The following is a 53,107-nucleotide window of genomic DNA, read 5'->3' as shown; positions in this document are numbered from 1 at the left end:
TCGCTGCTCTCGCTTCTGAGCAGAACCTTTGGCCTGGCTGCAGGGTGCTGCCGGCGTTGGGAAATAGTTGAGTTTTTACAGGCTTAAAGGCCAGAGGACCACAAGGCTTTCATGTTACTAACTTTCCCAGTGAAATGGATAAGGACTTATTTTTATCTTCTCTGATCTCTCTGTTGTCACAGCACTCTCCTCTTTGTTCTTCTGCAGCATAAAGATAGATATCAGTGCTTCTTGTGGGGCTGGAGTAAGCTGGATGGGCACTTGAAGAAAGCAGCTTAACCTCGTGACAAGATGCTGAGCAGTCCTGCTGGAGAAAGTAAAGAAATGACCCAGGCAGCTGAGACACTCGTCCTAGGGAGTGCCTCAAAGACAGGCCCACCAAATATGAGTTTGAAAGTTACATTTATTTCAGTTTCAGGTCCCTTGTTCAGGAGGCTGGTTTCCTCTGTGTGCCTGGGCTTGTATTCCATGGTGCAAGGGAGATGTTTCCTTTGTAGTGATGAAGGGTTCTCAAACACATCCATCCAGGAGACTCTTTCCCATTCCTTTCCTTGCTGACTTTCCTCCTGCAGCCTTCTTGTCTGCCTCAGGAAGCTCAGACACAGTGGGCTCAGTTCTCTTCTGTATGTCATCCCTGTCACTGTGTTTAAGGCCCAGCAGCAGAAGAAAAAGAGAGCATTTGGCTGTGGGCAGCGGGATTTGCTGCTTTATGTCTCCCAACGCACTGTGCTTAGCCTTGTCCTCACTCATAAGTACAGCACTATACAGAGCCAAGAGCTGTGGTCACGTTTCATTGATTTCTCAGTGCGTTGAATGCAGGACAGTGGTGGGTCCTCAACTCCTAGAGAGCTCACCATGAATTCTGAGTAACTTGGGTTGACGTTAGCCACTCAAACTGCAGAGATCTGTGACTTTTACAGTGGTCTGGCAGGAGGCTTCGCTGTAATTGGGAAAGTGTAGGATTAGCAATGACTGTGGGACTGTACATTCCCAATTTCTGCCTGACACTTGAGCAGCAGACAGGTGAGAGGTGGCTTGGAGGAGCTTTCCATATGTGGTGTTCTGGGAACAGAGGCCAAACGTGGTTTATCTGGCACTGAGGGAGAGAGAATCAGAGATCAGCAGACAAAACAAAGCAACAGGTATGTAAAAGAAGGGTAACACATCAGACTTGGCCTCAAATGCCCTGAGCTCTCCTCTGACTGAGGTAATTAGTCCTTACTGGTATTCGTGGTGTCAGCTTTGAAAAGACAGGTGGCATTTTTGTTAACGTGGCCTGCAGCTGAGGACACACTATAGCAGCTTGTCCTTGCTCTTTCTGGAAATGGGTGTTAGTGACTGCACTGTAAACCTTTTTCCGGAATGATGATGGGAGTCTAATCAGGTGCCAGATATCTAAAGGGCAATTTAATTTAGATTGTAAACCAACAGATTTACTTGTAAATATCCTGGAGATACATCCTACCATTACAAAGAGCATCCTGTAATTCAGGGGGAAGACACTTGATTTGCAATAAAATGATTGTTTTATTTATTTGTGTTAAGCACAAAATGAAATTTGTTCTAAAAATGTTTTCATAATTGTAAACTGACAAAAGAGATGCAATGGGCACTGGGCGGCTTCATTGAACTCTCTTTCTTGCTCTGAGTAATTGGTTAGACCAAGGAATGGCAATTCTTTTTTTTCTTTTTGCTGTTAACTCCCTTGCAACTCCAGGAATGTTCATTTTGGTGATGTGCCTCAGTTTTCTCCTGGACAAAATGTCCAGCATACATCTAGATAAAAATGCAATGTGATGGGTGAGCAATCGGCTGATGGGTTGGGCTCAGGGGGGTGACATCAGGCTGGTGACCTTTGGGGTTCCCCAGGGCTTCTTTCTGGGGCTGGTTCTCTCCAATGTTTTCAAAAATGGTCTGCATGCAGGACTCAATTGCATACTAAGGAAGTTTGCAGATGATACTAAACTGGGGGGAGCTGCTGACTCCCTCGAGGCTGGAGAGTAGACCTAATCCGCTGCTGTTTCTGCAGCTTTGGTACCAGCTGTAGAGAAGTGCATGTATTTATGATCGATTGTGGTGACACATTAGTCACATTATGTCATTGCCAGTCAGCCCAGCTGTGCTGAAATTAACCCAAACCACTGTATTTCCAGCTGTTCTTCTGGGTGACTCCTACCCGTGAGGGATTGCCTGTAGTGCGGGATTTCCCTCTACGTGATTTTTTTTTGGGTCAGGCTGCTCCCCAGAAGGCAGTGACGCTTTTGTTAGAAAATATTCCATCCTGTCTAAATTAATCTTTTTGTTGCTAATTTTGGAGGTAATCAGATAGCGTGGCAGGCAGCGCTCTCATCGCATATATTGGTTGTATTAAAAATAGGATTTAAAAAATAATTTCTTGGGCCCTTTTAAGATGGTCCTGGATCTCTGTCAAGAGGGCTCCATACTGTTCCTCCCCCAGCATTCCTCCCTCTCTGGAATCCTGCTTCGTTATGCCTTTTGGGTTAGCCTTGCTTGCTGCCATAAATATTATTTCTCATATTATATTTCACCTTCTCCACGTCCCATTGCAGCCACAGAACAGGACAATCCCTTATCCCAGCCTCAGCAGGACAGGAGGGGATAATGTTGCTGACAGAAGACTATACGAGGCAATTAACAGCTTTTACCAGCCGCTGGACACCGATGGGAAGGCAGGTTATCCCATACTTGTCAGGGAGCCACGGAGTGCCTCTCCCGCTTGGAGGGGAGCACAAAAGGGCCTGGGCAAAGAGCAGCTCTGCTCTACTGCTGCTGTGGTCGCTCTCTGCTCGCTCAAGGGTTTTTCAAGAGTAGGTTCCAAGGCAGCGTTTGCTGTTAGGAGTGGCCTGTGCAAATGTGACACGCCACCACTGCCTGCTCCACATCACTGGGGTGTGCTCGGGATTGTTCTGGGCTCCTTGTCTCTGTGCAACAAATGGTCCCATGGGTGGTAGGAGTAGGCCAAAAGCCATATTTCCCTCCATGGCTCTTCTGGGATCGGTGAAAAAGCGTAATGCAGAGCAAGATTCAGCCTCTGGACTTATTAGGAGGGATGGAGGAACGTCAGACTGCATCTGGACTGATCCAGACCACCCCAGCCTTGCAGGGCCAGGCCTCGACTTTCTAGTGCTGTGGTGTTTATCTACAGCTATCTCCCTCCAAAGGCCTGCCCTGGCCTAGCAGACTTGTAGTGGGTGGCAGCGTACATCCCCCGTTTCTCTCCCAGTTGGTCCTATTTATAGGTTTCAAATGATGGCAGGTGGGGAAAGTGAGACATTTGAAGTATGAGGGACTGTCACCGAGAAGGCAGGGATATTTATTTGAGTTGATGAAACTTGTTGTCATTGCACAGCACCAGGAACTCTGCATATGTGGTGGGGGTCATCATTTCCAGAGCATCGGTGGGCCTGTCAGGAAGGACAGAGCAAACAAAACGCGGTTAGAATGGGCAGAGGGATTTCTGCCTAAATAAATTATACCCAGTTATCACCACCTGGACAGCAGTCAAAACACCAGGAAGTTTCTCCTGAGGGCTAGGATAACATCTCTCCCTCGATGTTTTGTTAGCAGTCTGATCTCCCAGAGCTGTCTCACTTGGCTTTCCTGCGCGCTGAGGGTGAGCTGAGGACAACCCGCTTGGCCACAAGTCAGATGGGCTGAAGTCTCCCTGGGGATTTAAAGCCCATGGAGGGTGTTCCCATTGTTGTCTTCACTACTTCTTTTGTCATTATCTTATCTCTACAGGCTTTCTTCCTCAACTGCAACAGGAACAGGAAAAATCCTTCTGGAAACTGATCTTGCTGTGATGGGCAGGTTTCACAGTCCCTTCCCAGCCTCAGCCGCTGTTTCAGCACTGGGAGCACTCGTTATTCCCCAGAAGTATGGGGAATGGCCAAGGTTGTAAGGGGATGGCCAGGTTGTCCACAGGAGTGGTGGCCAGGTCTGCAGGGTGACCCGGTGACAGGGATTACCACAATAAGCAGCTGGTAACGGTGCAGGGAGCTGCGACCCTGTAACACTTCTGCCATTTTTTTCTGCCTATTGTCAGAGCTCTCGCGTGCCAGAATTACCTTAATCTCTAAAACAGCTGGGGCTTGGAGTAGAGACCTCTAGAAGTGCCTTCCCTTCTGTGATTCTGTTTTATGACACAGACAGGATTCGAGGCATCGTCCAGGGACCGGTGACAGCGCCACTCTGTAGATGCCTTTTCCAGAAGGGATTCATTTCAAACCCAAGGCAGCTAATACTTCAGTGGCTCTGCAGACTCATCTCCTGTTTGCCCAAGAACAATGTCATTTCCCCTCAAGACAGGCAGATAGTTGCAAGGTAAATCAGTCTCCATGCAGGCACTCATGCCTTGAACATTAATATCCAGGCAACCTGAAGCCCAAGTAGCCCCCTGCTTCCTGGGCTACCTCCACCACAGCTGCTGACAACAGCACAGCTAATTCTGCTGGCTGAAGGTGTTCTCTTGCTCCCCAGTACCCAGACAGCTTCTACCATACTTTAGAGAATCAGGGCTGGAGCAACAAAGCAGCTGGGAAAGAAAGGGACTTCATTTCTTTGTGGTTTTTGTTTGTTTTATTTTTCTTCCTTCCTTTCACAGATATTTCAGTGGAGGTGCTGAGTAAAAGTACCATTTAATGCACACTTATCTATGTGCCATTTCTTCCTCAGCCCCTTTCTGGGGGGATTCTACATGTATGCAGTCCTGTGCTGGGGCAGAGAAGTGAATTTGTTTACCTTCCTCAAAGGACTGATGAAGTACCTTGGTGCTGGTCATGCAGCTGAGCGTGATGAGGAGCTGGAAGGAGCCAGCTGGCAGGACGTTAATGGAGCACTGGTTTGTGCTCTGAAGACAGCTCTGAAGAGGCCAGAGGAACATGGCACCAGATCAAACCAGGGATCCGTCTACTCAAGGATCCCTCCTCTCACAGTACCCAGGGTGGTGGCCATCCTTGTGCATGATCCTGGAGGTTGGTTTGACTTCCAAGCTCTTCTCTCCTCTTGGGTAAGTCCTTCAGGGCAGCAGTCCCAACCCACCCCTTATTCCCAGCCCCTTGGAGACTCCTTTCAGGCCACTGTTTTTGTGCCACCCAAACAAAGGCTGTCAAAAGCTGCAGTCACGTATGAGGATCGAGGGCAGTGGCAGACAGCACTACAGCAGGAAAATCAGTGCATGCTTTCCTGGTGCTTCTCCTCCTGAGACCTTTTTTTTGCTGAGTGTGGTAAAGCTGGAAGTTCAAATGGGCTGTCAGAGCTGCGTGGATGGTGGATGGCTGCTGCAGCTTTACAGAAGTTAAATGAGCCTATGGGATCCAAAGGGTAGGAGGGATGTTGTACACCCAGTATTCTATCCTGAATTTCTGTCTGGGGGTGGGACAAGTCACTGAGCAGAAAACCAGACCTTCTCCTTCGTTTGCTATCCTAGGTGCTGGCAGCTGAGCTTGCCGTGACAGCAGATGCAGAGACAGTGGTTAGTGCTGCAGCCAGGCTCGGCTTTCCTTGTCTAAATACGTTGCTGTAGCAGTGGTGTTGGGCCGAGGGAGGGAAAGAGCCCCGAGGAAGCAGAGGAGAGAGCAGGTATGTGCCCCTTCCCCACAGCCTCCTCCCACTGCGAAGGTGTTTATCCTATTGACAAGCACTGTGGTCCTTTCATAACTGCTGCATTAGCAGAGGATCAAGTAACACTTAATGGGAGCAGTCTCCCTCCTGAAGTGTGATTGAAAAGGTCACCAAGGTGGATGGGGGAAAACATTTGCAGCAGGCTGACATAAGCCTTGGCTTCTGATTGACAACAGGTGGACGTTTTAAGCGCTGCCCTCCCCGTCCAGCATTTCGGCTGCCCTCCCCTCCTTCCACAACACTGGCTGAACGTTTTGCAGCGGCGCCACGGAGCATCTGCCGAGCTCGGTGGGAGGCACATGGGGCAACGCAGCCCTGCCACAGAATTCAGGGAAGAGGTGATTTGAGGCCAAGTGTTGCTTTCTGAATTGGCAAAATCAAGGAAATCAGGCAAACTGTAAACAAAACTTCCTCATGAAACTGCCCCAAGCTGAATTGTTCGGTTGAACATGATGGGGCTCTTTTTTTTTATGGCACAAAATACGTAGTTGATTCTCTTTTTTTAATATAGCTTTATTACTCAAGGCTGCTGGTTTTGCTGGGTTTTGCCTCTCCCTGCTGCTGGCCCTACAGTGGGTTTGATGAAGTGAAGTTGCCAGGTCTCAGATTACCGACATTTTTAACACCCTCAGTTTGTCCAAGCCAGCAGAAATCTTACTACTGCCCTGGCAAGCCTGTCCCTGAGGTCACGGACACATACTGATTGCTTTACGTGTCTTCTCACCCTACTCTCTTGCTGCTTTTGGTGTCCCATCTGTCTTATATGGTTTCATCTGGGAGAATGCAGAGCACTGAATCCAGGCCAAGTTGCTGATGACAAGCCAATTAAAGATCTAGCAGGAGAGGAGTACCTTAATGAAGGAGAAGTGGGAGGAAGGGCAGTTTGCCAAGGCTGTGCTGTGACACTCGCACTTAGGAGAGCTAATTGTGTGTCGTAATTGATGGTTCAAGGGAGCTATTCACTGCACAGACTAGGCAGAGGAACAGAGAGCTCTTTTGATGGCATATTCTGAAAGGCTTTGATGGGATCACAACTTCCAAGGGCGAGTTCATCTTCCGTGGTGCCAGGCAAACAGTTTGAACACGGAGCTGCACAGTCTTACACCGCTCTAATAGCTGATCTGGAAAGTATGCTAAAGCCACGTCAGTGGAGACAAAAAGCCCAGAGCAGGAATCTTCATGGGACCACTAGTGGTCATGCTGAAGGTCAGGTGCTGCCCAACAGCCCTGAGCACGAGCCAGGTCGCCTCCCTGCAGCATACAGCGCGCTGGGAACAGCCAGCGTGAGCGGGAGGTGGGTTCTGGCGCTGGCTGCAGGAGGTGCTTTGCTGGATTATTTCATTAGGGACGCGTGCGCTGGAAACTTGCGGGGTAACGTGACGTTGGCCCAGCCCATCCTCGCAGGGAGCCGGTGGCAAATGGCCCAGTTACGGCAGCGTGCTGGCGGTGAGGTTGCTGACAGATCCGCATAGCAGGACGCTGGTCTCAGGGCACCATCCTGTGTCTGCTTCTCTTCTTCATCCACGTCAGTCAAAGCAAGGCACTCCTTCACCTCTGGGAGATGCTGGAGTGTAAGGAATACTTGCAGTTACTAAGAGAATTTTATTGCCCTTGGTTTGGTTTTGCTTCCTGGCTCCTGTTTCCATGATGCGTTCCCTTTCTGAAGGGTGGCACTGAGGTTCCTTTGACTGGCAACCAAATTAACTGGTAACTAATTACCTAACTCACCAAACAGGAGGGATGAATCGGAGAGTCTCTGGATGCAGTCTCTAGCTCTGAAAGGGAGTGGGGACTGGCAAATAGTTGTATCAGGTCTCATGTGTTTTATCCTCAAGTTCGGAGGAGGATTTTTCTAGTGGTTGCCCCAGGGATGAACACGTCTCACGTTAAGCAAGTCACGCAGTGGCTCTGTGTTTCCCACCTCCTCAGAAACAGTCTGGGAGGTAACTCATGGACAGCATCATGGTCCAGCAAAATGCTATTAACCAAAAAGCACCGTAATTGTTAAAAAAAGCACTGTGCTGTTATTGTAGCAGCTGTGTTTGGCACTGGCCTCTGCCAGGAAGGTCTGTTTGCAGCAGAGAGCCCCTGCCCTTGACAAATACCTGCGTTCACACTGTCCTCCCTGCCCTGCGACCTCTCCTCGCAGCTTCTAAAATTCCTCTCACCAGGGTGGTTATTTCCTTATTATTGACACCTGTTTGGACAGACAGGCGCACTGACCATTTACAGAGCCACTGGGACTGCAAGCTTTTATGCATCCCTATATAAAGAGGTGTTAAAATTGGCCATGTGTAATTTATAGTCTGCAGCAGGAGACTCAGCCCACTGGACGCAGCACGCTGGAGCATTAGCTCTGCTGTCAGCTCAATTGTCAGCCGGATGCCGAAGGAGTGGATACCCTTTGGGTCACAGCTTTCCGCATTCTTGATCACAAGTCAGCAGAGTCATGAGCCTTAAGACAACTGTTGTGATTCTTAGGCCCTGAAGCACTCAGCAGGTCCTGATAAAATGCTCTTACACAGTCATGTACACAAACACATGCGCACACACACGTGCATCCCAAATGACGGAAGAATCATCGCTACGACTGGCAGAGAAGACAGACACCAAAGTGGTATTTCTGTCTAGATCAGATACCAATCTGTGATTTCTGCCTTAAAGATATGAAAATCTTGCCAGCAGGAAAGAATTAGGACCCTCAATTAGGCTTTGATGGCAGGGGTGTTGGTAGCTCTCAAAGTTTTTGTATAAATGCTGCCTTGTTAATTCAAATGTATGCTTTGTCTTACTTAAAGGTTTCTTCATTGCTCCACTGCTGACCAGATATATAGGTGCCCTGTCATACGGAGCACAAAGTTCACTGTAGTTTGGCTACTGAAGGAGAACGCCCAAGGATAGGGACAACAAATTGCCAAAATAACTGAACAGCAAGTCACTCCCAACTGGCATTTACTGCAGCCAAGAGTTTCCAAGTCCAGTGTCTCATGGCCGTTTGTCCTCCCAGATTTGATTCCTGACCTTAGAAAAGACCTCTGAATTTGAGTGGCAGAAAGCTGTGTCACAGTCCCTATTATGAAAGTTAAAAAAAATCCGTGTTAATTTTGTCAGATGCTTCTGCTGCTTTATTCCAACTCTGAAGCTGTTTCAGACCCGGCCAGATCTAGTGGTTAAAAATTGGATTTTCCTCTTTGTGGTCAGTTATTTTTGTTTTTCCTTCTGTCACCTTGTCCTCTCTTTTGCCATTTATCTTCATCAGGTTTTTATTATTTTTTTTCCCCATCTCTCTTTTGTCAGATTGAACAAGTCAAGCTTCTTCACTGTTCCTTAAAATTACCTCGCTCTCAACTACCTTGAGCAGCCCGTGATCCCGTCTCCGTATGTCTTCCTACTTTAGCAAATAATTCTTGAATGTGCATGAACGTCCGTGTTGACCGCATTCTGGTGGAGCCTTCAGAGGGTGAGATGGCTTACGGCTTGATCCAGGAAAGCATCAGCTCACTGCTCTGTGGTTGGAGTAAAAACAGAAAACAAGAAGAAAGAAAGAAATTCATTTTTGTTAGGAATGCAGAAAACAAAACAGAAACTGTCACAGTGCTGCTATAGATGTCTCTGGTGCTGCTGGTCTAGTAGTGTGCCTGCATCTTGAGTGCAGTCTGTGCTTCTGTCTGCCATCCCTGGCTCAGACAGGATATGAAGGTGAACGGCAGTTCAGAGAGGAGTGATAAGGATAATGAAATGGGCACCCTCCCATGAAGCAGATAAATGGAGATTTCTTTTGAAAATGCAAAAAGCATGGTGGGAATTGCATCAAATAACTGTACAGACTGGAGAGGGAGGATGAACAGAAAATGACTGTTAATTGGTTTTCTTTCTCCTAGTGGAAAGAACAAAGTATGGGATCAAATAAAACAAAAGAAAACAGGTAAGCACTGTGGTATTAGCAGGGTGTGGAGCTCCCCTGTCATACAAAGATGTCCACAGACCTTTCCTCCAAGAGAGGCATGTTTGTACCACCTATGCAAGGTCAAAGAAACCTGATCGCTCAAGGTCTCTTCCTCACTGAAGGCTGATGAGAGCAGCTTGTATCCTCTCCGAGCATGCACAAATTTATTCTTAATAATAAGCTAGGGCTTCCCAGTTATTAATAATAACTGATATCAGACTGCAGCATGTCAGCAATTCTTCACAGAACTTTAATGACAGACCTCATGGTAAGCAAAACCATTAGAAGGGAACTGTTGCCAGGAATCCTAAATCCCTGACAATGGCATGCTAAGGTTTGGATGCTTCCCCCCTAGCCTGCTTTATGGGGATAGTTTATCAAGATTATTTTTGACTCTCAAAATTTCCCTCTTCTGCAGTGATTGCCCTTCTTTATGGTTGTTGTACCTTTGCAGATGTGCCTCTCGCTGACACCCCATGTTGGTGACCACCAGTGACCCAGCTGCAGCTCACTCTCAGCTGCCCACTTAGGCTTTTGGGTTCGCTAGGGGTTTGCTTGTACCCAAGTCTTGTATCAATGCTCTGACCTTGCATCTATGGAATAAAGGTTAGAACCATGTGATACAGAAAATAATAAAGCCTTTTTTATAAATACAGCAGAGAGCACTGCAGGCCTCAGCTGCTCTGTGAACTGTCACAGCTTTCCTGCCACCTTCTGAGCAGGTCAGCGTGGCTGGGTGCCTGGGAGCTGTTCATGTGGCTTTGCTGTATAGCTTAGTGCGAAAAAAAAGATTCATTCCTTAGGCGAAACATTTAGGGAACTGCTGGAACTGCTAGAGCCTGAAAGAGGTTTCAATTCTTGGAGACTTATAAAGGCAAACTGGGGCTGTCCCTCTCCATTTACCCTCTGGTTGAGCTCAGAAATCAGCTGACATAGTTAAGCTGACAGTCATTAAATTTATATGTCCTTTGCTCCTGTCATTCTGTCCTCCTGTCTGATCTGGCAGTTTGGGTCTGTTGACCTTTGTGGCATGTAGCAAAGCCAGTGTATCTTGGCTTCTGTCTCAGACGGCTGTGGCTTGTTGCTTAAGGAAGTTTATTTCTCAGGGATATAGTCATAAGTCAGCAATGTGCATGTTCTATTTTTGTAGACATACCTAGAGAGTCAGGAAGAAGGCCAAAACTCTTCCAGAGAAGACAGACAGCAGATCTCAATGTTCTTATCAATGAGATGTAAGTTCATAAGCTACAAAGAAGATACAAATTGTACAACAGGATAAATAAAGAGAGAGGGCATGGAAAACAAATGTGCCTGCACACTGACATGACACCAGAGGAAGACAATGATAAATGGTTAAATACTTTAGGAAGAAAAAGCTGTAATTCTAGGGTAGATGTAGAGGAAAAAGAACTAAAGCAAATTTTGAAAACTGGGTATATAGTCCTAATACACACAACACACAGAAAAACTGTCTTCATATTCTTGCAGAAGGTGGGCAGCAGCAGTTAATGGTTTATTTGACTGCTCCCTGCTTTTTGGAATCCTGGGCTGCTGGACATCTTGTTCTCTGTGCTAGGTTGTCCCTCCTGCACCAGCAGTCTCCCACCTCTGCTGCTGATGGTTTGGGGTGGAACCTGAGTTCTTTATTATTGTCAGGACAGGAATGGTAAGGATGGCCAGGAGGAGCATCTCGCTTGGGTATTCCTATTCCTGGTGGGGAGTGGGAAATTGTCAACGTGACCCAGTAAGCCATGAGGATCCAGGTGGAGTCCAAAATTGTAGTGACACTGAGGAATACAGGTAAACATGATTTTTTTCCTCCTTCTCTCCTTTACCATGTGCTGCATGAGGAGCTCTCCTCCTTTATAATCACTGCAAGGAATAACACCTTTGTTCTGTTTAAAGCCCCTTCAAAGTAGACACACTCATTGGGTGAAAAGAGGGGAGTAAGTGGTGAGTGCAAAATGGGATACGCCTGAAAAATAAGCTGAATTAAACTGGAAAGCAGGTGAATGGCTGCAGGATGACCTAGTTGCTGTCATGAACATAGATAGCTCCAAACCATCTGATACTCTCACATCTGTCAATCAAAGAGATTGATAAGGACATGCTGGGATATGTGTAGGCCCAAACTGCAAGCAATTTGCTTGCCATTCAGTTTGCCTCAGAGCAACAGACCAGCTCCCTCTAAATTCAGGGTTAACCAGGGCCTTTGCGTGGGTCTTGTTTCCTCCTGCTCAGCTTCTGGCACTGGTATTGTCTGCCCGGCCACCCATCCCAGAAGACAGCCCTCCCTCATCTGTCACCCGTTTTGACACAGGATCTGTCTCTGACACCCACTCCTCCTTTCCTCCCTTCTCCTAGTATTGCCATGATGTATCGGCACCCCTGACATTATCCTGCCCATTTCAATGATGCATCTCTCCATCCATCTGCCATGAAAAGTGACCTGCTCACTATGTCCCTCCACCCTTCAATCAGACAGGAGCCTGCCTGTCTGTCTGACCACAGGCAGGCAGAACGTGCTTCATGGTTGAAAATACAGAGAGCGTGAGACCTTATGTCACCAAAAGCAATCCTTAAAAAGTAGCTCATGGAGACTGTCAGAGGACCAAGTTGTAAACTGGGCTACAAGGTACAGTGTCATCACACAGTTCCTATTCAGGGGCTCTGCCTTTTCCAGGCAGTTGCAAAAATATCTGTGTTGTAGGAAATAATATTGCAACAAGACAACCGAGCTCAATGGGAGACCTTAAAGGAGGGGAAGGTGATTTTATTTTAAAAAGTTTTAATTCACTCATATACACGTGTACCCTCAAGGACCCAGGCGCTTTTATCCCAGTGGTCGTCCCAGCACACAGGCACCAAGACGCAAGCATCCAAGTGACTCCTGCGACTGCAGGGAAGGCTCCAGGTACTCAGTACCCATTAGTCAGGTCTGAACATTTCAAACTGAGGTGACTTGCAAAACGAAGTTTGGGGTCTTCAGGAGCCTTGAAGTATCGGCAGAATTTATCAGCTAGCACTATCAAGACTAGGCCATGTAGCAACCTGATCATTTTTTGGTGGCATCTTTTGTTAGGCATCTAACATGGTCTGTGGTGGTCTCAGGCTGGGTAACTGAGGACACGGATGTGCAGACTTGTTACATTGGCTTCGATGATCACCAGAGACTGTTGCCATCACTGTTCCTGCTCTGTTCACCTACAAGTGCCATTGAGTGCACCTGGTCAGTGAGGTCTCTGCCCTGCTTCTCCTGCCCTTTCTGTCATGGAGCAGCTCTGCTTCTCCTGCTCCCTGAATTCCAACTCTTACGAGCATTCCTGTGCTAAGAGGTTCCTGGCATGGCCTTGTGACTGGGAATGAGCAGTAAAGGCCTGTGGCAGAGCCTGTCACACATTAGGTCACCATCACATGGGAAAATGAGTGAGGGAACTGGCTACCACAGGGTGTTTGGGGGGGAAAAACCTCAGCTGCATTCATGATGCAGTCAAGTCCCTCACAAGGCCAGCACGAACCCCACAACTGTCAGCCAAGACAGTTATAGGGTGATATCAGACCTGCTTTGGGCCCGAACCCAAGGAAACATTTGTAGGCTGGGCACTTACCATCTTGCTTAGTGTCATCTGTCCTTTTCTGTGCTTACAGGCAGGAGGTCAGGTTACCCTGATAGCAATCGGAGCTTACAAGGGCAGGCTTCTCTCTGTTAGTGGTACTGGGCCAGGTGAGCTCCACTGATTCTCCTTAGCCACAGGCAGATACTAATTCCACTTGAAGGAGACTGAAAGAGGTGAATGGGAAACCCAGTTTCTTCTCTCCCTCACGGGTGCTCATTGAAGGCCTTAGGTCAACTAGGAGAGGAGTTTGGCTTTATTCCCTGGGCTTGGGTAATGGAGGGCTGTCCCAGCCCTTCACCTGGTAGAGTTTCTATCTTTGAACCATGTCCAATCCATGTCTGGGTGCATGAGCTGAGCTCCTAACTATTGGCTAGGTCAGTCAGCTAATTGGTTTTCCAGGGAATCTAGCTACTGGACATCAGCCTCAGCACAGGCAAAACTTCCAGAGATTCCTGGAATAATAGATCATTTCAAAATAACCTTTGGTACCTCTGAGCCGTGAGGGATGCTCTACTGCCAGGCTGCATCCTGGATTTGCACAGAGCCTGTGCTCTGGATCCAAAGCAGTGTTGTAGTTACTACAGGACATCCATCAGGACTAAATGCTGGGAGTCTGAAAACTGTCTGAGATGTGCCATCTGCATTCGCCTTAGATGGGGGAATCCCATCCCAATAGTCACACTGGATTTGTGCTGGACATCCCCACTCTACCAGCAGGATCATGGCCTCATTGCACATTCCTGTGTAATGAATGTAGATTAGTACAGAGTAGCTGCACTACAAGAAAGCAGTGACTGTAGCATTTTAAAGCATTTTAGCAACTTGCCTTAGCTGTCCAAGGTATTATACATTAGGCAACTTGTACAACTGTCTCTTAGTGTCCATGTCCACCTCGTTGAGACTCCATGTCTCTTGAGCATAAAGCTTGAGAAGAGCACAGAGTGGATTGTCTTCTTGCTCTTTCACAACAAAGGCTCTGGGTTCTCAGGATTATTGCACTGGTTGCCCATTTCTGCATTTTATCCTCATTTGATTGAGAAGTGAGATTTTTGTGCTCTCAGTACAACTGCTGACAGACAATTCAATGACTGGGTTGCAAACATAGAAGTGTAGAGGGACAGGGCTGGCTGAGCTGGCTGTGCTTTAGGATAATACTCTGTGGGAGAGTAACAAAATCTGTCTATGTCGTAAATAAACCTGAATAGCTTATTTTGGCAAAGAATTTTCATTCCTGACAGATGCAAGTTTGAGACAACCAATAACCACTTGCTAATCTAGGATGAAATACTGTTGGAATCTGACATCTTCAGGTCAGCTCATAGAATTTGGTGGGTTTCCAGTGGAGTCTTCTCTCACATGTCTGAAGGGAAATAATCTTTATGAGAGCTGTCAAAAGGAAGGGAATGCCCAGGCTTACAAATCATTGAAGCAAGTTATTGGAAAGGGATGTGCCAGAGGATTGCTAAGTAAAGCACGTTACATAAGGCTGCCCTTTGGGTTTCTGAGGTCTGGTAACTGGGACATTTTCAAGTTTATCAGACTGAGTTTAGTATCTCCTGTGTTGTTAGTACTTCCCTACTTTTTGAGGCAGACCCTTTGCATTTTGCTGGCTGTAAATGTGCATAAAGATGTGTAAATGTGATTCGTTGGGATTTGCCACCTGCACCTTAATGACTTAAATCTGTTCCTGTATTATCTCAGCAAACTGTGGGACAGTCCAAGCTATCTCACCAACACGAAGAATACTTAGCGATTGACTGGGGAGAAAACTATTTAATTTGTACTAAAGGAGTTAGGGAGTTAGCTGGTTTCTTGGAAGCACATAAAATGCAAACATCCTGTTCTCCTGCTACTTTATCTTGGTACCTCTTGCTGGGCTTTCTTTGTGATTAGTTGCTTAGCCAGTCTTGGTGCATTGGAGGTATGGTTTTACACAGCAGGGTAAGGGGCTCATTGCTTGGTGTGAGGGGGCTTACATTCATAGAATCTAGAAAATCCCAAGTTGGAAGGAACCCACCAGGATCATCAGGTCCACCTCCAGGCTCCACACAGGACCAAATATCAGAACCTGTATCTGGGAGCGTTGTCCAAACGCTTCTTGAACTCAGCTCAGTGCTATGGCCACATCCCTGGGGAGCCTGTCCCAGCGCCTGAGCACCTCTGGGTGCAGAACCTCTCCCTCACCCCCAGCCGGACCGTCCCCTGTCCCAGCTCCATGCCGTCCCCTCAGGTCCTGTCGCTGTCCCCAGAGAGCAGAGCTCAGCGCCTGCCCCCCGCTCCCTGTGAGGGAGCCGCAGGCTGCCATGAGGCCTCCCCTCGGCCTGCTCTGCTCTGGGCCCAACAAATCCAGGCACCTCAGCCACTCCTCACACGTCTTCCCCTCAGGCCCTTCACCATCTTGTAGCCCACCTTTGGGCACTCTGTAGTAGTTTTATTTCCTTTTTGTACCATGGTGCCCAAACTGAACTCAGTAGTGATGGTGAGGCTGCACCAGTGCAGAGTAACCATTTAAATGGTTAGAAACAAAACATTTAAAAATGACGTTTGCCTTAGATTCTTGCTTCTCCTGTTGGATAGCATTGCACTAGGCAGCCTGATTCCAGGCTAGGTCACATTGCTGGGGGTCTGGAGTTTGTCCACCTTTTAGCACTTGAAGTGCTTCGTGTCCAGCCTATCCTACAGACCTGTACTCTTCCCTGAAGAGGCTGTACGTTACCATCTACGTAAGCTGCTGTACGTTACCATCTGCTTTTTAGAAGTGTCGATGTGCTCCTGTCTGCCCTGCCTCACAGTATTGCATTTTTAGTATTGCTTTTGAAATTACAGAATGCAACTGAAATTATCACCCAAGGTGTTACTCTGTCCCTGTGGCTAGCAACATGGGCAATGAAACACCAGACAAGCCAGCAACTCAGACCTGGAAGAGGGGGGAGCAAGAAGAGCTTTGGGTGGTCTGTGGGTGCCCACCACCCTCAGCAGTCTGAGGAAATTGTGTTTTCAGAGAGTTCTTTAAGAAAGCAGAATTTTTTGAGAAGACCTATTCTTAAATGTGCTTGGCCACTCGCTTTAATCAAAGTTCAACTTATCTGATCAATTAGTAACCCTAATTATTCCTGAGATTGGTTTCAAGGCAATTAAGCTACAGTTTCCTTTAGAACATACAGGGCCGTTCAGTTGTATGAAAGTTTTTAATGAATCACAGCGAAGAGGAAACACAATCTGCAGAAAAAGCACCACTCCAAACTACTTGTCAAATATTGAAGAATTATGTTAATCATCTCAGATTTGTCCAGCACCCTTACTGGTATGGACTGAAATAATAACAAATAGGAGACAGGTGCATCAGGTTCCCGTAAAAAAAAAAAAAAATCATCTGCATGTCTCACAGGCTAACAGCTCTGTGACAGGCTTCCTCTACTAGAGGGAGAGGGCGAGAGAGAGAGATTAAGTGTGAGAGAAGGAGAGGCAGAAGTTGAGACAGGGAGCAGCTGAGGAGGATCCCAGAGACCCAGCACTGATCCCACAGCTGAGCACTGACTGCAGAAAGGACACGGGAGCTGCAGCTTTGACAGCACTCCGAGTAGAAGAGGACTGTTGGGAGACGTGTGTAGGTCAGTGCTTTTTACCTGTTTGAGTAGCTGTGGTTGCTGTTAGGTTGCATGTTTGAGCTCCTTGTGATCACCTTCACAAGGCAGAAAAGCTGACCGGTGGGGAATAGTGGACACCACTAGTTCTAAACCCACATAAAGGAAAACTCTGTGACCTTTTTGTGAAATTGTCGGATTCCTGGGGCAAGCAGGGGTTGAAGGGGAGAGACATCCTCTCCTTCCATCATGGTTATTTCTTTCTATTTCAATTATTTCTCTGTTGTGTGTTGGCATAATTTTCTAGTTCTGGGTAAGACTTATTTTATTCTGACAATTGAGTGCTGGATACAGTTTGACAGAGGACAGCCTACAGAAGGAATGGGACAGCATTCCCAGCAACGGGAGTCCTCTGTCACCTCTGTGGGTGCCAGGCATTAACTTGTGCAGGCAAAGGACAGGCAGGGCAGTACTAGAACAATGTTGAAAAAAATGTTCAGGCATCCTGCAAAGAAAGTGGGAAGGCAGTGTGTGCTGTGGCTTCTTGGAATTTCAGAGGGATTTTCTGTAGTATTTGTTTCAGTGACAAACTTCCTTGCATGTGAGGGTATGAAATATTAAAATAGTTTGTAATGTGAGGACTGGGCATTTCTCATCTGTTGCTACTGGCAGGTTGGGGAAACAAATCAGAAGTGGGGTATTTATTAGGTGCTCTTTTTGCATGTAAATTTAAAGTGGGGGGAATGAGAAGAAGCCTCATAACTTGAATCCCTTGCGGCATCTGAATAGCGCAGCTTGCCTTACTGTGCAGTGAGTGCGTGCTCGAGTGCTGGTGCACGTGGAATGGTTCAAACATACACATATAACTGTAACTGGTGCAGAAGATGTTTGGCAGATCCCAGTAACTATATGGGGTCACATGAAAGCAGCTAAAGCATACCTTATTCTCTACATTCATTAAAGAGGTCAATGTGTTTAAAATATAATTTTCGTTAGTGTCTCAGGGAGGGGTGAAAAGTACTGAAGGGCTGATAAGTCTGGTACTATGTTGATGTTTAATCACATACTTGCTGAGTCCATGTTAAAAACCCTATTGCCATCTATTTTGTTTTCCCAAACGCGAAACAGCAAGTAAATTCCAAATACTGGCCAGCTCAGGCTTTGGAGCATGCAGCAAAGTGGGCAGCGACCACAAGAGAAAAGTAGGAATATCAGGTTTAGAGGCAGCCAGGCTCCGTTTAAATTCTGGATTGTGCTAGCAACCCCCTTCAGTCAGTCATGGATGCAAACAGATTAAATCAGTCCTGAAGGAAATAGTAGGCATTCTGTACGCCGTGGGAAGGAGGGAGCTAATCTGCAGTGTGAAAGTGGAGTACTGGTGCTTCTTGAATTTGTTCCACTGCTTTTAATCTTTTCTGTATGTTGAGTTGCATCTCAGTGTGTGAAAATCCAGCTAACTGTGGTGGGTTTAATCATGGCGTTGTATGAATAGTGATGATGGACCTCAGCTTACTGGGAAACTGGCATCTTGGATGTGGGATGTAAAAATAACCAAGGCTTTGGGCTCTAAAATAGTCCCTTAAATTTCTTCTGCAATGTACAGCATGGGTGATCTGGTGTTGAGGGGCTGGGTTGGGCATGGACATCTGCTGAGATGGAACCGTGAGTTTTTGGGGCACCACATTTATATAAAATCAAATGTGAGTCCAGAAGACTCATCTAGGGTAGCCATGTGCATGGTGTGACTATTGCTCATCCTGATGCAGGGTGCTTTCCTGGTAAAAAAAACAAATGCTGTTCTGTGATCCATTTAATTCCTAGCGTGATCTGATGGAAGGAATGTCTCTTTACATGTACATGACCAGCGAGACCCGTACTGTCAGATTCACCTGATTGAATATAGTACACAGGGCTGCAGGTAAATGATAGCCTTTGCCAAATTTAAACTTTTATTCCATTTTCTATGCCCTTACCCATCCTTAATTGAATGCAACTTTTTTTTCATATTGTATTTTCAAATATTGTGTTTGTGAGAATCTTGCTGCTAATATGCCAAAGTGGATGTTGTACCTGACTTTTGAGCTTTGTACATCTTGACCCACTGCTTATCTCTGAATATTTCTGCCCAAAGGCCCCGCTGACATCACCCTGACCTTCAGTGCAGTGACTGACCAGATACCCGTGCTGCCGAGGATGGTGTGGCTTAGCCAAGTGGCTCTAATGGGAGATGAGCTTTTGACCTTGGTTGTCTGTTGGCAGACTGGAAAATCTATTCAGCTTTTTGGACTCTTCAGGTCTTAATTTCTTTAGTCCTTGCTCTGTCTGGGCCATGTAGTAGGCACCAATAGTCTCTAGGAAGAGTTGTGCCAGTCATCTACCAGTTCTGACTGGTGATTTCATGTATACCAAAGAGGATGGGAATTATAGAGAAAACACAATTCTTCCAATCTTCTGTTTCTAATTAAAATGTACTTTTAAATTCAGTCCTGAAATTCTGTCCTGCAGCTGTTGCCTCTTGACACTTCTTCACTGCCCTTTATTAGGGGAAAGAACTTGCTTCCAGGGAAAAAAGCACCCTCTTTGCATTGAAAGTGGTGACCACTGCTGAATGTACAGGGCTTCGTTCTGACATTTTGCGGGTTTTCAATGGTATGTGTTAGCTTATCCACTGGCATGCAGGGGTTAACAGGACTTTTGGGTGGGCGGGTGGAAAACAAGCTGTGAAATGGAAGAAGGTCAGCCTCTTGGAGGGGTTTACTCGGTCACAGATGGTTTTAGGTTATCAGTCCCTTATAGGAGAGGTCTCCATCCCTTCCCCCCCCATCACCCAGCAAAACCTATGTGAACCAGGGCTGGAAATAAGACAAAGCCTTATTAGGTCTAGGTCCAGTGCACCAGGCAGAATTGTGGCTCTCCTGGTGCTTGCTGGAACCAGCTATCTACATAGCTAGGAGTTCCTCAGCCATTCAGGCTGACTCCAAGAGCTAAATGTGATTTGAGACTAAATACCATTGGCAATGCAATTTTCAGCGAGGAGCGTATGTAGGTAGGGGAGCTGCAGTAAGCCTCACGGCTCTGGATAGCTTACGTCCTCTATTTGGGCTAACTGCTAAGTGGAAGGCTTTTGCAACAGCTGGTGAGAACTGAATTCAGGTTTCAGTAGAAACCAGTCAATGGGGTGCATCCCATGGCTTACATGAAGTGTTACCGTCTTCAGAGACTTGTGAAGCAGCTGTTCTTATTCAAGGTGCTCACTGTTAAGACATCAGTTCCCGAAGAACCGCGTGATACAGCTGCTGCCCTGCGCCCATGAGACTAACATTTAAGGAATTATTCTTGGGATGATCATTAGGCAATGAACAGGTCATGGGAAACCCACTAGGACGCTAGAAGGTGGTGTCTGCTGCTGTGTCAAAGTTTTTTCAGCAGCAGATGAAAGGCACTGTCTTAATTTCTTGGCTTGCTTCTACTTTTTTACTACTGCAAATGTAACAACAGATGTAAAACTGAATGGTCTTAGCCCTAAGATCACCTTGAGCGATCAAATTTTCCTATACTGATGTTGTTTTCTTATGGTTTAGAAAGGTGTAAATATTGTCACCAGCCATAACTGTCAGGAAGAAAGAAGAAATTTTCCCGTTTCCCTTTGAAATTGCCAATCAAAATGATGTTCCCTAGCCCTGCAAAGAAGCTCCTGACCAGGTTTGAGCAACCCGGTCTAGTGGAAGGTGTCTTGCCTATGGCAGTGGGGTTGGAATTAGATGGTCTTTAAGGTCCCTTCCACCCCAAAGCATTCTATGGGTCTAGGATTCCATCTCTGGGTTGGAACAGTTGCCAGATGGTGCTGCCACCACCAGTGTCTCTTCCACTGAAAGATCAATTCTCTGAGACTAGTGGAAATGGTGCCCTTCATGGGCCTTCTGTCCTTGACCAATATAACACGAGTCTTAGTTACAGGACCAAGTGTGTACTGTATGTTCCCTTCCCATTAATTACGGGTTTTAGAACTTGTAATTTGATGGGACACCAAAAGAAACCTTGTTCTGGTTCTGCTAGCCATGACAGCATGTGAACCGTGTGAAAGAACTATTTCCTTCAGACCTCTCAAGAGTCTCCCAGTCTGTGTTCTACTATGAAGACCAAGCCCAGGCTTGGTTTCCCAATGCACAAATGCCAGAATCCACTGGTCTTACTTCTCTGCTAAGGAATGATGAGCTCTCCTACGGACTCGTGACCTCTGAGAACCCATCTACTGGTGTGTCCTACAAAACTTGGACGTACAGCTTGTCCTTTCCTTGAACAAACCATTGATCCACACAAATGTTTGTCCCTTGTGGCACAAAGTCTTGACCCAGCTGGCACTTGGAAATGCACCATTGCCGTGACTGATGGTCGCATATGACCAAGCTGGCCAACTGCCTTGCTTGAGGCTTGCCGGGTTCAAGTGTGCCTCCCATGCTGCAGTGGGAATGTAGGGGGTGTATAACCAACTCCCCACAACCGCTCGCAGTGCAGTGTAGACATCCCGGCTAGGCAGCTACTGAGCCCAGGCTTGCCTTCCAGGAGAGCGGAGAGGTGCAAAGGGGACAAGAATGTACTGTTTCTTCTCCCATTTAATGATATTTAGGGCAGATTAATAAGGGATGTGGCTTCTTCCATACAGATCGCGGATATCTGTGACCGAGAGACCTCTTGAACAGCTTTGAAGAGCTCTGTCATCTGAATCAACGGACAAAGCGACTGCGGTCCTAGGAGGCACAGTGTTGAGTTAAAGCAGGATCAGCTCAGAAGCTCAGCCTGTAAGGTAGTGAGTTTGGTCATGCTGTCACTGAGATTTGTGTGCGGGTGATACAGAGCTGGGGGGATGAGCTGCAACCTTTGCTGTCTGGTAGACTCTGTGTTGCTGTGGTCTGTAAATTGCTTGTAAATTTTCTGGGAATGATGGAGTCCTACAGTGAGGGCTAATTTCCCTGGGTAGAAGGCAGGCTCTAGGAGACCTGCCGCAAGTTTCCCATGGAGCTAACGTGTGACATGTAGCACAGGTATATTCTCTTTTCTACAATTTGTTGTTTTGCAGGCGTTGCTTCTTGTGACAGCAAGTATGGATAAGTTGTTTTTTCTTCTGGACATTAAGTAAAACTTGCATTTGCTTTGCAATACTTGCTGTAAATTCATCGACTGTATGAAAATGTGTGTCTGTTATGAAAGAAATTATGGTATCTGGTGTGTGCATACATAAATTGTAGATGGCATGAGCATTACATTCATAATCCCTGAGGCAGAAGAGAAGATCAAGCCAAATATAGATTTTCCGAAGGAATAAGTCACATAAAATCTGATCCTTGGGCATTCCTCCTTGCTCTATACAAGGTCTCCATTCATCACAGGAGTACTTGTGGCATTCCCCCTCTGTGACCTACTCAAAAATTTTCATGAAGTTGCACTTCTTACAGTTGCTGGCCTTCAGTTTTGCGACTCTAACAGAAGTATGAGGCTTTCCTTTAAAAAAATCTTCTGAAATTGGAAGACTCAAACTCAAAATATTATTTAATGTTAACAAACAATCAAACAAAGCCTACCCAAAGCTAAAAGAGAAATTTTAGGTGGGAGATTATTCTTCTCAATGAGTATCTGGATGTGCTAGTGTAAAACACAGCTTGGATTTGGGACTGAACACACAATTTGAATGTTCACTGTGTTGGAACTGTCCTGATTTTTATGCATTACAAAGAGAAATAGAATGCTGCATCTGTTGCTGATTAATTTATTATACTGATTTAAATCTTCTATTGTGGTCTGTGCTAATGGCTCTGTACCCCACCCGTGCTGTGCTTATGCCAATAGTAGGTCCCATGCCCCTGGATCCATCACCTGCATATGAATCGCTTGCTTGCTGCCTGTCACTTCTCTGCAGGTTTGCCTAATTTTGCTCACCAGTCTCTGCCAGCAGTTATGTCATAACTCGTCTGTGTTCTACTGTCTGAACCCCATAAATAACTACTTGTGACATCACTAGTACCACCAAATCCTGTGACTTCCAAATGTTTTCCTCATTCACTTAGCTGATTTATGGCCCTATCACTAGCGCCCAGTCTTAGTACAAAAGGGAACGGGCTCTTGCACTGTCTCATCCAGATAGAGTGATGGATACACAGGATGAAAGGCAGGCCTCCCATCCCGTCAGGCTGTCTGGTTTCTTTTGTTAGTTTAAAAATGTTGTCAGTATTCAAGGGTTTGCTTCTATTCTGCATTCACAGCAGTGGAAACTTTGCCACTGTCTCCAAAGGGGACATCTCTGCCCCTGAGAACCAGATGGACTTCTACACGGGATAAGAAATAGCCAAGTCTTATCTTGGTTATCTGAATGAGGCTAGTGGATGAAGTCCTCTGTTTTTCTGAGAGTGTTGAGCTATTTCCAGTATTAGCCCTGTTATGCTAGGACTGTCAGTAAAGAACATTTCATAGAGGAGGGGTTGGTTGCCCTTTGGAAGCATTTGTCTGCCTCTTTTGACTAAATGGCAACATCAGTGATCATCTTAGTGCAGAGAGCTTTGGTTCAGGCAACTGTGAGTGGAGATATAAATTCTGCCATGACAATTTTCGGAAGGTTTTTGCTGTCTTTCATATCTTTAAAAAACAAACAAACAAATAAAAAAGCCTGTGATTTTTTTTTTCTAGGATTAAACTGAAGTCAAAGTAAAAAACCAAGGTTATTCTTGTAATAATGGAGTAGAAATTTTAAAAGTAAGCAGGACATATTCTGAAAGTTTTTGTGCCAGCAGATACAGTATTTCCAATACACATTTAACATGGAAGACACTAGAAAATGTGACGTGGTTGGATTAATTCCACTGAAGGAATGTTCTCTTGCATATCCTGGCAATGTTATTTTAACTGTGCAGTCAATGTGTGGCATTAGGATGCTTCTGTCTCACTCTCCAGAAGACAAGAATTCACAGGAGTTTAAGGACTCACAGCAGCTTATCTTTAATCCATGTCAATTTCTGAAATATTTAAGACCATGTTAACTCAGCAGTTTACACAGTGCATATTGAGAGGATGCAAGTATGATGTCTATTACTATCTGTATGAATATCATCAGTATTTTTATTTTTTCAGCTAGGTTTGAATGTAGCCATCTCTTTATAGTTTGGAATTACGTTAGCATATGTCCACAGTCACACCTGAAAACCCTTGATTGACTTGACACGTGATAACATAAGAAAAAAATAAATTTCTTAACAGCTTTGGACCTGAGGCCCACGTTCATGTTTCGGTATAGATGCTTGTCAGAACTGCCTAATGTAGAAGGGAAGAAGCCTTGAGAAGCGAAGGGTGAATGTAAGCCTAACATAAAGACATCTTAGGGGAATACTGTTGCAAGTTAATGACAAGTAGTCACATTTGTGTAGAGTTAGACATTTCAGCTCCTGGAGTGGTGACATGTTTAGGAAGATGCAAGACTGTGAAAGGCAGGAGGGGATTATAGTGTTTGCTATTAATACAGTTCAGTACTTTGGAGGACAAATGAATTTCATCAGGAGATGGTGATTAAGAGTCTGTGAAGAGCTCTGCCACTTGCTGTGCAGTGCCTTGCCTGGTACAACCTGGAATCATCTTTTAATCATTTCAGTTTTGCATTTTTCCCTCCCACGAGCTGTTCATTCCCTTCATTTGCAATTTTTACAACACCACAAATAGACTTTTACAGTAGAAGGTATAAGATAATGCCAAAATATCAGTGTTCCAGCTAGTGTGTGTGGATATGTAAACTTAGTCTTACCCAGTGTTTTCATCAGGTGTAGTGTGGCAATTCATGGTTGCATGAACGTCAGTTGATACAGGAAACAGAAAGAAGGTGAAAGGTGTGCTGTCAAAGTCCCTCTTCCTTTTAAAACTGGTAAGGGTTGCAGTCACAACACGGTTGGACTGTGTTGAGCAAAGGAGTGCAGACGGGTAAGCAGAGACATAGCATTAATCCCACATGGGAATCTAATCTAATTGCTCTTTCAGGGCTGCAGTAACTCTATAGTTTCTGACCATCTCTCATATGACAAGAAATCTGCCTTCACAATTTGCTTGCGAGACAGTGATGTGTTACATTATATGCTGTCCACTTTATAAATATAGGGAAAGAGACGCCTTTGACAGAGGGTCACGAGTGATCTATAACAATAACTAGTTAATGCCAAGTTCACATTTCACCATTTCCTTCTAGAGTAAATACTAGCTTAAAGTCTGCTCTCAGGTCTGTTGCTAATTTAGACAAGCTTACTTAGATCAAGATGTGCTTCTGCTTCGTGCCCCAGTTTAGACATCCATCTCTGTGGCTTTCTTCTCAGCAACTGCTCTTGCCATCCATCAGAACTCAGCGCGTGAGTGCCATGTGGTGTAATATTTGCTTGAAACATGAGAGGAGGTCTTTGGAGGAAAGCCAGATGACATGTAAATGGACGATGTGTCAGAGGGATGCTGTTAGATGTGTTTGTTTTCAGTTTAGCCCCACTAGCCATTTTCCTACCCGTTTTGCATCATGCTTATGGTTCAAAACTGTCATGATGTGATTTGGAAAGAGGTGGCAGAGCTGTGTTGACTGTCAGGCATTTCTCAACTGGGATGCTGGGGATGTAGCAAGCAAGGAAGGGCAAACTGCATCATAAAGGTGAGCAGGATTAAGGTCTTTCATTTCCTTTGTGAACTGTAAATAATGAAATGTTTTGCCTTCTTCACAGGAGAGCCTATTTGTGCTGACCACAAGCAGCTGAGCTGAGCACAGCATCATGACAAGCCATCGGGCAGGTGAGAGAACAGCCACAGCTGTGGCTATCTGGACTAACCCTGAGAATAAGCCCAACTTGCTTTTGGTGTTGTTTGGCAATTAGGTGTCTGTCTCTCACCACTACCAGGAGAGACACCAGAAACTGGCCCATCAGGTTCTGCTGACCTTTGCAATTGGGTTTTCCTCATGCCAGACTTTGAATTTTTCTTTGGAATAATGACTGACGTAAAAGCATTCTCCGTCCAAAACACTGCTAGGTGTGTAAGCTGTTGTGGCCCTGGACTTTTATCTTGATCGCAAATTTTCTCACTCCAGCCACAGCTGTGCAATAAGTCAACACAAAATCACAGACCTTAATGCTCCAGCCTGTGGATACATTCCCATCCTGAAGTACGAGAATGGATGGTTCCTTTCTTGTCCAAGTGGAGCAGAGTAGAAACCCTCCCTGCTCTGCAGGGAGGTGATGCAGATTGCATGAACATTTCTGAAACACAAACACATTATCTTAATTGAATGTATTTTCCTTGCCTTTCTAGTGAAATCCTACAAGAAATCTTCTATCCCAGGAGTAAATATTGCCCAATTTGTGGATAGGATTCCAGAAGGATGCAGTACACCTGACTTTGAGCGGAAACCTGTCACTCTAACATTGCAGGAAGGTGAGATTCTTTTAAAAAGTCGAAGTCACAGACCCACAGGCTTGATTCCATGTCTATCCTATGTCAATTTTCCAGATTAAATCAAGCTAGTTTCTAAAGAGATTTGACACAAAAAGTATTGTGTGGCCAAAGTCTATGTACTACTTAGGAAAGTTCCATTAGTACTGCTGGAGTTCTCCTGTGTTTTAACGATTGTATGTGCAATCAAAATATGGCTCCTAATGTATACAACAAATCCTGTGAATTATTGCAGGAAGATCTCAAGGTAAGTATTTTGTAGCAAAAGGTTAAACACCTTGAAAAATGTTCATTGGAATGGATTGCCCAGGGAAGTGGTGGAGTCACTGTCCCTGGAGGTGTTTAAGGAGAGGGTAGATGTGGTACTTAGGGATGTGGTTTAGTGGGCAATATTGGTGGTAGCTGGTGGATGGTTGGACTAGATGATCTTAGAGGTCTTTTTCAACCTGAATGATTCTATGATTTTTATTTTCCTGTTTCACTAACTTGATTCATGCATGTTCAGCATGAGATTAGCTGCCTTTTAAAGTAAGAGGAACCGCTGGTGCTATTTAGGCTGTAGTTCTCCAGCAAGAAGCAATGCAAATTGTGCATAGTGTAGAGAGGAGGCAAATAATGAGCCAAGGTGCAAAATCAATGGGAAGCTTTCCAGTAATCTTTCTACCCTTGCAGCAAGTACCTTTTTGGAGTGGATAGCCTGCGTAGTTCGTGTAGCACTTCCTTCCTCACGAGCCTAAAGATTTTCTAGCACCCTGGATTTCAGTGTTGTCACACCCATGTGTCCATTTCCAATGGCCATTGAAATGTTAAGAAGGAGCACAGTGGCCTCTAGTGGTGCATCCAACCTCCACCACCTGCCTTTTGCCTGCCAGTTTCAGGCATGAACCAAAACATTGGTCGGTCATACTATCTAAACTTTCTATATTATTTCATTTAATGTAGGTTCTGCATGGTCCATATACAAAATATTAGGGCGTTAAGGTCATCCATTGCGTAAAGAGCATTCAGTGTCTATGCAGATGCACTCTGAGTTTCTTTAATTGTATTGTTGCATCATTTCATTCAGTGCATGGATTAGCTGGTACTCCAAGCCATTACAATTAGTCAAAAGTGTAATCAATTGGATTCAGACTTTAATAATAGTTTTGGTACTGCAATTTTGGAAAAATTATGAAGAAAGTTTCTTTTCGTAAGAATCTGTTGGCTGCATGGCCAACAGATCTTGCTGCATCATATATATTTTTTTGCTGGTGACTGCAGAAGGGTGTGGGAAATATTGCAAGAATTTCTGGGGAGACATTTTAACATTGTTGGTCATCTGAAGACCAAAACTATTACAAAGGAAAGATAGTAATCATTTCCTCCCTGAGCAACATCCACTCATCTCCTTTTCTATTCCAGTGTGACACTCCCACTTACCTACACATGAGTCACTTCTCTGATTAGTTGTTTTATGTCTCCTAAGACGCTGCAGCTGTTGGAGATTTCAGTGGTCAGCTGCAGTATACTCAGGTTATTAGAGGAGGAGAGATGGAGAGACCTCACAGGTGAATCCTGTTCTCTTCTCCCTTCCTTGCCTCTTCAGATAGCAGAGCCTGTGTGTTTGGAGTGCAAGGGAATCAGTCCCTTAGTTCAAGTCTAGGCTGTGGCACTTTTCCCTGTGTCAATAATGACAGGGTTTGTCTATATTCAACCATAAAAGGTCTTTAAATGGGGTGTTAGCCTGCCAGCCATGACTGCTAACACCCTCTAATCATTTCTGTAATCAACAGAGCTATAGCAAGTTCATCTTAGATGTGCTACTGGCACAATTTTGGTCAAGGTTATTAGGTTATTGCAGGTATCTTACATTAAATGTTCAAATTCCTCCAAATTAAATTGGTAATTTAGGCATTCTTCACAGGGAGAACCAAAAGAATTATTTTTAAAGAATGTCTCTGTCCAAAACAGCAAAAATGGCTCACTCTGAGGGTCACTTTATCAATAACACAAGGAGCCTGGCGTGAGAATCCTTATGCCCAAGCTTGTCTTCAATAACTAATTTCTTGCCTCTTTCAAAAGGTAAAAATGCCATTTTCAGAGCAGTGGTCAAAGGTGTTCCAACCCCTGAGGTAAAATGGAGGCGTGCAAAAGGAGAAATGGACAATCCTGACAAATATGAAATATTCTTCAGTGAAGTTACAAGTGAATACATTCTGAAGGTAAAGATAAAATACTGTGGACAGGACACAGAGAGGGGAGCACAATGAAAAGGGGAAGCCTGCAGTGGGCTATCGGGGTGGAAACATCAGCATCTAGCAAAAGTGGTTAGGTAATCAACTGCTAGAAAAGCCTAAAACACAGCTCAGGACTGAATTGCATCACTCCACCCGTATAATGACTTTCAGGGTGAAACAGGAAGAGAAGCTGAAGGTCAAAATAGATGCAGATTGCAAATACTAGAGATGATGACATTCTGATCATTTATTCTTTTAAAAAGTGCCGAAAGAGCAAAAGGGTCTAACTATTTCACAAATAAAAGAATATATAGATAACATCAGGTCTGAAATAGCACAAAAGTCAACTGAGCCATTTTTTGAGTCATTCTGAGAACAGAAGAAAGATCTGAAATTTCACCAAGTAGCTGTTTTATTACAAGTTGAATAAATGAACTGCAGTACATGGCTGCAAGCTCTTACTATGTTCTTCTTTTTAAGATAAATAAACTCACTGCAGATGACACTGATGTGTATCGTTGCTTTGCTATAAATGAATATGGGGAAGCTACATGCTCTGCTGGCCTCAGGATCATACAAGGTAAGACTGACTAGTTCTGTAGTCCAAATATCCTGTGGTCCCATGTAATTGGCTTCACTCTCCCTTGGGGGTGGGTGCCCAGAGTATCGTTGGTGTGAAGGGCTATTTTCTACGTCATTGAGGACTGGAGGTCTTCTGCAACTTCCCCAACTTTGGTGACTCCATGACAATATGAGCTTTAAGGCAACACAGGAGAAGCTGGATATTGTCATCAGTGCACCAGACCATGCCAAGAAGCTCTGGATTTAGTGTTAAATTGGCTTGATCCTTTTTTTTTTTTTTTTAATCATGTTGGACAAGTTGGTCCATCTTCTTTTGTTAGGGATCCATCTCATGTCACTTCAGATGTTTATGGTGCAGATGTATTCACTTGACCAGGTTCTGTGGTTCTCTTCGTAGTCAGTGGAGAGAAATAAGCAATTCATGAGTAAAATATAACAAACCTGCTCTGCGAATCTATGTGATCAGGACATGGATTATACTGGAAGTTTACATTTCACCTGTCTGCCTATAATGGAATTTTAAAAGGCAATTACCTGCATTTGGTCAGATCATCCTTGCACCTTGGCTCCCCATCTCTAAAGCAGGAAAATAATATTTCTTACCATTACTTAAACTGTAAGCTTCAACTATAAGGGCAAAAACAATCTCGTCCATTGCACAGAGTATCCACTAAGCACAGAAGCAATTGCAATAGGAATGTTGCATTATAGGTAGGGATGACTAGGCATCAGTGTCAAGCTAACAAGGAAATCCAGACTAGAATTTCCTCTTGCACTGATGACAGATGGAGAGATTTTATGGTTCATAGGCTTACTGATGTTAGTCTGTGTTATCTTGTTCATCTTATGAATTGCTTTTCATTTGTTTTCTCTTCTAAACTCTCAGTTGGCTTTAAGAGGAAAGCACAACACGTTCCTGCTCAGTCTGCTGATGGTGAGTTTTATATATATATATGTGTGTATATATATATATATATATATATATATATATATATGTATGTATATATACATTTTTTTTTTGCATTCCAAATACTTATCTATCTAGTACATTTTTTACTTATTCTTCTTCATTGCTCTGTGAAAGAAAAACAGGAGGTGGGGAGGAGCAAACTCAAAATGAAACAGTTATATTATTAGCATAGTATCAGAGAAAGTGCTAGAAGCCTTTGAGGAAGGAATAGGAAAACATTACCAGGACCTACCTGCCTCCCTAGCTTTATCAGGGGAAGGAATTTAATCTTGTATACACATTACAGCAGAAACAAATGAGATATTAAGTAATTTAGTCTCCATTCTGAGGAAATAAACAGTAGTATAATTCTTTAGGAGGTTTTCTGTCTTTTATGGCTTTGAAAGTCACCCAAACTTGTTAAATAAATAAAATAAAGTAAGAGAAGGTTAATGTATCTCTAGTGTTCAGTCCGCACTTTCTGCTTGTTGTTTACCTTTGGGTAAAGTGACAGTTGTAAACATGGCTTTGAGCTATTACAAATAATGATTCCAGGTATGTGCTAGAAAAGGATTTTTGGCTGTCAAATTCATCAAACATGTTAACGTGGCTGGAAAATTGTGGGTCTCTAGAGTGTCCTCTCTAGAAAGAGAGGAAAGCTCCGTAGGAAGCGGTGACCTTTAATGGCACTAAAAGAACATGAGTTTGGCAGATGAACTTGTAAGCTTCACAGCAGTTTTTTCGTAAAGGGTAAAAACATCACCAGAGGTAAACACAGAATAGTGGAATGGTCTCCTGCTGGGGGCTGTTTTGCATTATCTTCTTTTGGGGACCATATTTTAGAGTGTTGGGTATCTGATTTTTCTGTTGTTGTTTTAATCCCTCCCTCTCTGTGTGTCGTCGTTTTCCCCCCCATAATAGAATTGAAGAAGAAGCTTCAGGACCTCAGGAAGCTGCTGAGGAAGCGGTAAGTCTCCGTATAATGAAGGCCATTTTTACACTTCTCAGAGGTTTCTTGATATGGTAACTTCGTAGACCTTTGTGCCAATATGTTGTTTCCAAAGTTGCTGTGAGACAGCATATGTACAGACATATCAGAACAGTTTGCTACTGTCTGTGAGGCTGAGATAAACACGAGGTACCAACCTTGCTTTGAGGTGTATGTTCCTTTGCACTAGAAGATTTTGGCTTTAAAAGGTCCGTTTCTCCACTTTCCCATTTTTAGCTTACAAGTAACTTCATGGCTGAGTGGCAAATCTTCATGTAATGATCTCTCTGGGCAACCAGGGACTGAGCCCTGGTTCCCATGCCATCTGTAGTCTGCCATGTGCCCATTGGTGAGCTCCCTTTACTTCCCCAGCAGGAAACCGCAAAGACTGCCTACTGGGAATGATCTCTGGCCTATGCAAAATCTTGAACTGTGCTGAGAAATAATTTGGGAAAGTACAGGTTGGCCTGGGCTAAACTGTGCCAGTGGTTCTGATAAGTAATTATCCAGACTGCTGAATTTACAGTGTTCTATATGTCCCAGGGCAAGACTATTCCCTGACACCATTTCATTTGGTAGTCTAGATACAGAAAGCCTGTGCCAGAAGAGTCGTATCCTTTCTTGTCTATATGTACAAGAGCAAGTGAGCTACAGAAATGATGGAGAGTAAACTGAAAGAGGATTAATTGTAGAAAAAAGACATCTTGTTGTCTTTCAAAAATTCTTGATTTTTTTCCCCCTGTTTCTAAGGGCCCCAGCACCAAAACAAAAAACAATCGACAAAGAAGCAATCTTTCAACTGTTACTACATGCAGATAAAAGAGATTATGAGAAAATCTGTATTAAGTATGGAATTTCTGACTTCCGTGGCATGCTGAGAAAGCTTCAGGAGATGAGAAGGGATGCAGAGAGTGAACAAGGAGAGGTAGGATAAACTGAAAACACTGAATGCACTGATTTTTAACAAGGTGCCAAGTCCTACAGTTCCTCAGTAGCTTCTAAAAATGTGCTAAACCTTCCTAAATTGCATCACAGATGAAAATTTTATTGTATGACAGGCAACAATTTGTAACATGTTTTATAGTCCTATGTCTATATTGATGCAGATGAAAAAGCTACCTACTTTTTTGAGGTTGACTTCATAAATTTTAGGGGATAGTGAACTTAGGGTAATCCTTTTATTGAACCACAGAGCTAAATTCTGTATTCAGTTGTCTGTGATAAGAACATTGAAGAGTTATATGCCTGAGGGTCAAAATTGCCTGTTGCATACAGAGTATGTAGAAACCTGGACAGGTAGAGGTTGTGTAGCATATGAATGACCAGGGCATAGCATATACAACACAATTTGCCCACCAGAAGAACCTCTGGACATTTACAGGTGCTTCTTGTATACAAAAAGTTAGAAGTAGCTCTTTTCTGTGCAGATTTAAGGTAGGTTTCACATTTGTTCAACAGCTTAAGGACTTCTGTCTTGGCAGCTGTACCATTTACCAAGTTCTTGTATCTTTCTTTGCAGTTAATTAACAGTATCAGAAACATGGAACATATCAAAGTCAACAAGGATGGAACTGCTACATTTAGCCTAGAGATGGACCTGAAAAATAGTAACAGCAAAATTTATGTGCTTAAGGTAAGGCTTAAGATGAGTTGCCCAGGTCGTAAATCACCGTAGTTGTCTGCATTAAATGCTTGATCCGCTGGACAGTATCTGAGAGCAAATACGCATCTTAAAATAGTCTGTCCATCACAGAATCATTGACTGATTAGGGAAAAGTATTGGTGTGGGGGTCCACGTAATCTTTGGTGGTGAATATCACTCGGGATTTATAGATCCAAGTACAGTGGGAACATTTCTCAGTTACGGACATCCTTTTTACTTCAAGGGCTCTTCAGATAAGAGTAAATTCTAACAATGTCTTTCAGGTTGCAGAAATCCTGCAGTCTCATATCAGAAAGTCAGACTGATTTAATTCCAGCGTTATATTCGATTCTAATTCACTTCTTTGATAGAAGATAGCAAGGAAGTAAAACATCCCATCCATTTATGTAGTTGTGTTGCTGTGATCCTCATGTGACCAGAGCTGTGGATGTTCCAGTGGAAGATACATTTCAGTAAAATTGCAGACTTCTCTCTTGCCACTCATTGATATCAATAGCAAAAGTTTGGCCTGATTTATTTGAAATGCCTTGTGCTAGTTGTGTGTTGTCTTTAAGAATATGTTGTTACTCTTCCTAGGATGGTGAGAGGCTCAGATATGGAACAGGGGACGAATACAGAAAGCACTACCTGAGGCGGATTGGGAAAAGGTATAATTTCATCGTCAACGATGTGCAGCCAGAAGATGCAGGCGTATATCAAGTCAGAGTGGAAGATGTACCTGTTTTCTCAACTGAACTGGATGCTGAATGTAAGGATTTTGGTTAGATGTATGTGATCTGCAGCTGTATCAAGAAATTATTTTTGCTGGAAAGTTTCATGTAGGAGCATATGCAAAGCTCAGCAGTCAAAGCTGATGACAACAGAAGACTTTTTTGTGTTGCTTAATAATGGTTTGCTCCTTACTATAAAGGTGAAAAACATTTTGAGGGTGATTATGTTTTATGGATGTTGCATTTGTTGTCCAAAGGAATTGGACTAGGTTCAAGTGCCCTTTGGACTTCCGGATGGCAGTTGACAAATTCCTTAACTTACCCTATGCTGTAGTTTATTTTTGTAAGCTTGGCATAACAACCATCAACCTCAATACTAGTATCAGGATACTGAAACACATTAATGACTACAAATTACCAGCACATCACAGTGATGGGTAGTATAAATGCTTATACTAAAATAATAAAGACAAAAATCTGCCCCTCTATACTGTAGAAGTGGGCACAGGAGCATGTCTTAGTCTTTTTTTTTTTTTTTCTGCCTGAAGTAGTGTTCACAGGCATGGCAAGTTCTTGTCTTTCTTCCTTCAGCTGCAGCAAGTTTTTTTCTGAGAAGACAGAAATAACTCTATTTCTTTTCTGTAGCCTTTGATTTGTGTTTTCTCTTTTTTCTTTTTTTTCCAGCCATCCCTGTGAGATTTCAGCAGCCACTTCGTGATGTGCATTGTCCTGAGAAGGGAAATGCTGTCTTTGAGTGTATCCTACGCAGTCCTTGCTATGATGCTGTGTGGCTACATAAAACCCACCCCCTTGAGGCAAGTGAGAAGCACCAGATCTCCATAACCCCTGACGGTCTGACCCATCAGCTTGTTATCAAGGATGTTGAGGCCTCTGACAACGGCATGTACACACTCGACACTGGACTCTGTTCCTCCAATGCCTATCTTCTTGTAGAGTGTAAGTGACAATATATTTTTCCCACAGTGTTGGCCTGAAGCATGTAAATAAGATAATAATCCTCTCACTGTCTTATTGCTCACTGAGAAACAAATTGTGGAGCCTCAAGTTCCTAAAGTGTATCTGTAGAAATGAAGGTCTGTTTAGACCTTCTTTTCTCTTCAGATGAGACATTTTTTTTTATTAATTATGACAAGCTCTATTTGTTTATTTCCTCTGCAGTTGGAGAAGTATGAAGTACTATGTACTGTGTAGTACTACTTAGTACATAGTACTACTATGAAGTAGTATGTTCTCTATCATTTACCTAAAAATACTCCATATCCTAGCATGTGTTTTTAATGAGGATGCAGCATACATACAATCAAGGGAATTTAGAGGGCATCTTGCTAGATGGTATTTTCTTTCCAAAGTAGGGGTTAAACAGGTTAGAAGCAGCTCAGAGGAAGGTGGGAAATGTGCCTTCCAGTTAAAGCAGATTCAGGCTGGATATGAGGAAAAGGTTCATCACCTGAGGGTGGTCAGGCACTGGAACAGGCTCCCCAGGGACATGGTCACGACACCAAGCCTGACAGAGTTCAAGAAGACACGTGATTTATTTATTTATTTTTAATGTGGTCCTCTGGAGACCTAGAAGTTGGGCTTGGTGATCCTTGTGGGTCCCTTCCAACTTGGATATTCTATGATTCAGTCTTCACTATGATTCAGATTAGTAGTTAGCTGGCTTATATTTTTTGATTATCAAATGTAGTTGTTTCGGTTTCTTTTGAGTTCCTGCTGCAGCAAAAGCTTTCATAAAGACCTTTTTTGGTAATCCTTCAGAAACAGGGCAGGTTGCTGAGTATGACATAAAAAGCAACTGCCTGTTGACTTACTGAGCTGTCAATGCTCTACAGAAATTATATCTAGGTTGAAAATAAACACGGTCCATGACCCACTTTTTGTCTCAGAAAAGTCTGAATTATGGGTTTAATACAAAGCTGTTCACAGAACCAAAATCTTTAGTCTTCGGGTTGGAGATCTCTCAAGTGCCAGGATGCCAAATGTGCAAGCTGCTGCAATAGCCATGAGATTCTAATTGAAGGGTGGGAACTGATGACCAGTCTGGGTGGGGGATATTCTGCAATTTCTTCAGGGCTGGAGGGAGAAGGCAAAAGGAACTAAAGAGTCCCAGATACCACTTAAGTCCCTCTAAATTGGATTTATCATGCTGGGTTTGCCCTGATCTTCCATTTCTTCTTTTTTTGTTTTTTTCTTATTTTTTTTGTTGTTTGTAAACAAACATATTTCAGCTAAAAATAATTGTTGTCTTAACTAAGAAATGTAAAGTTATGTGTTAGTGTAGCAATGAAAAAAAAAGGTTTTTAACTGAATTTAAGTTCATTTAAATGTGTTCTGTTTCTGTGTCTTAGAAAGAAATGATAACTTGCTAATGAATTTTCTTTGTTGATGTAGTACATGACATTGACTGTTGTTTTTTCTCTTTTTCTGTAATTTTTTTCTTCAATCAAACAATGCATCTTCAATACAGATCCCAAAGGAAAAAAGAGACAGGATGAAGAAGGTGAAAAAGAGAAATCTGGCTGGCGGAAAGAAACATTGACAGATAAAGATGGGGCTAAGAAACCTAAACGCAGAGAACATCTTAGTGATAAAGATCATTTTATGGATACTGGCATAGAAAAAGATGACTGGTACAGAAATGGCCAAGAAGGCAGTCAAGGCTACTCTGCTGATGTTGATGAAGGACGTATATTTCTGGGAAAAGAGGGGCTACGCAAAACATACAGAGATGGAACAATGGGGCCCGGGCAGTTTTCTGAAGCAGAGAGAGATGGAGAATCAATGACAGATGATGATAGTGACATTAGACTAAAAATTTTAGGAGGGAAAAAAGGTTTAAGGCCTGTACACAGCCAAGATTCTATGACAGGTAGAGCAAATACTGGTGATAGAACAGGAGGAGCAGATGAATTGTATTCTGTGGATGGCAGGGATGAGGGCATGTTGGATGCAGTTGATGTTGACATGGATGATGCAGAAGGTATGGATTCTTGGCATGGCAAAAATGATAAAGTAGGTGATAATAGTTCTAGAGCTGGCTTTGGTGGTATCAAGAAATTAGGTGCTACTGATGGAAGTTCTGTGTTAGATGGACTTGATCCTGATTCAACCAGAGTGGGAGACAAGCATTCCCTGTATGGTAAGGATGATAAGCTAGGTAGGACTAGATCTGGTAAGAATGCTGCCGGTACTGAGACTGCAGGAGGAATGAGATCCCCCTATAGCAAGGATGGTCTGCCTACTGTGGCTGGTGTGAGTGGAGCCAGTATAAAAAGAGAAGGAGAAACAGGGGCTCCATATGGAATGGATGGCTTAACAGCTGATGCAGGTGGTCATCTAGGTCAGGCAGGAAGATCTGGCTTGCTGTATGGCCCAGGTGGTCTCCCAGCTGGAGATGGGGCTAGAACTGGTGCAGGTGGAAGTTCTGCAGGAGAAATGGGGGTACTCTATGGTCCAGATGGTCTACCAGTTGGGGCAGGTGTTGACGATGCTACTGCAGGTAAAATGGGAGGGTTCTATGGTAAACATGGACAATCAGGTGAACCCGGGGCTGAAGCTGGAAATTGGGTTAGAGCTGATGGAGCCGGAAGACAAATGGGATCACCCTATCAAAAGGACGGTCTCCCAGATGGAGCTGGGGCTGGTGGTGCTGGTGTAGGTGGTTTTGGAGGTGTTGGCTCTCCCTATGGAAAAGATGGCCTTCCAATGGGAATGGGAACTGGGGCTGGTATTGGTGGTACAGGTGTAGATGGCTTTGGTGGTGTGGGGTCTCCCTATGGAAAGGATGGTCTCCCAGCTGGAGCTGGGGCTGGTGTTGGTGGTGCTGGTGCAGGTGGTTTGGGAGGTGCTGGGTCTCCCTATGGAAAGGATGGTCTCCCAGCTGGGGCTGGTGTTGGTGGTGCTGGTGCAGGAGGAATTGGCTCTCCTTATGGTAAAGATGGCCTTCCAGTTGGAATGGGACCTGGTGCCAGTGGTACAGGTGTGGATGGCTTTGGTGGTGTGGGATCTCCCTACGAAAAGGATGGTCTCCCAGCTGGGCTTGGTATAGGTGGTGCAGGAGGAATTGGCTCTCCTTATGGAAAAGATGGCCTTCCAGTGGGAATGGGAACTGGGGCTGGTGTTGGTGGAGCTGGTGTAGGTGGTCTTGGTGGTGCTGGATATCCCTATGGAAAGGATGGTCTCCCAGCTGGGGCTGCTGTTGGTGGTTCAGGTTTAGCTGGTGCAGGGGGAGTTGGTTCTCCCTATGGAAAAGATGGTCTTCCGGCTGGGGCTGGTGTTGGTGGTGCTGGCGTAGGTGGTTTTGGAGGTGCTGGATCTCCCTATGGAAAGGATGGTCTCCCAGCTGGAGCTGGGACTATCGCCGGTGGTGCTGGCGTAGGTGGTCTGGGAGGTGTTGGATCTCTCTATGGAAAAGATGGCCTTCCAGTGGGAATGGGACCTGGGGCTGGTGGTGCTGGTGCAGGTGGTGATGGCTCTCCCTATGGTAAGGATGGTCTTCCAGCTGGGGCTGGTGTTGGTGGGGTTGGTGTAGGTGGTGCAGGAGGAATTGGCTCTCCTTATGGAAAAGATGGCCTTCCAGTGGGAATGGGAACTGGGGCTGGTGTTGGTGGGGCTGGTGCAGGTGGTTTGGGAGGTGTTGGTTCTCCCTATGGAAAGGATGGTCTCCCAGCTGGAGTTGGTGGTGCTGGTGCAGGTGGTGCAGCAGGTATAGGTGTTCCCTATGGAAAGGATGGTCTCCCAGCTGGGGCTGGTGTTGGTGGTGCTGGTGCAGCTGGTTTGGGTGGTGTTGGGTCTCCCTATGGTAAGGATGGTCTCCCAGCTGGAGTGGGTGGTGCTGGTGCAGGCGGTTTGGGAGGTGTTGGATCTCCCTATGGAAAAGATGGTCTCCCAGCTGGGGCTGGTATTGATGGTGCTGGTGCAGCTGGTTTGGGTGGTGTTGGTTCTCCCTATGGAAAGGATGGTCTCCCAGCTGGGGCTGGTGTTGGTGGTGCTGGTGCTGGTGGTTTGGGAGGTGTTGGGTCTGCCTATGGAAAGGATGGTCTCCCAGCTGGAGCTGGGGCTGGTGTTGGTGGTGCTGGTGCAGCTGGTTTGGGTGGTGTTGGGTCTCCCTATGGTAAGGATGGTCTCCCAGCTGGAGCTGGGGCTGGTGGTGCTGGTGCAGGTGGTTTGGGAGGTGTTGGGTCTGCCTATGGAAAGGATGGTCTCCCAGCTGGAGCTGGGGCTGGTGTTGGTGGTGCTGGTGCAGCTGGTTTGGGTGGTGTTGGGTCTCCCTATGGTAAGGATGGTCTCCCAGCTGGGGCTGGTGTTGGTGGTTCAGGTTTAGCTGGTGCAGGGGGAGTTGGTTCTCCTTATGGTAAGGATGGTCTCCCAGCTGGGGTTGGGGCTGGTGTTGGCGGTGCTGGTGTAGGTGGTTTGGGAGGTGTTGGGTCTCCATATGGAAAAGATGGCCTTCCAGTGGGAATGGGAACTGGGGCTGGTGTTGGTGGTGCTGGTGCCGGTGGTTTTGGTGGTGTAGGGTCTCCCTATGGAAAGGATGGTCTCCCAGCTGGGGCTGGTGGTAGTATAACTAGTGCAAGAGGGGCTGGATCTTCCTATGGAAAAGATGGTCTATCAAGTGGTGCTGCAGCAGGGGTAGCTCGTTCTCCTTTTGGAGGTGAAGAAGTAATGGGTTCACACCACGGTCGGGGTGCTGGGCTGAGCAGTGTTCAAGGATATGGAGGTGGAGCAGGAGGAGCTGGCTTATCCTCAGAAGGAAGGGGTTTTGGTGGCTCTGCCATTGTAGGTGCTGGGTCTGCATATGGAAAGGATGGGGGGTCAGCTGGAGGCAGGGCTGGAGGGGGTGGTGTTGGCAGGTTGGGAGGTGATGGGAAGGAGTTACATCCAGCCTGGGGTACGGAAGGAATGGGAGGGGTTGGAATGGGTGGTGAATATGGGCTTGATTCACGTCCCGGCAAATCTGCACGAGGTGAAGCTGGAAAGGGAACTGCCGGTGATTTCAGAGGGCCAGGACACAAAGGCTCACCCCATGACAAAGAATCAGGTCAAAGGGATGGTAGGGGTGAGGACAGAGGTTTAGGACAGTTAGGCTCCCGTTATGGCAAAGATTCTGCCGTTGGAGGGGCAGGGGGCAAATCTCATGACAGATTGGGTGACGGGAGGAAGCCAGGTGTTTTCGGTCAAGGTTCACCAGGTTATGATCAGACATCAAACCTTTATGGTGGACCCTCCTCGATAAACCAGAGAAAGCAGCTACCCAGCCTTGATGTTAAAACAAATGACTTCTTGAAGAATACGGAAAGTACAGAGAAAAGAAGACATTATCGCCTAGATGATCTGAGAGGTATGTGTTTAACTGATTACTTCTGTATTGCTGATCTGTGCGTTTCGATACTAACAAGAGCAAGTGCTGGATTCTACTACTAGAGTGCCCAAAGGAGGGCTACAAGATGGTGTATAAGATGTGTATATTACTCTCTGTCAGTGTAGGACAGAATTAGCATCTTTCCAACATTTTCTTTTCTGGACACTTAGCACCACGCTGTCATGTCAACAAGCAGTTAATTGATGTCCGAGTCCAGAAAGGGGAACCAGCTGAGCTGTCTTGTGCTGTCAATAAAGAAGATTTGACAGGAACCTGGTTTAAAGATGGATTAAAGGTCAGTGTCCTGTAGCTGCTTTTTTCTTTGGCTATCTGTGCTCTGCTCTCTGGCTCTATGTCTTAAGTATCATGTTGAGGTATCTTTCCCTCTGCCGGTGTTACTATGGTCTCAGCATGGCCCTAGATGACTTCTGCAGGAGCTTGTTTAAGCTAAACTTCTGTCAGAAACTGACTGAAATTTCTTTGCATTCCTGCTGCAAGATATGTCCATTCTTGCTGACAGCAGGAGGCTTTGTGTTTTCCATTCTTTTCCATGGGTGAAGATGACATGGGTCTTTTACTTGAAATGGAATCCCTTTTCTTTACTTTGGTGCATGAGAAAAATATGCAAAAAAAAAAATAAAAATCTTCAAATGATCTTCAGGCAGGTATAACACCGAAAGTACTCTTTCAAATTAGTGCTTAAAATCAAGTATAGACGTCACATTCCATATCCCAAAAGATCATAACAGACTAGTTCAAATTGTGGGATCCATATGATACTGTGGGATTTCCAAGATGTCATCCTTGAGCCTGGGCTAAAGTGTCAGCATTAAGAATAGAAAATGAAGGTTTGGAGATAACGTTTTAAGATCAGAAGTCAAATTAGAATTACCATTTACTTTAATGGTCTTTGATTCAAGCCTCTGTGGGGAATATGGTGTTGAATTAGTTACCAGATAAGTAATCCCAGAATGTTATTGTAATTAAACACACGACATTCATAAATCATTTCAGTTACATTTCAAAATCCTGCCTGTTTGGATTGTCTTTTTATTTTTTATTAAGCATGGGTCCCTGTGTTTTATCTTGTAGTTAACAAGCATGGATGGAGTCATATTTGAAAAGCAAGGTCTAGTCCACAAACTAATTTTTAGCAAAGTGGAAGATATTCATGCTGGGAAATACAGGTTTGAAGCTGGAGATATAAAAACTGAAGCTTCAATTTTTGTTGAAGGTGAGTGATGCAATACATTCCCTCAGGACCTATAGCTGGTTATTGAGACTTTATTATAATAACCATCAATATGGGGAATGTTTTGTTACTGGTTGGTGCATAAAAATTTAACTAGGGAGCCTTTATGACTAGCTTCTACTACTAACTCAAAGATTGTGGGTGCACACATATGACTTTATCAAAAGGGATTCTTCATTCTTATATGTGTAATATGTTGCCTACGCAAAACTTGCTACAGTGAAAAGGACAGTATGATATCATGAATACTTTGTGAAAATTATCCTGTAGCAAAGTTGCATGCACGTGTGTGAAGTGCTGGGTGTAAGAATAAATGTGAAGGTCAATGAGTTTGCAGCATCATGAACTTCACTTTTTCAGGTTGGATAAGTCCCCAAAGAACCAAATAAATATATTTTGGAATATATGTTTGAAATATACAGCAACAATGAACGTAGAGAAGCCCTCCCCTCCAAGGTTGGCCTTATCCTCTTTGAACTGCGTTTTTTAATGAGCTTGTATTATCTGCTTAGATCCTCCACAGGTTGACAAAGTTCTCCTGAAAAACTTAACAAGTGTGCCTACTGTGGCCAAGGCAGGGGAGAACATAAAGATCAAGATCCCTTTTGAAGGCCGGCTGCCAGTCAGAGCAACATGGCTAAAGGACAAAATGGAGCTAGCAGATGACTCAAGGATTCGTCTTGATAAAACAGACACCTATACTATGCTGTCCATCTCCAACACTGAGAGAAAGGACCGTGGGGATTATAAAGTCAGGCTGAAGAATGATAGTGGCATCTTAGATATCGACCTAAAGGTTGAGGTAACAGGTAAGACCCCATAACATCTACAGTGTCTTTTATTGTAAGGCTTAGGAAGTGGAACCAGTAACGCTGGTCACAATCTTATTTAGGACTATTGGCTATTCCAAGATGAACAAGGCTATGTAATTTTCCAGTAAATTAAGATACAAGCAAAAGTTGTTGACGTGTTTCCTCCCCTTTAATACAAGACGACACAAATCTTGTTTGGTGTTGGACAGCCTCATCAGTTGACTTTTGAATGTTGGGAAATCGTGGAAGACAGGACTACACGCAACAGGCAAATCTATAATCAGATTATCAAGGCCAAATTCCATTTTACCATAAACGTCTCTGCTCTTTTGAAAGAACTGATGGTGTGCTTTATAAGTGAGCTGTCTTGGTATAATTTGTATGAGAACAATCAGCCCATGGAGCAAGTGCATAGCTTCCTACACCCTTATGAAAAGTTAGAGGAGTGGATGTTTGAAGAGGCAGTTCAGGTGCTTGGCCCTCATTCTGCAACTAGTCATAAGTACCATCAGAAACTGAATGTCCCAGCTGGTGAGCAAGAAACAATGTCTGCTCCAAACCCAGGAGTACATTTGGATTTGGAGCTAACCTGCTTGTGTTCATCTTTTCAGACAAGCCACAGCCACCTGCAGGACCCTTGAAAATTTTAGAAAGCTCTGCAAATGACATCACGATTCAGTGGAAACCCCCGAAGGATGATGGGGGCAAACCAGTGCAAAGCTATATTGTTGAGAGGCAGGAGGTAGGCAAGGGCGACTGGGTGGCTCTTGCAGAAACCCCCAGGAGCTGTACTACTTTCACTACCAACAAAGTGGAACGAGACATGAGCTACTACTTCAGGGTGAGGGCTGTGAATGCAGAGGGAACCAGCGATGCACTGGAATCAGAGGAAGTAAAGGCTGTCAGTAAAGGTAAGGAATAACTTTTTTTGTAACTGTTTTCTGCAACCCTACTGGAAATTATCAAAGCTGACATGAATGGAAACTCGCTGCATTTTGGATGTTGCTACAGATCTAAACCTGAATCATGGCTGTGAACTCTTCACAAAAATCTGTGCTTGCCAGTTGTAGCCTGGGATTCATTAAAAAAATAACAAGCATGGCCAGCAGATCAAGGGAGATGGAGTACTGCATCCAGCTCTGAGGTCCCCAGCACAAGAGAGATGTGGACCTGTTAGAGCAGGTCCAGAGGAGGTCCATGAAAATGATCAGAGGGCAGGAAGTACCTCGACTATGAAGAAAGGCTGGGAGAACTGGGGTTGTTTGGCGTGGAGGAGAGGACTTTGGGGAGACTTTGTTGCAGACTCTCAGTGGTTGAAGGGGGCTTGTGGGAAGGAAGGAGAGACTTTTTGCAAGGTCATGTAGTTATAGGGCAAAAGGTAGTGGTATTGAATCGAAAGAGGGTGGATTTTAGATGAGACGTAAGGAAAAAGTTCTGTGCTTATGAGGGTGGTGAGGCACTGGAACTGGTTGCCCAAAGAAGTTACGGATGCCCTATTGTTTTCAAAGCACTTCCATATAAATACATTGGGGAAACTTGGAAGAAGAAATAACTCAGAACACTTCCTTATTTTGCAAGTGTATCTGCTAATAATGAAACACTGTTCTCTTTCCAGCTACACCTGGTGCCCCAGAACCCCCTGAGATCATCAGTGTCAGCAAAGACACTATCACAATCTCCTGGAAAACACCTCGTAGAACTGGCAGCTCCCGAATCGTGGGATACATCATTCAAAAACGCAAGAAGGGTACCATGACCTGGGTGCCAGTCAACAGTGTGCCCATAGCAGGTAGGTAGCTTACTTAAATCCTGGAACAAGATGGAAGACTTGAAAAAAGCCATAAGTTCAGCTGGGTTCAGAAGGTAACATGCTTTGCAGCGTTGCTGCCTTCCAACTCTTCTTCAATCTCTGGAACTGAAGTCTTAATTTTGTGTGCAGAACTACTGTCCTTAATCCTCATGCTAAGAACTAGGCAGGCAGGAACTCAGAAATGCAGGGAAGGTAAAGAAACACAAGTGATATAAATAAGCTCCTAAATGTATTTGGGCTATAGCTATCAATTATCCATCAGGTGCAGACTAGGACCTCTTACCTGGTAATACAGAAGAATTTAGGTTTATATCATGAGGAAAAACAGTGGATATTCTTTCTGTAACTTAATAGCTCTCAGAGTCTGTTTGTTTTGAAAGAGAATACAATGAACACATCACAGTAGTATGTATACACTAGGATAGCGAAGGGCAAGGGAACTGGAGACAGCGGTGGACACATACGTGGCTCCTCAGAATTACGCAATCTGTAGTTTGCATGGATGCAGTAAAGTAGAACATTGTTGTCTTGCCACTTCTTGTTGGGGTACTCCTCACCCAAGCCAACATGCTTGTTTTCATTCTGCAGATAAGAAGCTGAAAATGACCGATCTCAAGAAGGGTCTGCAGTATGAATTTTGTGTGGCAGCTGTCAATGCTTCTGGTGTAGGAGATATCAGCGCACCGTCACAGCCTGTCTTTGCTCGAGATTCCATGAGTAAGTGAACAGCTGCTATCCTTCTGGCTTGGGAATATGTAAAGCTGAATGTAGACTGGGGATGTCATTGCACAGGCGATGTTTGTAAGTACTTTGTAAAAGTATATGAAGACAAAGATCAAATAATTGGGGAATGTTTCACGGCTGAGAATCCTTTATCTTCCTGAGGGAGGAATGGAAGGGTTTACTGTGTGATGTTTCAGTTAAGATATGACAGATGCCCTGTGCAGGAGCTATGTGGTGTGGAGAGAGATTCAGGATGGGTTGCAGACCATTTCAGGATTGTTGCAGACTGTACTGCATGGCTCACTGGAGCAGGCACCTATATCCAGGTTTGAAGAACTGGGACAAAACGGAGGCAAGGTAACAGGGTTATCTAGTGCACTGCAAGAATATTGGGGATCTCAGGAAGTGACTGAAAAGCTGGGGGTGGGTGGGGAGAAGTGTAGCAGGAATACTAGAAAAATAGTGTAAATAAAATTTATCTTTTCAGAACCTCCAGGTCAAGTGAGGGACCTCGCAGTAACCAGCACTGACAGCACTAGTGTCACCCTAACATGGAAGAGACCTGAAGCAAAAGATGGGAATGATGTGAAAGGCTACGATGTGGAGATACGGTCTTCTAACAACCTCGACTGGACCAAATGCAATGTTCTTCCTATAGAGGCGACCACTTACACAGTTAAAGGCCTGCAAAACAAGGAGCTATACTTCTTACGTGTGAGAGCCCTCAATGACTGTGGGCCAGGAGAAGCTGCAGAGCTTGAAGCTTTCATTGAAGCCGATTCCACTGTTGGTAAGTCTAGTGGGCTTCTTTCAGCATGAGCAAGATTGTTCTGTAGGTAACAAGATGAAGGCAAGATCTGTAGGTGGCTGTGATGATTTTCTTTAAAGTCCTAGGCTGTAGCACAGGGACAAGTACTACATTGCCCTTCTAGAATGTTATTTGGTTACCTCATCAAGAAATTCTAAAGGTAAAACTGTGTAATAGACTGTGTTTAGCTCCTGTTATTACTATACAAGAACCCTCAAAACTGTATTTCTATATGGATTTACATTTTGTCCCCCACACCCCACCATGGAGCTATGCCAAAGCGATGATCGCCAGACAGAAGCCACATATGTTACATTGACATTTTTTGTTTGTTTGTATATTTTTTAATTGAGAAGTAGAGTTTTCAGTTTATTATTTTAGACAAGAGATCCATCATGTCATGGGTTGAAGTGTATCAAAGAGCAAATTTATCCATGATTGAGATATCACACGTATACAAACACTGTTGTAAATGTAGTTTAACATCCTTTCCTCTCATATAGTCATAGTGCTAAATAAACAATAATAACATTTGAAAGGTGTAATGGCTAGCAAGAAACTTTGGTAGTGAATCAAGGAGCTTTTTTTCGATAGTACCCCACTGAGTTTATCAACAGCCTGCAGACTACCTGTTGGAAAGGCTAGCATATGCATATGAGTTTGTCAGCCAATGACTGTGTCATAACATACAATGTTTTGTTGCAATCACTGTCTTTTCCAGTTTCTCCCAGGTTCTTAATAGATGATACAGTGAAAAATTTCCTGATTATAAAAGCAGGAAATACTATCCGAGTAAATATTCCTTTCGAGGTAAGTTTTCAAATGTAATTCAGAAATTGCCATCTCTTTTTTTTTTTGTATATCAGTAGTAGACATGAAAATTGAGCTATTGTTTTCTTGGTGTGAAATTTTGCTTACAAGACACTCAGCAAATCCTTTAACCTGCCTGTGCTGTGTATACTTTCTGTATGAGGAAAACGACAACAAGAATTCAGCTGTCACGCTTGGTCTTAGTGGTTTATGAGACTGTGGTTACTCAGTAACCTCAGCAAATAAAGCACTTGTAATGCTGTCCTTCCAACTTCCTCAGTATTATCTCAATCTAGTACTGATCCGTCATACCTAGTTTAAAAATCAGTCGATTTCTCTCCATCTCCCTCAAAAGGCATTGGGGTAGCTTTTATAGCAACATCCTTGTGACTGTCTTACTAAACAGCAGGAATTAAGCCCTATTCCTTGAAAAATAGGCTTTTTACAGAAGCCCTGTCTACTTTGACATAAGCTTGGAACAACACAGGTTAAGCCTAGGTTCTCAGGAAAAAGCTGATGAAGGCAAAGTGTGCTTATTTCCTGGTCTTGCTCCAACTCATCTGCTCCTTTGGAGTATGGAGACCAAAGATGGAAGAATAGAAATTAACACTTTGAGGATGTTTTTCTTTTTCTTTCCTTTAAAAAACAGCAGATATTTTTTAAAGTAGAAAATGTTAACTACTGATATCATCTGTTTTTGCCCTAGCACACCTTGTTCGATATAGCTATTCCTGAGCACCTTAGTACAATGATGTTCTTACAGGAGATAGAAAGAAAAACTTGCAGAGGAACTCTTGAGCAGCTCTGTATCCAGGGCTCTTAGATCCATCTCTGGTACTTGTGTATGTTGCACATCTATGCGACACATTTGAGTATTTGGGACAAAATAATGAAGCTGTAGATGTAAAGATATAATTTAGAGGCAAAGCAGGTGGACTGTAACTGGTACTATTCTTCACAGGCATCTCCAGATCCAGAGGTGACCTGGTTAAAGGATGGGCTTCTCCTTTCAAACCGGGCTACAATAAGCACCAAAGATGGTACCTCCCAGCTGCTGATTAAAGCAGCTGAGCTGACTGACAGCGGCACCTACACCATTGAGCTCAAGAATGGGTCAGGGAAAAGAGAAACATTCAGCTTCCAAGTTCAAGTTACAGGTAAGTCACTAGCATGTGTATTTATGTATAAGTACAAACGCGTGTGTACAGATTTACAGTCGGTAGTGAACTGAGTTCAGCACAGTGAGCTCTGATGTGGTTAAGCAATGCAGGCACCAGGAGAATGAATACAATTCTCCATAAGATGCAGTCTGTCCGCTATGTGGTATCACTTGGCCCAGCCTGCCCAACAGATTAATCTACTGATTAGGAATAGACCTGGCTACCAGAGTGACTGCTTAAACAGATAAGGTCATGCAGATGAATAGTGTCAACCACAGGAGAGAGGCTCATGCACTTTTTAATGGTCTGAGCTTGGTCAGTAGCAGGCTGTATAACCTTAATTCATAGCTAGAACAACTCTTCAAGCTGTCTCATTAAGAGGTGAAAAGGTTTAGCTGTACCAACCCTCATCTCTTCCCTCTGTCCATAAAGAGGCTGTGGGTCTAATGCAGCAGAAGTTTCCCTACATCTTTAATATTACTTGTCTTAATCTGACAGATATCCCGCAAAACCCTGGACCTATTCTACTGCAAGAGAATGTGCCAAATGCAGTGACAGTAACCTGGGAGCCATCAGCATCTGAGAAATGGGAAAGCAATCTCTACTATACGGTTCTGAAACGTGAATCACAGAAGGGCGTGTGGCACGTGGTGGGTGACCTGATCTACACCAACAAATTCACATACACCAAAGTGATCCCAGGCCGGGACTACTACTTTAGGGTTGTGGCAAAAAATGAGTTGGGATCCAGTGGTCCATCTGAAACTGTGCAGCCTTGGAGAATTAAAAAAACAAAGGGTAAAACAGCTTTTACGTATAGCTATCTGTGTAACAATGTTGTTGTGCTTTGTTCCTGTTATTGTTTCTAACACACTATATTGAAATAGATCTCTCCTCCTGTTAGTATTTATTTGCCCAAAATAAGAGTGCATAAAAATAACCTAAGAAATCCCAGTTTGGCAGGGAAGGATCGCCCTTTTTGCACAGACATTGTTGCCAAACAGATAGAACCTTTACTTCCAGCCTTTATTAACAGATAATTTGTAACAGAATTAGTATCCAGCAAAATCTAAGGCGTAAGTTTTGCAGAAACTCAAGTTTCTGACTTTGAGGTTAAGTTCTGACCAATTTGAGAAGAAACACAGATTACAGTCCACAGGTGTCTGGGGTCTCTGGCTATTTGCAGTGCAGAATGGCATGTGTTAAGTCCTTTGATTTCTTTGACTTCTATCTGAACATGAAGCAGTATCTGAGTTTGTATGTTGCTTTGTGTTTTTTTTTTACCAGCTGAAGTTCATATCAGACCACAGAAATACAGAGGAGTTAATCAAAACCAGCCCCCGAGATTCCTCGTCCCTTTGAAGCCTCATGTGGTGACTACTGGGAGTGAGTGCCGTATGAGCTGTGCTGTTGCAGGCCATCCACCTCCAAAGATCACTTGGTATAAGGACAGTAGAGACCTCTCCAGCGATCCTGCCTATTTTGGCACAAATGACTTTGGTGTCTGCTCCCTGGTGATCCAAGGGGTCTCAAAAGCTGATGAAGGAGAATACATGGTTGAAGCCGCCAATGAATTGGGCCGTGTGTTCAGCAGAGCCTTCCTCGCTATTAAAGGTAACAATCTTTAATACTTCTTTTCTTTCCTCCTGTATTCTGAAGATACATATCATTGCTGTCAAGATGCCTTAAAAATGGTAGTCATACAGCTTTATTTACTGACAGGAGCGATCTCCTATGAGACTGTGTGCATTTGTCCTGCTTTATAGAATTTTTAATTTACCTAAGTGATCACTTGAAACAGATGTGAGAAGGCAGATATGAAAAACTCTTGATTTCTACATGAGCCCAGAGACCTTGCTTGATCTTGAGAAAAACTTTTAGAAAGAAATATCCCATCTTTAATAAGATGTGGTTAAACCCAGCAGGCAGCGAAGCATCACACAGCTTTTTTGTTCACTCTTCACCAGTGGGATGGGGAAGAGAATCAGAAAAAAGGTAAAACTCACAGGTTGAAATAAAGACAGTTTAATTGGATAGAAAAAGAAGGTTAAAATAATAATAGTAATAATAAAAGAATATACAAAACAAGTGATGCACAATGCAATTGCTCCCAGTCTGCTGGCCAATACCCAGCCAGTCCCTGAGCAGCAGCAGCAGCAGCTCCCCCAGCCAACTCCCCCAGTTTTCTTGCTGAGCATGACAACATATAGTATGGAACATCCCTTTGGCCAGTTTGGATCAGGTATTCTGGCTTTGTGTCACCCCAGCTTCTTGTGCACCTCCAAACTCCTCACTGGCAAGGTGATGTGAGAAGTTGGACAGTCCTTGACTTAGTGTAAGCACTGCTCACAACAACATCGATGTGTTAGCAACATTATTTTTCTCCTAAATCCCAAACATGTCACCATACCAGCCACTGTGAAGAAACTTAACTTTATCCCAGTCCAAACCAGACCATATGATAACATCTAGGTTAGATTTCTCTGCAGTGCAGGATAAAAGATTTGTGCAATAGCCATGCTAGGTGAAGCAGGAAGGAAGAAGGCCAAAGGCAATGAGAAAGGAAGACAGAGAGCAGTTAAATGTAAGTTGAACAGGGTCATTGAGGATTCTCGCATGAATGCAGAATGAGTGTAGCTGGCTGAGGATGAGCATCTGGTGAATATACTTATGGGTAAATATCACTAGCATTTTCCTCGGTTCATTATGAAACATCCTTTACTTTAAGTCAAATATTTTCATTTTAATGCAATTCAAGACACCTCAGTAGAACTATATGAATGGAGAAACAGGTTAATTAGATCCCTGTAATGCTTTTTCAGACATTGATCCTCTTGACCCTGTAATTTTTCAGGTTTCCCTTTCAGTATACCTTTCAAGTTGTCTTCTGTGACAAAATTTTGCTCTACTTCTCTCTTTCTCTTATTTTCAGACTCCTCCCTGTAGCACGAACTTCCTGAAAACTCCTCTGCACTCCTATGTGAATGAGAAGGTTTTCATTGAGAACTGGCTTTGTACAAAGGCTACATATTTATTTTCAGATGTCCATTATAGTCTGAGTGTTTTCCAGATCCAATAGTTGCATTTTGAACCTGATGCTGCATTGTAGTCAAAATGGGGGAAAAAAAGCTTTAAGAGAATTGCATCTTTTCATAATGGTTGTGGCTTTCCACTACCACCCTTAAAACACAGATGAGAGCTTCAGGAACACAGAAGATGAGAGGAAATATAATTGGCCAAAATGAAACTTTGGATGGGAAACAGATGTGAGAGACCATTCTGCCACAGCACTCACTTGCTGTCAGGCTGCTGCAAGAACACTTCATGACAGCAGATCTCTGTAAAGCTGGCCTTTTGGCCTGTGGCTTTCTATTCCAGAACACTCATTTTGGATTTCACCTAACTCTCAGCAGGTTTCCTACTTCTGGTAGAAGCAGTTGTGCATGTATTCTACTACCAGTCGCAGCTATGTATATTATTTCCCTTAACCTCTGAGTTGAGGAGTATCTGTCTACTAGCTTTATCTAGGCAAGAGAAATTCTCAGATGAGGCTAACACAAGGTAGTGCTACTGGCAGTGAAAATGCACTGATGAGAATGAATGGAAATCTAGAACCCGTTACATTTGTTTGAGCAGATCAATGCTGCACTTAAAGCTATTGTAGCAAGTGCCATAAAAAAAGGATGCAGCAGTGCTGAACTACCATGTTAGTGTCACCTTTGAAATGTAGCTGCTCCGTAAATGTTCTTTTTGTTTATATTTTGTACAATGTTGTACAGACATGACAACCATGAAATTAAACTATAGTTCAGTAAAATCTACCACGTGTGAGTGGTTATTTTGGTAGAAGCCCAGGCAGTTCCCTGCATGCTCATGTAAGGGGAATGAACATGGGCAGTCAGCAAGAGAAGCTGGTGAGTGAGCTGGTTTGAGTCAGTGGACTACAGCAATGTGGTGCCTCCTTTCCCTGGAATTAACTTCCAAAGTGGAAGAGCAGGCACTGCTGGGGGGTATGGCCTCGAGTATGTGATGAAAGATCCTGTTAGGGCAGAAAGCAAGCCCTCATGCAGGAGTCTTCCTCTGCATAGGTGTGTTTGGTGCATCTGGCTGAATTGCAGCAAGAAGAACGCTGACTTCTGTGGTCTTCGGTGACTTGGAGGATACAGTCTGGTCAGTTGATAAATCAGCAGTGCCTTTCAGTGCTATTTTCTGAGGCCTTTCCACATGAAGCCTTTGAACATCCTCTTTTGGAAGGATGAGTCTTTTTATCTGCAGGGGATTCACAGCCCATCCTCCTGGCTGGGCAAGATGGGGATGGATTGACTCTGGGCAGCACTTGGAGCAAGAGCTGCCCACTTCTACACCCCTCACCTGGAGCTGGCTGTTGCAGGAGGGGACTTGGATTGTCTCAGGGGATGGCCGTGCTGGGCAGGGAGAGGCAGCCTCCATCCGTGCTCCTCCCTGACTGCACAGCCAGTCCCATCCCTCCATCTCCAGGGAGAGGTGCTATAGGACTGCACAGCCCTCCAGGGACTGTGCAGAGAGGGTTTTCCAGAGTCTGCAGGCCAGCAATTCCAGCTTCTTCAGAAGCTTGAGACGCTTCAGAGCCCTGCCATCCTCCACAAGGCTGTTAAAAGAGCTGCCATTGGCATGTCTTACCACTTCTTAAATTGCTGGACTTCCTGGATGATGAGATCAGAGCAGGAGTAGCCGTATGTTCAAGGGTGCCGTGGCAGTCTCAGCCCCAAATCCTTGAGGATGGTGCCCTGCTGTAGTTTCTCATAGCTTTGATCAACATCACCACATCTGCTTCCCGAGCCTGTCTTCCCCTCTGCTCCTACGTGGAGTCCAGGTGCTGTTCTGGAGACGCAGTTCAGGAGGCAGCTGCTGTGTTGTGTCGCAGCTCCTGGGGGCAGCCTGCCGGGGAGATCACAGCCATGGCTAGCCTTTTGCATGCCCTGCTGTGTCCCCTTCGTGCCATGCTCTCAGCTCTGGCAGCGTGGCTGCAGAATGGGGAGCTCTGGCTGTGGTCTGGTTTGCATGGACCAAGCCCTGTGCTCAGTACCCCATGGGCAGCATTGTGCACTGCAGCAGGACAGGGGCTGGGGTTTCACCTAGGTCCAGCTCCATGTCCTGTTCCAGGTAGGAGAACTCAAGGTCTAACTCCTTCAGGCTGCTTTCAGTCTCCTGTGCCTCTCTTCTTTTTCTCAATCTCAGGTAAGAGCTATTTTTTCTCTCTTTTCTACTGGTTCCCATTCCCTGTTGAGTACACTATGAATTGGCAAGCAGGGTGTGAAAGAGCTGGTGCTCGCCATCCCCAGCCCAACCTCGCAGCGTGTTGCAGCCACGGGGCGTCCTATCCGTGCAATTGCACTGGAATTTTGGGGGGAACAGCTGGCTTTTGTGACGGGGATGAATTTGGCAGTGATCATACAGCATTGCCCATTTCTGCAGGAGGCAGCCCCAGAACAGAGCATCCTGTAACATGTGCACCAGCCTGGGCAGGGAAGGATGCTTTGTGCTGGGGGATGCTGGTTTGGGTGGTGTCCCTCCTGGGGAGGCTGAGCGAGGACCCAAAGGGGTGGCTTGCAGGAGGGGGTGGCTCTGTGGTGGGGTACAGTGGGTCAAAGCCAGGGGTGGGATGGCCTCAGTGATGCTGGGAGCAGCGGGAGGCTGAGGATGGGTGTGCACGGCTTGCTGGGTGTGGAGGTACAGAGGAGCTGCTCTGCAGATCACCTCTGCTTCTTTTGTTGGAGAGAAATAAAAGGAAGCAGATCTCTTCCTCCACCAGGTCCCTCTGGGGAAGGGCGGACATGGGGTGGGATGGAGGACGAGCTGGACACGTTGCTTTCTGACTCTGTCTTGGATCTGCTCTGGCTGCAGCTTCCTCCCCTGGCGTACTGGGACAGCCCGTGGGCAGGGACGATGCTCCCAACAGGGGCTGCTTTACTTCTGCTGCGTTCCCAGTCCCAATCCATCACCCGTGCAGGTCTGGG

The 53,107-nt window shown here is 44.6% G+C and overlaps 1 protein-coding gene across 1 annotated transcript; it reads left to right on the top strand.

Moving 5' to 3' along the window:
* The first annotated feature begins 16,672 nt into the window (after positions 1–16,672).
* IGFN1 (immunoglobulin like and fibronectin type III domain containing 1) lies at positions 16,673–50,932 on the top strand. The gene is made up of 25 exons (XM_082778367.1): positions 16,673–16,817; positions 21,454–21,594; positions 25,523–25,589; positions 26,106–26,228; positions 28,308–28,447; positions 28,943–29,042; positions 29,931–29,978; positions 30,915–30,960; positions 31,732–31,906; positions 32,501–32,614; positions 33,221–33,392; positions 34,039–34,311; positions 35,843–39,715; positions 39,907–40,031; positions 40,829–40,970; positions 41,501–41,797; positions 42,412–42,711; positions 43,416–43,589; positions 44,199–44,327; positions 44,821–45,123; positions 45,863–45,951; positions 46,913–47,108; positions 47,610–47,909; positions 48,399–48,725; positions 50,044–50,932. Exons 3-25 carry the CDS (start codon positions 25,571–25,573, stop codon positions 50,055–50,057), a joined length of 7,479 nt encoding a protein of 2,492 aa, XP_082634493.1. The 5' UTR covers positions 16,673–16,817; positions 21,454–21,594; positions 25,523–25,570; the 3' UTR covers positions 50,058–50,932.
* Positions 50,933–53,107: the final 2,175 nt, after the last annotated feature.

Source organism: Aythya marila (genome assembly GCF_965140915.1).
Source record: "Aythya marila genome assembly, chromosome: 24".
Lineage (NCBI taxonomy): Eukaryota > Metazoa > Chordata > Aves > Anseriformes > Anatidae > Aythya > Aythya marila.
Note: the sequence above shows the minus strand (reverse complement) of the source record. Positions and strands in the feature narration are given on the sequence as shown.

Excerpts from the sequence above, each read along its gene's own strand:
- IGFN1 (XM_082778367.1), top strand. Across the intron at positions 29,043-29,930 it reads TGGCCTCAGGATCATACAAG|TTGGCTTTAAGAGGAAAGCA; the intron begins GTAAGACTGACT and ends CTAAACTCTCAG. Across the intron at positions 34,312-35,842 it reads TGCCTATCTTCTTGTAGAGT|ATCCCAAAGGAAAAAAGAGA; the intron begins GTAAGTGACAAT and ends TCTTCAATACAG.